This window comes from Schistocerca serialis, chromosome 2 (assembly GCF_023864345.2).
Source record: "Schistocerca serialis cubense isolate TAMUIC-IGC-003099 chromosome 2, iqSchSeri2.2, whole genome shotgun sequence".
Taxonomy (NCBI): Eukaryota; Metazoa; Arthropoda; class Insecta; order Orthoptera; family Acrididae; genus Schistocerca; species Schistocerca serialis.
The window spans coordinates 1076911838-1076983926 of NC_064639.1; positions in this window are offsets into that span (position 1 = coordinate 1076911838).

Genomic DNA, 72089 nt, shown 5'->3' on the forward strand with positions numbered 1-72089 from the left:
TGTAAAAAATTTCAGGGTTGGTTTCTGTTGGTTCTTGCCCACCCGTCTCGCATAGGGTGCCTAAGGGATGCTGCGTTCTCGGAATGCTATATAACAATTCCAGCAAATAACATTAGTAGTTTTATTTCTATAAAGCAATTGCCAATACTTAACTTTAATGAACAAAGGTGTCACAAGCGATGGGCGACATGCAATATAAATCCGAGTCCTTGCTATACACAATGTTCAAACTATCAATGGATATGGATGACTGCAACCTAATATCGTATCACTCTCTGTTAGGCCGTGCTAATACTCCACTAATACTTTCCACTAATGTCTGTATACTGAACCGATATGAGCTACCAAGGCTGTTTTTTTTCCTTTATTGTTAATTTCACAGCTGATACAGGTAGGCCAGCAGCGGCATATTACGCCACTCTTCGGCCACAGATAAAACTAATGATACAAAAGAAGACAATCGCAGAACAGACAGGGTGGATATACAAACGTAGACATACAAAATTAAAACACACAGAGCCGTTCATGGGCGCAGAGTCCAAAATTAAAATGTTCACACAAGTGGACATGCACAGAGATGACAGATAGCACACGCGAACGGTGGAGCACAAACGAGTAACAGTGGAGCACTTGAACACGAACACGACGACACACACAAACACTAGGCGATGATCTCTGGCGCGCGAAAGTTCACTATACGTGTGCGAGTCCAGGGACCTGCCAAAAGGGGAAAAGAGGGGAAAGGGGGAAGAGGGGAGTATATAGATGCCAGTGGCAGAGGAGATGGGAGGGGGGAGGAAAGAAGGTAGGGGGCTATGGTAAGCCCAGGGGGAGGAGGGAGGGAGGAAGAGAGGAGGGAGAGAAGGGAGAGAGGGTGCCCTTGGGAGAAAACGCAGGGTGTGGTAGAGGAGGATCGAAGTTGGTAGGAGGGGTAGATGGAGGGGATGAGGGCAGCATCAGGGAGGGGGAGTTGGTGGAAGCCACCTTGGGTGAGGGTATGAAGAGTGGAGAGATGGAGAGCAGGTGGGACGTGGGAATGCACGCGCAGCAGCGGACGGGGGTTGGAGAGGGTGGGAGAGACAAGTGGGTGAGGGAGATGAAGTTTGTGGGTGTGTAGAGGACCAGTACCCGTTCGAGGAAAAGAAGGAGGTGCGGGAACAGAATAAGGTCATAGAGGATCCACATGGGGGAGGGGAGATGGATGCGATAGGCGAGGCAGAGCGCATGGCGTTCTAGGGTTTGAAGAGATTTGTAAAAGGTAGGAGAGGCGGAGATCCAGGCAGGAGGAGCATAGCAGAGGATAGGGCGGATAAGGGACATGTAGGTGTGGAGGATGGTGGAGGGTTCCAGACCCCATCTGCAGCCAGAAAGGAGCTTGAGGAGACGGAGTCGGGAGCGTGCCTTGGCTTGGATTGTCCGGAGACTGGGGTGTCCAGGAAAGGCGACTGTCAAGTGTGACACCAAGGTTCTTAAGGGTGGGGGTGAGGGCGATAGGACGGCCATAAATGGTGAGATTGATGTCGAGGAGACGGAAGGATGGGGTGGTTCTGCCTACAATGAGTGCCTGGGTGTCGGAAGGATTGACCTTGAGCAACCACTGGTTACACCAAGCGGTCAACCGGTCACCGAGGCTGGCAGCAGCAGCGGTTATATTCCCTTCGGCTTGAGGGCGCTCCTGTCGTGGTGCGGTCCCATTCCGCACACCATTAACCGACGTCGTTTCACCGCCTTCTCTAGTCTTGCGTTCTTCGTCTTCCTTCTGGAGCTTGTGGTTACGCCAGAACAGTTTCGATATGTCTTATTGGACGGTTCCATTGTTGATTGTGTGACTGAATTCATGATTTCCTGTCAGAAAGGTCACACTTCGTAATAAGTGACGGAGAAGCATAGAGTAAAATACAAGTAAAATCTGTTGTTCCGCAAAGACGTTTTGCAGGACCTCTGTTGTTCCTAATCTACATAAACGCTTCAGGAGACAATCTGAACAGCCCTCTTAGATTGTGTGCAGAAGACGCTGTCACTTACCATCTTGGAACGTCATCAGGAGATGAAAACGAATTGCAATATTATGTAGACAAGATATTTGCATGCTGCTAAAAGTGGGAGTTGATTCTAAATACCGAAAAGTGTGAAGTCATCCACACGAGTACTAAAGAAATCCTCTAAATTTCAGTTAGACGATAAATCAAGCCAATCTAAAGGCTGAAAATTGAGCTACATACTTAAGGATTACTATTATGAATAACTTAAGCTGAGACGATCACACAGATAATGTTGTGGGGAAAGCAAACCAAAGGCTGTGATTTATTGGCAAAACAATTAGAAAATATAATAGATCCACCAAAGTGATGGCTTACACTACGCTTGTACGCCAACATCCGGAGTATTACGTCTCGTGTGGGATCCTCAACTAATAGGACTGGAGGAGGACATCGAAAAAGTTCAAAGAAGGGCTGCTCGTTTAGTAAGATGGTGAAATGATGGAGAATGTACCACGGGTATGGTACAGGAACTGGGGTGGCAGTCATTAAAGCAAAGGCGTTTATGGCTGCGGTAGGACCTTCTCATCATATTTCAATCACCAACTCCCTTCTCAGAGCGTGAAAATATTTTGTTGGCGCTCACCAACATATGGAGATGTGATCATCATAGTAAAATAAGCAAAATCAGAACTCACACGGATAGATTTAAGTGATCTATGTTTCCCGCGTAATATTTCAGAGTGCAACCATAGAGGAGTAGCTTAAATGTCATTGGATAAACCCTCTGCCAGGCACTTACTTGTGCAGTGCAGAGCAACCATCTGAATATAGCTAACAGGTAGGAGCCAATACAATTGCTATTGCAGACGCTGAGCCAATGCATTAGAATAATATAAAGATGGGGATAGCAACAAATGAGGTTCCACCAAAAAGGAAAGCGGAGCTGAAAAAATTTGCAATGACAAAAGAAATACTAAACCTGAATCAGGATAAGGATAATCCCGGGAAGTAAAACCTTCGTAGAAAGTAGAGGGAATATTACTGACAGACTGTGATGAGACATGCGCTCGTTCGAAAGAATGCACACAAGAACTGTACGATGATAAGAACTCAAGAATGAATATAAAGTGATTGAAGTCATCACCTAGTTTGAAACAGAAATGCAGAGTCCTCCAATGATAAGAAGTGAGTTTCAACTTGCCTTTCAGCGTCTCAAGAGCAGAAGAGCAACCGATGTTAATAACATTCGTGCAAAATTGATGAAAAGTGTAGGTAACAGCACGAATGACCAATTATTCAGAGTAATAAAAGGCTGCTACGAGATTGGAACCAGGCCAGAACGCATCATAAAATTCAGAACCATAATCAAATCTAAAATAGAAAATGCAGTTGACTACACAAGTTATAGAGAAGTATCGATGTTACCCCAGGCTTGCAAAATATTAATACTGGTGCCAGTTGTGATGAGACGTAGATAGCGTTCTGGCGGACTACCGTCGCCAGTTCAAACCCGAAAACCAACAATACTTTTTATTAAGTAATTATCGGTTCTGAAATGTTCTAGATATACCCCATGTTTGTAATGTTAGTATAACATAGGATACACTGTGTCTGTATAAATATAAACATTGTCGAATTTTTGAAGTTTTTACAAATATCCGTGCAGGAGGTCAGTTCGGTTTTGTCTAGCCATTAGTGTCAGTCAAAATAGTGCTTTTAGTTATAAGAGTTGTACTTAACTAACGACCTATGCCTTCGAATATGGACTTGATTATGGATTCGATTTGACATTGTTTGGTGGAGATGCCGGGTACTTCGAAACTTCTGAATCACCATGGTACCATTTAGGTAACGTACAAACCGTCACCTACACAGACAGGAACCTGAACACAAACAGTACATCATTCCTGCCTTCCCTGTATTCAGGAGACATGCGGATTCCAAATTAGCAGTAAGTCAACTGCACATCAGACAGCCCTCATTGTTTTCTGCGCACACTGGTCAGCACCTGGCGAAATGGCTGAAAGGTTTCCACTGAGTCACCAAATACAACAATTGGATGACATGATGATTTATTTTCTCAATAGTGTTACTGGAAAGGACGTGGCCTTCCCTCCTGGGCTTCCCATTTGAGTTTCCAAAGCATCTCCGTAACACTTGTGTGTTTTTAGAAACTGCTGGTAAGAAATCTGTCAGCCCAACTCCGAATAGCGTCGATGTCTTCCTTCAACTGGCAAACATGAATTTCCACAGCTCGACATTTAGAAAACTCTAAACGCTGTCACGAAGTGAATAACTTGCCGTCCATCCAACTCACACAGAGACTACTCGCGAATACTGCCTGAACCAGTCTGCCTGAGCCTAGAAGACGGCATAGTTGTTATATTTTCGCATAGGTCACATGACTCAAATCAAGTATATTTGCTTCCTGATCATTCATTTCATTTCCGTGTCCAGTCAGCATTTTCAAAAAATGGCAGCTGCGATAGCTTTGTCATTTCCTTCATAAACATCTTGTATTGTGCAGGGGTTTTCCAGGAGGGGCACACAAGTTGATGGCCTGGATCTTCTTCAGCCCCGCAGTCGGAAGAGGTGTCTGCGCTCACTGGAAGGATTCCCCATTTCTTCAGGTTGGTCTTGCATCGAGGGACCTCCATACAGGGTATGGTAGGTTTCCGCCAGGAGCTAGTTCTCCTTTGATGATACGTCTACGGGCTGTGAGCTCTTCCATGTTGCAAGACGAATTGCCTCTGGTGCTCCCTCCAGTGGCGCAGTCCTAGCAAGGAAACTTGCGGGATTTAAGGCGGTATCTCGCTCCTTGATGACCATACGCAGGATGTCGGCGGTAATCCTCCTGCTTTGTTCTCTCATTGTCTGCTGCAGTGGCCCTCCGAATATTGGGTGGGCCTGTTCCAACAATCGGGTACAATTTCTGAACTACACTGGTGTTGGCTTCAAGCATCTTGAGATGATCCTCGTAGTATCGTTGGCCGCAGTATCGACTTACTCACCATGTGCTAAAGCATTCCACACAGGAGCAGCACACTCAGCTGGTGACAGACAAAGCGCAAGTGCAGAAGTCCTTAGGAGGTGCGGGTTGGCTCCCCAGCTGCTGCCAATCAGCTTCTTAAGTATCCCATTGTAAGCAATGGCTTTCTGTTTCTCGTTTAGACATTGCTGCCTGTACGTTAGAGGCCTGTCCAGTGTAACACCTAGGTACACTGGTGTTGGGCAATGTTTCAGTTGCACTCCTCGCCATGTTATGTCCAGCTTTGGCGGAACTTCCCCGTTTTGTAAGTTGAAGGCGCTCATTTGAGTTTTACTGGGACTGAGCTTCAGTTGGTTGGCATCATAGTACTTCCAGAGTTCATCCATAACTAGAGGCAGTTTTCCCTCTGTAGGTTGACGCCTAAACAGCTACTGCTGTGTCATCGGCATAGATGAAGGGCCTAGTACTTCGTGGTATTGGCTGATCATTTGTGTAGATATTGTACAGAGCTAGAGCAAGCACACTGCCGTGGGGGAGACCGTTCTTGTGCGTTCGCCATCTACTTCTCTTACCCTGTAATGAAATTTGGAATCTTCTGTTCTGAAGATAGATGCTAATAAAGGATGTTAGTTGGTAGTCCTTATTAAGGTCATACACTTTCTTCAACAGTTTCCTATGATTCACAGTGTAGTATGCACGTGCTTGAGCAACAAAAGCGACTCCAGTAATCTCACCACGCTCAAAACCTTCGTCGATGTGCTGGATTAGCTTCAAGGTCTGAGTACAGCACGATTTGCCGGCACGAAAGCCTGCTTGTTGTGGGACAAACTTCACTTCGAGGGTGGTACTGATTCGGTTAAGTACCAGCCGTTCTAATATCTTGAAAGTGTGGCATAAAATGTGGATAGGTCGAAAATTTTTGGGATCGTTTGGTATTGCAATGACTCGAGACTTCCGCCATATTTCGGGAATGTGTAGCTTGGCGACATGTGTTCATTAGGTTTAGTAGTCACTCCATCGTTTCACAGTCTAAGTTCTTTATCTGTTCAACTCTAGGGTCATCGACACCTGCAGCCTTATTTATCTTCAAACTGGAGAAGGCAGCTTCGGGTTCAGCCATGGAGATGGGATCCATAAGAAAATAATGCTCTGTTTCTGGGTCGCACTGAACAGCTTCTTTGGGCATCTTTCCTTTTATTTTGTCGTTCTGCAGGATCTGGGTTGCCACTTTATCAGGAGTCACATTCGTAAAATTGTCTTGTGATTTTACAGGGTCGCCACTCAGGTTAGTAAGCAGTTTCCAGGCTTGTCTACTGTTCAGCTTCATGTCGAGGTTCTCTACCAGGTTATTCCCCTTGGCCTTGTGAGTTGCTGGAATGGCTTGCAGCAATATTTCACCATTTTGAATGGTTTCTTCTGCAAATTCTTCATAGAGAGCTTGGTGTGTTCCTAACAACAGTTTGTCTTCACTGGACATGCCTGGAACATACTGAGTTCTGCATCTTCTCGGAATAGCTTTCCTCGAAACTTGTTGGACGCATTTGATTAAGGTTTCGTACATTTCAGGCTGCGGTGGAATGTTTATCACTTTCGAATCGAGCTCTGCACTGAACTTCTGCCAGTGAGCCTTCTTGAAGTTATGGCTTCTCCTGAATGTTACCTCTTCAGGAGCTACTACAGGATTCACAGTGCATATGACAGGTCTATGATGAGTACAGGGGATGGGCTCTCCTACAGTCTTCATACATTGTACAGCTACCTTTGACAAAACAAAGACGTTGTTTGGGTTGTACCCTCTTTTCTACCTGCCACTGTTAAAAGAAGGTGGGAGCTTCGGATCATGGATCAGATGTAGGTCATGAGCCTCAGCACATGTTTCCAGACTCGTTTCGTTTGTGTCGGTATTTGGGTTTCCTCATGATGTGTTTCTGCAATTGAAATCGCATATGACAAAGTTCACGTCCTGATCGTTGAAGTTGGCTGGTGTTTTAATGCTGAAATTGGCATCGGGTGGTTTGTAGACTGATGTTACACACAAGACGACTTCGCACTGTGAGGAACTCGATGTTGTCGTCTTCAGTCAGTGAGGCTGATGTGATATTCACGTTAGGTCTGGCAAAGATGGCACTGCCGAATTTGTCGTGAGGCTGTAACGCCGGAAATGCATATCCTCCTATTTTCATCTATTGTACTATAATTTGTTTTCCTTATTTTTGTTACCTGAATATATGACATTTCTGTGTCTTTACATATTGTAATTGTTTTACTATTTGTATATATATATTTATACACTCATGTCGATGTATAATTGGTTTGTTTCGTAAATATTATTTGTATTTTTACGCTGGGTCTTGCCTAGGGAAAACTGCTATCGAACGATTACATCGATAGGTTGTGTGAAGAATCAAAGTGTGTAGGATCTTTGGGAGTGTTAACTCTGCCGCGTGGGGCGCGGGCAGTGAGAGTCTGGCGGGAGTAGCGAGTGGAGCTGGTGTTGTGTGACGCTCCCGCGAGTTGCCGCGCTTTCGGGGTTTGGCAGCATGTAATTGCGCTCGACTCGCGATGATAGTTTCTGACATGGTGTCGCGGACGGGAAGCATTAGCTGGCGCACATCAAGAGCCCGTTTCGCCTGGTGACCTTGTCGAGAAGAAGGCGCGCCAACATCCAGCTTCTGCAACAGCGACGGCCGACAATAAGTGACTGTCGCCACCTCCTCGATCGACGGCTTCAAACCTTCAATCAACCAACAAGGAAGACTAAAAGCACGTAAAGTTTCAGAACTGTATGGCAGACCTCAGCTTTTCAAATTGTTCCATTTGCCTCGCAAAATTACAGCAACTTAGCATGAACCTTTGTTGCTCATTGTCCCAATTGCATTGCCAAGCAGGGTCCCTTCTTTTTCCGAAATGAACCCGAGTGTCGTTGAAATTCAAACGCCAGCATTAAAATAATATAATTAGATTTCACTGCTTTAATTTCAAAGTTCAGTAGCTGGCTACAATATTTAGGTTACACGAGCACAAATTTAGAGTGCGAGTTTTGTTAGCATATTTTAGCTTACCTGTGACTGCAGCTCAGCTTGGTACGTACTAAATTTTACTATTGTTAATAGCTCAGAATCATTTAATTCAAGTTCAAAGTTAAATCTCTTGTTTCTAAATTGCGTAGAGTCAAGTTGCTTTTGAAATGATTGTTGAGGTAGTCCAAGACTAACCGTATTTTACTGGATTTCGATGTGCTTCAGAAAGAAAGCTCACTATTAACTTCAGTCACTAAATTAACTTTCGATTTTCCGGTTTTATTAATTCTTTTGCTAAATTAAGTCAGAGTGTAGCGAAATTTATTACTTCTGACAAACTTTCAGTTTTCACACTACACGTGTCAACCTTCAGTTGCCACGCTTCTAGTGTTAATTATATGTGTAATAACCTTTCTTTTTCAGTTACTATAGTAATTGTCCTTAGGACTGGCGACCGTGATTTCCCCCAAATCTCAAATATCTAATTACCGCTAGTTAATTGTTAACGTAACGGCCGCACATTTACTTTCTTTATTAACTTTACCCCTTTTCAAAATTAATTTCCACCAGTTTCATTTGCATTTTTCCTTTCATTTAGATGTAACCCTTTCCTCCCTCTTTACCGATAGATTAACTTCGGTGACGATTGCTTTTCCCAAATTTCCATTAGGTACACGCGGTTTAATTTTTCACTGTCATTAAGGTCGATAAGTGAGGGGGGAGGTTACAAGGCCTTTCCAATATTAATTCCATACCATCAATTCTTGGACGGTTTATAGTACTTCCCCTGTGTGTTTCCTGGATTAACAGAATGTCACATGTATATTTTTGACATACATTTGCTATAAAACTTCTTTCTCTCGAGAAAACCCCTCCATGTTTACGGAAATAAAAACAAATAGTCTTGAGAAAAACCGGTCGGAATGCAAACCATTTGAATGGAGACCGGTTGTGAAAGGATCTCTCATCAGCGCACTTCGTAGCGTCTTCCGATGTTGCCAAGGTACACCCAATTGCTACTCATTTATTGTTCTTCTCTTATTGCAATCTTACTGATCATGTAAAAATATAAATTTATTGATATATGCAAATACTGTATATGAAATTGCTTCCAAATTTTATCAGCTTTTCAATGCTGAAATGAAAGTTTTTGAGCATACATACTGATTTTCGCATACGAGACTTTTAACATGAAGAACGTTACTTTGGTGATGTTATTGTTAATAAGTATAAACAAGTATAAACAATTAATTATGAACCTATTTCAGCTTGCCTAACTATGGTGATTCTTTAATGCTGCCGCTATGTTTTTACAATATAAATTAATTTTGTAGCTAAATTTCTCGGTTTTTCAGAACGGAATACACATTCCGGCTAACTGTTAAAAATCTTAGTGTTGTCAGTATCTTACTGGGTTGACATTTTATTAGAATATACCCGATTTTCCATCTTTAAAACGTTCCTTTAATATGTCATGGCAGCCCTTACCATCATTTCTTTCCCCAAAGGCGGCCCGACACTGGGAAAAGTAACCACGTGCTTTCAGAGCAAATTTTATCGGCGGGCAAGCATCAGAATTTCTCATACAAGGTGACTGCTTCAATGGTAGACCTCAAAGGACGCCGACATCTAGCGGTGAAACTACAAAGCGGTTGCCGCTAGGGGAGGCCACGCTCGGCCTCCACATGACTCGCTGCTGTTCCCACTCCTCCTGTGAAACGCTAGCTCCGGCGACGACAACCGTCATACAGAGTATATTCAACTCGGCACGCTAGCTCTCGAAGTTTGCAAGGCGCTTTTCTGGGAGGTGTACCGTCACAAAACCGCCACTTGCGACCCTATTCACTCAGTGACGGGTGCCGCAGTTACCACTAAGTACAGTATCAATTCCTCACGGTATCTCCCCAACTCATAAAGCAAACTTAAAACTATGTGATGGACATCTTTTACTGCCCTAAACGTGACCTAACCACATATTTAAATATCAGTATTACTATGCATATAAGAAACAAGTACCAATCATAAAGGCCGGCCACGGTGGCCGAGTGGTTCTACGCGCTGCAGTCCGGAACCGCCCGACTGCTACGGTCGCAGGTTCGAATCCTGCCTCGGGCATTGATGTGTGTGATGTCCTTAGATTAGTTAGGTTTAAGTAGTTCTAAGTTCTAGGGGACTGATGACCTCAGATGTTAAGTCCCATAGTGCTCAGAGCCATTTGAACCATTTTTCTTTGAATCATAAAGAAAAACCTAACAATTAAATAGGTCCTAAAAATAATGACTCTAATCTGCGTTGTTCTGCACGCATGTGATGTATAGTTTTGCCCGGCAAACACAATAAACAAAAGGCAATTGAAATTAAAACTCCCGTGGACATAGTGGCACTACCATGTTATTAATTTATTCCCAGCCATTTTAACTGTAAAAAAAATTACTGTTTTTGGCGATGGACTTTACTTTGCATGTTGGCGAAGCACACACCTTTCGTCGTCGGCTGACGAGACACCCAGAGTCGCTACAATAATGCAGTTCTGGTCATAGGCGCCATTTAAAGCCCGCCTCCACCCAACTGACATGACACTGGTAAGATACAAAAGTCACCCAGTCATCTTCCTGTGACTGATAATTGCCCGAACACCAGGGGCTGGTCGGATCGAAACTAACCCTCTTCTGCCATTCAGAATTGACACAAAAACAATAAATTTCAGAGCGAGGCTTGATAGAAGTGAACAGATTCTAGTGTTTGCAAGAAAATTATGCTAAGTAGAGACATTTCATTTCCGTCAGAACAATTTCTTCCATAGAAAAACAGAAAGGTCCAAGTTCTTGCGACTGTACTACAGTGAGAGAAGGTTTCTCCCATCGAAATGGAATGATAATGTGTCATGGAATAGCATTAGCAAGCAAACTAGCCCCTCCTGAATTAAAAGGCAAAGTCCCATTAACGCCTTAATTTTATTGCCAGATTTTCAAAATTACGTGCTAATGCACAGCAGCAATCAATGCTGAACATACAGCCAATTAAACACCATTTCTTTACAGAAATCCAAACCAAAATATTAACCCATGCAGAAATGTATCATAACAATGATTTAAAATTATTATTAAAGTAATCTACTCTTCATTAGCTACTAGAAAATTGGCCAGCAGCTGAACCTCGATGCATTAAAAATCATTTTGTGTGTGTCCAAAACAAAATCTCTATACATGAATGTGTGCTAAAGCACATGCCAATTATCAAAATAAAAACAAAAAATTCGCTTTACACTTCAGTTAACACCATTCCTTCCTGTTTGAAATCATTTACTTATTAATTGCTAGGTTGCCACTTAACTGCCACTCATTTAACTCATACACAGGATTTAAGCACCATTGCACGTATTTGCCCTGAGTCAGCTCCGCTCCCCACCAAGAAAAAAAAAAAAAAAAATCGTACTTGTGATCAGCAAAATAACCTTACCACCACACAAATTCATCCAACACCAAAATTACCCCTAGAGGATCTTAAACGTAAACACATCATATACACTCCTGGAAATTCAAATAAGAACACCGTGAATTCATTGTCCCAGGAAGGGGAAACTTTATTGACACACTCCTGGGGTCAGATACATCACATGATCACACTGACAGAACCACAGGCACATAGACACAGGCAACAGAGCATGCACAATGTCGGCACTAGTACAGTGTATATCCACCTTTCGCAGCAATGCAGGCTGCTATTCTCCCATGGAGACGATCGCAGACATGCTGGATGTAGTCCTGTGGAACGGCTTGCCATGCCATTTCCACCTGGCGCCTCAGTTGGACCAGCGTTCGTGCTGGACGTGCAGACCGCGTGAGACGACGCTTCATCCAGTCCCAAACATGCTCAATGGGGGACAGATCCGGAGATCTTGCTGGCCAGGGTAGTTGACTTACACCTTCTAGAGCACGTTGGGTGGCACGGGATACATGCGGACGTGCATTGTCCTGTTGGAACAGCAAGTTCCCTTGCCGGTCTAGGAATGGTAGAACGATGGGTTCAATGACGGTTTGGATGTACCGTGCACTATTCAGTGTCCCCTCGATGATCACCAGTGGTGTACGGCCAGTGTAGGAGATCGCTCCCCACACCATGATGCCGGGTGTTGGCCCTGTGTGCCTCGGTCGTATGCAGTCCTGATTGTGGCGCTCACCTGCACGGCGCCAAACACGCATATGACCATCATTGGCACCAAGGCAGAAGCGACTCTCATCGCTGAAGACGACACGTCTCCATTCGTCCCTCCATTCACGCCTGTCGCGACACTACTGGAGGCGGGCTGCACGATGTTGGGGCGTGAGTGGAAGACGGCCTAACGGTGTGCGGGACCGTAGCCCAGCTTCATGGAGACGGTTGCGAATGGTCCTCGCCGATACCCCAGGAGCAACAGTGTCCCTAATTTGCTGGGAAGTGGCGGTGCGGTCCCCTACGGCACTGTGTAGGATCCTACGGTCTTGGCGTGCATCCGGGCGTCACTGCGGTCCGGTCCCAGGTCGACGGGCACGTGCACCTTCCGCCGACCACTGGCGACAACATCGATGTACTGTGGAGACCTCACGCCCCACGTGTTGAGCAATTCGGTGGTACGTCCACCCGGCCTCCCGCATGCCCACTATACGCCATCGCTCAAAGTCCGTCAACTGCGCATACTGTTCACGTCCACGCTGTCGCGGCATGCTACCAGTGTTAAAGACTGCGATGGAGCTCCGTATGCCACGGCAAACTGGCTGACACTGACGGCGGCGGTGCACAAATGCTGCGCAGCTAGCGCCATTCGACCGCCAACACCGCGGTTCCTGGTGTGTCCGCTGTGCCGTGCGTGTGATCATTGCTTGTACAGCCCTCTCGCAGTGTCCGGAGCAAGTATGGTGGGTCTGACACACCGGTGTCAATGTGTTCTTTTTTCCATTTCCAGGAGTGTATATATGTTATTCTGGTCTTAAATCCTGAGACTGGTTTGATGCAGCTCTCCATGTTACTCTATCCTGTGCAATTCATCTCCCAATACCTACTGCAACCTACATCCTTCTGAATCTGCTTAATGTATTCATCTCTTGGTCTCCCTCTACGATTTTTACCCTCCACGCTGCCCTCCAATACTAAATAGATGATCCCATGATGCCTCAGAACATGTCCTACCAAGTTGTCAAGTTGTGCCACAATCTCCAGTTCTCTCCAATCCTATTCAATACCTCTTCATTAGTTATGTGCTCTACCCACCTAATCTTCTGCATTCTTCTGTAGCACCGCATTTCGAAAGCTTCTATTCTCTTCTTGTCCAAACTATGTATCGTCCACGTTTCTCTTCGATACATGGCTACACTACATACAAATACTTTCAGAAACGACATCCTGACACTTAGATTTATACTCGATGTTAACATATTCCTCTTCTTCCGAAACGCTTTCCTTGCCATTGCCAGTCTACATTTTATATTCTCTCTACTTCGACCATCATCAGTTATTTTGCTCCCCAAATAGCAAAACTCCTTTACTACTTTAAGTGTCTCATTTCCCAATCTAATTCCCTCGGCATCACCAGACTTTATTCAACTACATTCCATTATCCTCGTTTTGGTTTTGTTGTTGTTCATCTTGTATCCTCCTTTCAAGACACTGTCCGTTCCGTTCAAGAGATCTTCCAAGTCCTTTGCTGTCTCTGACAGATTTACAATGTCATCGGCGAACCTCAAAGTTTTTATTTTTTCTCCATGGATTTTAATACCTACTCCAAAATTTTCTTTTCGTTCCTTTATTGCTTGCTCAATATACAGATTGAATAACATCTCTCTCCCTTCCCAACCACTGTTTCCCTTTCATGCCCCTCGACTCTTATAACTGGCATCTGGTTTCTGTACAAATTGTATATAGCTTTTCGCTCCCTGTATTTTACTCCTGCCACCTTTAGAATTTGAAAGAGAGTTTTCCAGTGAACACTGTCAGAAGCTTTCTCTAAGTCTACAAGTACTAGGAACGTAGGTTTGCCTTTCCTTAACCTTTCTTCTAACGTGAGTCGTAAGGTCAGTATTGCCTCACGAGTTCCAGTGTTTCTACGGAATCCAAACTGATCTTCCCCGGGGTTTGCTTCTACCAGTTTTTCCATTCGCCTGCAAGGGATTCGAATTAGTATTTTACAGCTGTGACATATTAAATTGATAGTCCGGTACTTTTCACATGTGTCAACACCTGATTCCTTTGGGATTGGAATTATTATATTCTTCTTGACGTCTGACGGTATTTCGCCGGTCTCACACATCTTGCCCACCAGATGGTAGATGCCAAAGCTGTCAGTAGTTCTAATGGAATGTTGTCTACTCCCGGGGCCTTGTTTCGACTCAGGTCTTCCAGTGCTCTGTCAAACTCTTCACGCAGTATCATATCTCCCATTTCATATTCATCTACATCCCCTTTCATTTCCATCATCAAGTACATCGCCCTTGTATAGACCCTCTATATTCTCCTTCCACCTTTCTGCTTTCTCGTCTTTGCTTAGAACTGGGTTTCCATCTGAGTTCTTGATATTCATACAAGTGGTTCTCTTTTCTCCAACGGTCTCTTCAATTTTCCTGTAGGCAGTATCTATCTTACCCCTAGTGAGATAAGCCTCTACATTCTTACATTTGTCCTCTAGCCATCCCTGCTTAGCCATTTTGCACTTCCTGTCGATCTCATTTTTGTGACATTTGTATTCCTTTTTGTTCTTTTATTGCATTTTTATACTTTCTCCTTTCATCAATTAAATTCAATATTTTTTTTGTTACCCAAGGATTCCTACTAGCCCTCGTCTTTTTACCTACTTGATCCTCTGCTGCCTTCACTACTTCATCCCTCAAAGCTACCCATTCTTCTTCTACTGTATACAACCAACACTTGAACCAAGTGTTAGCTATGTCAATTATTTATTGCACAAGAACTAAACATTGTACATATGTTATACATATTGCATTTTGAAGAGAAACTATGAACGTTTTTTCGCAAACATTCGATATGTGAACCATGAGTGACCGGGAAGACGTCAATACAGTAATCGAATTCCTGCCATACCCGTCCCAGAATGGGGCATCGTCGAATGTGGCAGTCGCTTCCCGTATTCTCTTCCGGAGCTCTGCTACATCACGTGGTACAGGCAGTACATACACCAGATCTTTAATGTGTCCCCACGGAAAAAGTCACACGGAGTGAGATCTGGTGATAGGGGAGGCCATTTCATGAAACAGCTGTCCCCTTCTGTAGCACAACCGATCCATCGATAGGGGCAGCTCCGTGTTCGCCATGTTTGCGCCTAGCGCTGACGGTCGGCAAATTACCAAACTACGCTGTGGCGGTATACATAAAAAAAAATTTCAGGGTATCCCTTCAAACTGACATATGTATGATATCTGTACAATGTTTGGTTCTTGTGCAATAAATAGTTGAAACTGTTCTTGGACTGTATGTACAGGGTGTACATAAAGTCCAGGACACTGGCCACAAGGTCCTTCCCAGATAGTGCATTTATAAATTTTGCTTTCTTCCTACCCCTTCCAACATTTAGCACAGGTACTCAGTCTTCACAATTAATGTTAGCCTCATGTTTACTTAACAAATCAATGCCAAACATCACATTTAAGCTCAAGATTTTAATCACCAGAAATGCCTGACTAAACAGTGCTCCCCAAATGTTTCTATCTAATACACATCCTTCTTCACTGGTTTGCTGTAATTCCCAAAGACATGTTTAATACTCACCCCTGTGACTGGAAATTCAATTGCCTTATCATTTCTGATAGGATTAAAAAAATCTTCTGCTATTCACTAATGGAACTGCCAGTGCCGGCCCCTGTGGCCGAGTGCTTCTAGGCTCTTCAGTCCGGAACTGCACTGCTGCTACAGTTTAAGGTTCAAATCCTGCCTCAGGCATGGATGTGTGTGATGTCTTTAGGTTAGGTAGGTTTAAATAGTTCTAAGTCTAGAAGACTGATGACCTCTGATGTTAAGACCCATAGTGCCTAGAGCCATTTGAACCATTTGAACATCCAGTGTCTACCAGAGCAGCATTGCCTACTTTTCCAACTTTAACATTAATTATTGGCTACACTTTTTCAGTTTTCATGCCTTACGACTGTCTCAGCAAAAAGGTCCACCTCCACTTCCTGTGTACCATCTTTCACCGTAAGACACACTTAAACCCCTCCCCCTACACAGTTACATGGTTGTATCTCATCATCTTCTGCAAATATTAACGCAATTGCATTTTAAAATTAAGCATTCTCTACACTACACCTCCCTAATTTAGTGGCTAAATAAAATTTTACTTTCTCTCATATATTTGGACCCACTTTCTGAGTATATTTTTCAAAACCTACCCAATCACTGGCCTCATTGTTGTTTTCATATTTTTCCATCCATTCTGAATTTAATTCATCACACTAACACTCATTTACTGTCCATTATTGTGAATCAAGATGTTCCGAATGTCGTTATAGTCATACCCTTTTCAACTAACTGAACGGTTACTTACTGTATTATTATTATCCCCCTACTAACATTTCGCATATGAACACACACTCTTCTATTAACATCAGATTCTCTATTCCTATCAAATGTTTCTGTAAGAGCATCATAGTATGCCTTATCCCTCTCAGTTTGCTCCATTAACTGCTTAACATAATCATATTTCATCTACTTCACAGAATACCTTCCATTAGGAAAGTGGATGCATTCAGCGAAAATAGTTCAAATGACTCTGAACACTATGAGACTTAACATCGGAGGTCATCAGACCTCTAGAACTTAGAACGACTTAAACCTAACTAACCTAAGGACATCACACACATACATGCCCGATGCAGGAATCGAACCTGCGACCGTAGCAGTCGCGCGGTTCCGGAATGAAGGAGGCACTTAGCGACTGTTAGGTGATTTATCAATTACAGAGCGCAGCAATCAGTCGTCCTTTTTTCTCTGCAGTGTTTATTACCCAGATTCAGATATCGGCTAGTGCCTAGCCATCATCAATGCACTATTTTCTAATCTCGATGCGTGTGAGTTCCCTGTTGTTCGGGTGTCAGTCACAGTTCTTTTCAGAGATCTGCTTATGAGGGATCCGACAGTTTATTGATAAGTTTGTGGAGTTATATGGAATTAGATGTTTAGCTACAGATCATGTAATTCACGCAAATAACAGGCAGCTGATTTGCGTACGCGGTGATGGCGCCGGATGGGGACCTCGATGTGTTCCATAGAATTTACATCAAGCGAATTTGGTAGCCGAGACGTCCTCTATAATGCTCCCCAATCCACTGGAGCACGGTTCCAGCTCCGAGACACGGACTATTATACTGCTGAAAGATAACATCGCCGTCGGGGAAGAGATCAAGCATGATGGTTCGCAGCTGTCACTATGCCTTCGATTACTACCACAGATCGCATGTCATCGCGGGGGAATGTCTCGCATATAATAATCATAATTGTAGATATCGAAATAGACGACAGAGGGATAGAGAAACAATTAAAATAGCTCAAAAGAGGAAAGACCGCTGGACTTCATGTGATACCAGTTCGACTTTACACGGAGTACGGGAAGGAACTTCCCCCCTTCTTACAGCGGTATACCGTAGGTCTCTAGGAGAGCGTAGCGTTCCAAAGGAATGGAAAAGGGCACAGGTCATCAGCGTTTTCAAGAAGGGACGTCGATCAGATGTTCAGAACTATAGGCCCATATCTCTAAGGTCGATCAGTTGCAGAATTCTGGAACACGTATTATGTTCGAGTATAATGACTTTTCTGGAGACTAGAAATCTACTCTGCAGGAATCAGCATGGGTTTCGAAAAAGACGATCGTGTGAAACCCAGCTCTCGCTATTCGTTCATGAGACTCAGAGGGCGATAGACACGGGTTCCCAGGTAGATGCCGTGTTTCTTGACTTCCGCAAGGCGTTTGATTCAGTTCCCCACAGTCGTTTAATGAACAAAGTAAGAGCATACGGACTATCAGACCAATTGTGTGATTGAATTGAAGAGTCCCTAGATAACAGAACGCAGCTTGTCATTCTCAGTGGAGAGAAGTCTTCCGAAGTAAGAGTGATTCCAGGTGTGCCGCAAGGGAGTGTCGTAGGATCGTTGCTACTCACAATGTACATAAACGACCTTGTGGATATCATCGGAAGTTCACTGAAGCTTTTTGCGGATGATGCTGTAATATAGAGAGAGGTTCCAACAATATTGTACTGAAATACCGGAGGATCTGCTGCGAATTGACGCATGGTGCAGGGAATGGCAATTGAATGTCAATGTAGACAAGTGTAATATGCTGCGAATACATAGAAAGAAAGATCCTTTACAATTTAGCTACAGTATAGCAGGTGAGCAACTCGTAGCAGCTAATTCCATAAATTACCTGGGAGAAGATGAAGATGAATTGGGAGTTACGATACTGTGTGAAGAGTTTGACAGAGCGCTGAAAGATCTGAGTCGAAACAAGGCTCCGGGAGTAGACAACATTCCATTAGAACTACTGACAGCCTTGGGAGAGCCAGTCCTGACGAAACTCTACCATCTGGTGAGCAAGATGTATGAGACAGGTGAAACACCCTCAGACTTCAAGAAGAATATAATAATTCCAATCCCAAAAAAAGCAGGTGTTGACAGATGTGAAAATTACCGAACAATCAGTTTAATAGGCCACAGCTGCAAAATACTAACGCGAATTCTTTACAGACGAATGGAAAAACTACTAGAAGCCGACCTCCGGGAAGACCAGTTTGGATTCCGTAGAAATATCGGAACACATGAGGCAATACTGACCCTACGACTTATTTTAGAAGCTAGATCAAGAAAAGGCAAACCTACGTTTCTAGCATTTGTAGACTTAGAGAAAGCCTTTGACAATGTTGTCTGGAATACTGTCTTTCAAATTCTGAAGGTGGCAGGTGGAAAATACAGGGAGCGAAAGGCTATTTACAATTTGTACAGAAAGCAGATGGCAGTTATAAGAGTCGAGGGACATGAAAGGGTAGCAGTGGTTTGGAAGGGAGTGAGACGGGATTGTAGCCTCTCCCCGATGTTGTTCAATCTGTATATTGAGCAAGAAATAAAAGAAACAAAAGAAAAATTCAGAGTAGGTATTAAAATCCATGGAGAAGAAATAAAACTTTAAGGTTTGCCGGTGACATTGTAATTCTGTCAGAGACAGCAAAGGCCTTGGAAGAGCAGTTGAACGGAATGGACAGTGTCTTGAAAGGAGGATATAAGATGAACAACAACAAAAGCAAAACGAGGATAATGCAATGTAGTCGAACTAAGTCTGATGATGCTGAGGGAATTAGATTGGGAAATGAGACACTTAAAGCAGTAAAGGAGTTTTGCTATTTGGGGAGCAAAATAACTGATGATGGTCGAAGTAGAGAGAATATAAAATGTAGACTGGCAATGGCAAGGAGAGCGTTTCTGAAGAAGAGAAATATGTTAACATCAAGTATAGATTTAAGCGTCAGGAAGTCGTTTCTGAAAGTATTTGTATGGAGTGTAGCCATCTATGGAAGTGAAACATGGACGATAAATAGTTTGGTCAAGAAGAGAATAGAAGCTTTCGAAATGTGGTGCTACAGAAGAATGTAGAAGATTAGATGGGTAGATCACATAACTAATGGGGAGGTACTGAATAGGACTGGGGAGAAGATGAGTTTGTGGCACAACTTGACTAGAAGAAGGGATCGGTTGGTAGGACATGTTCTGAGGCATAAAGAGATCACCAGTTTAGTATTGGAGGGCAGAGTGGAGGGTAAAAGTCGTAGAGGGAGACCATGGGATGAATACACTAAGCAGATTCAGAAGGATGTAGGTTGCAGTACGTACTGGGAGATGAAGAAGCTTGCAAAGGATAGAGTAGCAAGGAGAGCTGCATCAAACCAGTCTCAGGACTGAAGACCACAACAACAACAACAACAACAACAACGTGGTAGTAGGCATTAGGAGTGATTTAAAATGGAATGATCATATAAAGTTGATCGTCGATAAAGCAGATGCCAGAGTGAGATTCATTGGAAGAATTCTAAGGAAATGCTATCCGAAAACAAAGCAAGTAGGTTACAGTACACTTGTTCGCCCACTGCTTGAATATTGCTCACCAGTGTGGGATCCGTACCAGATAGGGTTGATTGAAGAGATAGAGAAGATCCAACGGAGAGCAGGGCGCTTCGTTACAGAATCATTTACTAATCGCTAAAGTGTTACGGAGATGATAGATAAACCCCAGTGGATGACTCTGCAGGAGAGACGCCCAGTAGCTCCGTACGGGCTTTTGTTGAAGTTTCGAGAACATACCTTTACCGAGGAGTCAAGCAGTATGTTGCTCCATCCTATGTATATCTCGCGAAGAGACCATGAGGATAAAATCAGAGAGATTAAAGCCTACACAGAGGCATACCGACCATCTTTCTTTCCACGAACAATACGAGACTGGAATAGAAGGGAGAACCGATAGAGGTACTCAAAGTACCCTTGCGGAGTAAGGTTGTAGATGTAGATGTAGATGTAATACTGCCCCCACCGGCCTGCGTCCGTGGCACACTGCACGTTTAGAGTCGCCGGTCACCTCTAAGACGACGTTTGTGGAGACGACCGTAGACCCAGTGCAGCAAAACTGTGATTCACCCGAAGAGTCGACACTTTCCCATGAATCGAAGGTCCCGTGCCCACTGCAGTCGTAATTGGCGATGTCCGTTGTGTCAGGATGTGAACACGTAAGGCCAACTCTATGTTCAACAATGTATGATGAATGGTGCGCTCCCAAACACTTGCGAGTGCACCGACATTGTGCTCTTTCGGCAGAGAGGCGAAAGATCTCCATCTGTCCTACTTTACACAGCAACAAGCCTTCGAACCCCACGTTCTGTGAAGAGTCGTGGGCGCCCAACCATTTAGCAAGTAGTGTAGTTTCACTGTCCTTCTACCTGTTTCCGTAGATGCTCAGGACAGTATCATGTGAACATTCCACCAGTTTCGCCGCTTTCGAGCTACCCATTGACCGATTCTGCGTAATAATAATCTGCCCCCTGTCATAGTTGGTTATCTCAATGGATTTCCTCATTTGCAGCCGATATCCTTGCTAGGGTTATCCCCCGCTTACATACTTTAGTTACCGCTTCACGTACCTGCAACGACATCAGATGTCATTCAGCGTAGCGCCGGGCATGGGCGTGTTTTGGAGTATCAGTGTATATGAACTTGCACGCAAATTTTCACGGCTTTCTAGTGCTGTTCTTAGTTTTTCCCTAACGTATGCAATTTGTTGAGAAATAATGATTTTGTCTTTGAAAACACTACTTTGTGTTATTCTGTTACTAATAATTATAAACAACTAAGTCTAAGTACACTTATACATACCTACGTGTACTTATGCTGCCAGTATTTTCAATGTTTCATCTCTTACTTACGCGAAAGTTCAGATTTCTATGCATAATATGCATTCCAATCTGTAATTCAAAATAGCTAAGTTCGTAGAAAATCTACTACGGTAGTCCGATAGTGTGGCATGGGACCTATTCGTGGGTACTTAGTTCGTAAAGATCGGTTAAGACCATACCCAGATATTAATTTTTTAAATTCGTTACATACTTTAAACATTCAACGTGAAATAACGTAAAAGCTACATTCACTATTGAGGGTGTGTTTACACCAAAGGACTCGTCTTAATGTTGTTATTTTAACCACGTTACTGGCTTTTCTGTCACTAGTTGGGTTCAAGTTTTATTGGATTCAGCCTTATTTGCTGTTTTAATCTGGATGCTCCTTCGGCCGGCCGGTGTGGCCGAGCGTTCTAGGCGCTGCAGTCTAGAACCGCACGACGGCTGCGGTCGCAGGTTCGAATCGTGCCTCGGGCATGGATGTGTGTGATGTCCTTAGGTTAGTTAGATTTAAGTAGTTCTAAGTTCTAGCGGACTGATGACCTCAGAAGTTAAGTCCCACAGTGCTCAGAGCCATTTGAACAATTTGATGCTCCTTCCAGTCATGGTGGATCTGCTCCATGTTTCACGCCAGCGGCCGAAAACCTTAGCTTTCCCGACACTCGGCGAGAGCATGTGTTTACCTGACAAGTGGTCTAAAATTTTCATATTGACAGCGTCCGCCAATCACTATGGGTCAGAGGATGTCGTCATCTATGAGTGTGCAGCGGACCAACTCGACCTCCACGCTCTCCTGGCCGTCAAACTTTTGCGCAGGCTCGGCCGCGCCTACTCTCAACTTCAAAACAGTACACGCAGTACGCGAGCGCATGACGGCGACTATTCTAAATGTTTATGTTGTGACTTGGCAAGACAGCCAAGTCACTATGCGAGGAAGCCAAAAGGCACGCGTTAAGCTCACGCAGACTGGCGTGAGGTCTGTAACAGTTAAGGGAATTTATAGTAGCAAATAAAGTACGTAGTTGATGCAATACTTAACTTTAATCCATAATTGGAGAACATCGCTCTTGTTGATACATTAATAACAATCTCAATACAAACTGGTAATGGCGCCTTGCTAGGTCGTAGCAAATGAAGTAGCTGAAGGCTATGCTAACTATCGTCTCGGCAAATGACAGCGTATTTGTCAGTTAACCGTCGCTAGCAAAGTCGGCTGTACAACTGGAGCGAGTGCTAGGACGTCTCTCTAGACCTGCCGTGTGGCGGCGCTCGGTCTGCAATCACTGACAGTGGCGACACGCGGGTCCGACGTATACTAGCGGACTGCGGCCGATTTAAAGGCTACCACCTAGCAAGTGTGGTGTCTGGCGGTGACACCACAGTTTATCGTCACAATTACTGCGATATATCTTCTCAGACATACACTGACGGAGAAAAAACACAATATCAAAAAATAATTAATGTAGAATAATGAAATTTAGGGAATACGTTAGTCTAGGTAACATATTAAAGTGATTAAGATTGCAAGCACGAGGTAAGCCATTGCATAAGTGAAATGCTACTTCATTAATAACCGGTTTAATTGCCAGATGTTGAATCTAAGCATGCAAACGTGCATGTGTTGTGTTGAACAGGTGCCGGATGTCAGTTTATGGGACGGACTTCCATTCCTGTTGCACTTGGACGGTCAATTCCGGTTGTGGATGACGTGAAGTTGTTTTGCACTGATGTCCCAGATGTGCTCGACAGAAGATAGATCTGATGATAGAGAAGCCAAGACAACATGTCGTCACTCTGTAGAGTATGTTGCATTACAAGAACGGTACGCGGGCGACCGTTAACCTGTTGTAGAACATCCCCTTGAATGTTGTTAATGAATAGCAGCACAAGTCGAATCATCAGTCAGCGTGCATGGTATAACCATTAGAGTGCTCATGTTGTTTTGCAAAAACAGTCATAATGTCTGTTGGGATAACCGCAATCAGCTGTTTTACAATGTTACTTATAATCCGTCTTGATTGCAAAATGTTTATTCGTATGACCGGTTTCGGTTCCTCTAGAACCATCTTCAGATCTGCAATGTCGGTTACAGGAGTAACGCGTCCACACACAGCAACCTTCTCATGCCGATGTGACGCAGCATCTGAAGGTCGCTGGGTGTGGACGGGTTACTCTTGTAACCGAAATTGCAGATGATGGTTCTAGAGGAACCGAAACCGGTCATATGAATAAACATGTTTCAATCAAGACGGATTATAAGTAACATTGTTCATGTTGTCATACGAAATCTAACCCAGACGATAATTCCAGGTGTATGTCCAATGTGTCTAGCACGCCGACGGATTGTGTGCCAGCCCTCACCTGGCCTCCTACTAACCATCATAGGGCCATAACTGTCTCGGAGGCGGAACCACCTTTCATCACAAACACTACAGACCTTCATCCTGCTCTCCAATGAGCTCTCGCTTGACACCTTTGAAGTCGCAAATGGCGGTGATTTTGGATTAGTCGAATGCACACTACATGGCGCGTGGCTGCGTTGGAAGTAACTGGTTCGCAACAGTTCGTTGTGTGTGTCAGTTTCTGCTCAGATTGCTGCTCGAGATGCAGTACGATGCGCCAGAGCCATATACCGAACATGATGGTCTTACCCCTCGGGAGCACCACAGTACAGTCTCGTGACCACCTCTGCCAGCAATGATGTTCCAGTCAATTCTTTCTGCAATATCGCAGAAGGAACAAATCTTCTCGTATCCCTATAATACGACCTCGATGACACTCAGTGAGCTATCGCTAATGGAATCTTTGTCGTCTTAAAGGCAATGTCGACAAACATTAACTCGCCACGTCTGATGTTCAAGGTAGATAACGCTCATGACCTTTACAGCGCATATTTAAAGGAAACGTGATTTGCATCATCATAGTGGCGCTACTAGTTTCACTTGTTGTGATCGGAGCTAAATTTGAAAAGACATCACTTTCAGAAGTAGACACATGCCTACAACTTTCGTTTATGTTGCACAATTCCTTCTTGGCGTCGCAGTTTCATTTCTCTTCAGTGAACAACTACGTGGGCTCGGTGCAGGCTCTTGACGGAATCTAGTGCAGGTATCACAGGCCACATCTCTAGCGAACCGTCAGTCACTATGTGAGCATCTGTATCGAATGGCACCGATGGAAGCACGTGTCGCTGTTACCTTTAGAATATCTGGTAGTAATCCCACCTGTAGCAGCGCCATTTCAACGATTAGGAATAGGCCTTTTGTAGAACTTCTTCAAATCGACAATCGATAATCGATTGATAATAGTCTCCACTGACTATCTCATCCACTACGCTGTCACCAAAGGCTTACACAGCAGACAAGTTTCTGACCTCGGCTTTGTGTGACGAGGGGGACGTACCTTGTCACCCAGCTGACGCTTCATAGTCCGTCAAGCACTTAACAGAGTTGCTCACGACAGTAGCATGTTAATAGACGAAACAGACGAATACCTTCGTCATTTGATAAACGCTCTCTCCCAGGCGATGGGCAATAAGAAACTGACCTTTCTTCAAGTAGCTTATTTCAGACTACTCAATTTGTGACCCGTAAAGTATGAAAATGTTAAAATTTAAAGTGACGTATCAACTGTCACTCCTCTCAGAAGGTTTTTAATTTCCTATTTAATTTCTTCAAATTATCCAAACGGAAATAACAGGTAGTTCAATACTCCATCACATGACTGTAACGTAGGTTATACGTAATTTCAGTCATTTAGGTGAACAATGTCAGGTGGTTCGGGGTTTCCGCTGGGATCATTGACTGATTTGTCTTCACAGAATGTCTTTGGTGGTATGGATGAAGCGTGCAAGGCCAGCGAAAGAGAGGGCGTTTGCGGGCGAGGATGAGAAGTGGTTCCACGCGTGCTGGAAGCGTTTGCGAGTGTAACGGCCGGCGAGTGGATGTGTTTTGGTGAGGCTGCTGGGAACCGAGAAGCGTGCATGTGTGAAGGAAGGCACGTGTACAGGCTTTCGCTAGTTCGGAGGAAGAAGACGGCACGCTATGGGAGCCATCTTGTGTAGAATGAAGGTACTTCGCTTTTGGAACTTTTAGTCACTGAAAATGAAGGGACTGGTTTCGGTTTCATCCGATGAAGTGATCTTGTTCTAGAGCCTCTCAGAATTATGCTGTGAAGCTGATCTTCTAAGAGGGTGGGGCGGGGGTGGGGGGTGGCCGGAGAATTATGGACAGCACTGGTACCGAATAAGTTGATTTTGTTTGGTGAAAATAAGGAACGAACTGTAACCTGCTGTATTGTTCTGGTAGTCAGGCCTGAGAAGTGAGTTACGAGTGCTACAACAACACTGCCGCTCCAAGGGATGGGTACACCTTAATTAATTTTAAGTAAGGTTGGTCTATACATGGTACTTTGATAAAAGGTTGTGTAACATTCCCTGGCAAACTTACACATTATCAAACTGAAATTTATTTGTACGATATACGCCACTCTGAGCAATTTGTATATAATGTAATTATTTAACAAAAAATATTATTGAATTTTGTGTAAAAGACATTTGTTATTATTGTAATATTTTTTGTAGTAATATTCTCTCTGTATTTAGGATGGTAATATTTCTATATTAAATATGTAATTGCGAAATGTGTCAATATCTGAGATAACAGAGATGTGAAATTCAGCCAGAGGGAAATAATATCGTGAAATTACAAAGAAATGTTAATAGTCAGCAATACTATAAAATCACAATGCACTATGTATTCTTTGGTCTTCCTCGTTTAGAGCTGAAAGCGGTAGGAAGCTGTATCGATGTATTTGGTGAATGGGTAGACGTCATTTGTCTGTATCTAGATTTAGCCGCCATTGAAGGAGAAATTACGAACTAATGTGAGTTGAATTATTGCTTGATCTAAATATATCAGAATTTATAAAAAGTGTGTATTATTAATGTAAATTAGCTCGCCCATGTCATCTATAATATTTCTTTAAAGAGTTTTCAGCATTTTTTAGCGGTGTTGCTGGGCTGTGCCGCGACCGATCGATTTGCAGCGGCGGCACATTTAAAAAATTGTTCCGCTAAAGGAAAAATCAACCAAACCCGTAAATCGGGAACAGATAGATAAACATTAACAGTGAACTAAGAGAATGTTCTTCTTTTACAGCGATCCAGAGACTGACTGAGATTTTAAAAAAATAGTTACACATTTGTGCATTCTTAGACGGATAGTTAACATTGAAATTTAACAATTTTGGTTCTTTCAAATAACTTTAATTTATAGCGAAGTAGGTTTGATCAGTGATAATTAAATGTCGGCTTGGTAATAATTAACCATTTTCTGCTAATAGTGATAATCTTGTGTTCAAAAGCTAACGCCGGGAAAGAATTCAGTAAAAATATTTAACAAAAAATCCACTGCATTTAGAAAATGTGTGCCAAGGCCGAATGATGTAAAAAATTTAATTTTCAACCAAATATTCTTAATCAGTTAATATGAGTTCACGTAATTTTTAAATGTACGTAATTCTTTTGGAAGTGAAAATTTTTATTACCACACGTAAATAAGAGAGAGGTTCTACAACAAAGTTCGCACGCAAAGAAAGTAAGGTAAAGGAAATTAACTTAAAAGCAAATAAAATTCTTTAACGAAATTTACACAGCGATTTCGTTAAATTGGCGCCCAAAGTGGGGCACGAATATGCAGTGGCCACTAAATACCCATGAGATAACGAGGGAATTATTATAGTCGAACTTTGTTGGAGAACATTTAATAATTTTTTGCATGTATTGTATGTATTGCATAACCAATATTGTGTGGTAATACCTGTATATGATTTTTTGCATGAGAACACTAATTACCCAGAGGCAAGCTGACGAAGAGAGCTCATTATTTCGAAAAATTAATTACCTACCACAATACCAGGGGGCAGCTGCACCCAAGATAGATCACCAAAAGGTAAAGCTACAGTGTAGTTGTCCTGTGGGTAGTAAAGTAGCCTCAGTGCAGTGTTCTCGGATCATTAGTGGTGTGCTTGTTGTTAGTGCTTTGTTTTAAAATAACAGGACATTTGAGTAGTTAGTCATTGTAGTATATAATAAGTGTGTTTTAACAAATGACCATTTCTTGTGTGATTATGTCAGTGAAACCTGAGTGTTAGGATATTTAGTTCAGATTCTATTTCTCTTGTTTACTATGGTTAGATTGCGTAGTCAGAAGGATATCAACATGGATAATGAACAACAGTTAGTAAGTAGTGATACCGAGTTAGAAAGTGGGACACAAAGTAATGTTAGTGACGTAGTTCAGGAAGTACAACGTGAGAATCTGGGGGCAGAAGGGCAAGAAATGTTGCCACTGCCACCCAGTGATTCAGTTGATAGCGGAAATACTGTGCCACCCGCAAGCACTGGACACGGACCAGAGAGTGGTGAGGTGTCAGAAGTCCAATCATTAAGAGTTATGTTCGAGCGCATGCTCAATTTCCAAAGTGAATTTGTACGTATGCAAGCAGAGCGTGACCAGAGATTGGTAGCTGAATTTGCATGTATGCAAGCAGAACGCGATAGAGAACGTGATGCTAAACAAGCAGAGCGTGATCGACGCATGCATGAGAGAGACTTGCAGTTAATGCAATCTTTAGAAGCTATGCAAAGTGAGATTGTTAGTATGAAGCAAAACTATGAAACCTTACCCAAAGCGGTGAAAGAACTAAGCGAAAGAATAGATAGTATCCAAGTGGCTAACGCCAGTATCGTAGAGGAAATCAGTGTATTGACCAACAGGGTGGAACAATTAGAGATTGACACAAATCAAGTAATTGAGCACAAAGTGTCCGAACAAGAGCACGCCGCGATTGAAGCCAAAGACGTGGGCTCCAATGCGGAAATAAAGGACCTCCGCTATGGCAGCGGAATGTCAACCGTCGACCGTCGTCTTGCCGAGCTAGAAATCAGCTTGCTGCACGGCGACGCGCAGGGGTGTGTCACGCCAGCCAGGTCCAACAATGATAGGCATATAAATACAGCAGTAAAATAATTGCGACTGCGAGACAGAACAGGCAACCAATGTAAGCGAAACAAATAAATGTCATCCCAAAGTAGTGATTGAAGAAAGTCTGATTAGAAACCGACAGTTTCAGATCTTTACAACGGAGAAGAAATCTGTTCACCCTGTAGTGTTTATCAAGGGATTTAGAAACATTTTGCCTAGCGTTTGGAGTCATACACAGAAAATACAGTTCGTTATGTCTTACATACAAGGAGATGCTGCATTATGGGCAACCAAAGCAGCTGACAGTTGCGATACATATGAGCAATTTGAAAAGGCATTCTTGGCCAAATATTGGTCAACATGTATTCAGGAGAGATTACGGAAGGAGGTATATAATCAAGAGCCGTATTCTCCACGATTAGGCAATTTGCGAATATATTTTGAGAAGTACATTAATAAGACCCGTTATTGGGACGAGCAGATTTCATCCCGGGATTTGATCAGACTTTTGAAATCACACTTGCCGATACACGTAAAGGAAAAACTTATACACGTGCCCGAAAACGATATGGAACATTTTTTGTCTGTTCTGGACTCAATTGACCTGATTCAGGAGGATGTTAAGGCAGCCTCTGAACAGGCTAGAAGTAACGGAAACGGTTACAGAAATGGTCGAATTAACACGCCTCCACCAAGTAATGGAAACGGCAGAGGTAACAATAGGAGACAAGATTATGTACAAAACGGGAATAGAGGTAGAGACCGGAACGGCAATAGTCCGCCGGTGAATAATGACCGGAAAAGGAGGTCAGATGACCGATATGAAACAGGTCCACCAAGCAATAGTAGATGGAAAAATGCCAGGGGGCCGTGGAACACTAATACTTATAATGATGCAAACCGAACTTGGCCACAGAACCAGAGGCCCAGTCCGGACCGGCAAAACAGTGAAAGATATGACAATAACCGACCGCCACCACAAAATGCGCCAATTGCGCAACCGTGGCGGCCGACGCAACACAACTTACACATAGTAGAGGTCAGTGACACAGAGCAGCCACACCCATCCACCAGCAATAATCCAACAAGCTAGATTCAGCCGAGATACGCTCTCCATCGTCGGCTGAGGTTTGGAGTGAGAGCAGCCCGACACAGAACAAAGCATCGAGAATCTGTATCCTTAGGTATAATGGCGGGGTACAGATGGGACATGAATTAGTAACTGAACCATCCACGTGCATAAAGGAGCACAAAGACAAAGTACAAGCGATAATAGAGATCAAAATTAACAATATTGATGTGCAAGCAATCGTAGATACAGGTGCTACTGTCAGTGTCATGAGTATGGACTTATTCAGAGTACTGGGGAAAGAAAAGCGTATGCTGACTTTTCCCGTGAATAATTGTAAAGTCACTGGAGCCATAAGTGCACAGCGACAAATAATTAAACTCCAAGTGCGGGTAGAGATGTATTTAGGGGAAGAAGCCATAGCGTGCTCATTCCTGGTAGTAAAGGGTTTAAAGGTAGCCTGCATTTTGGGGGTAGATTTTTTGAGAGAAAGGGACGCAATAATCGGCCTTTCTCGGGGAAAATTAAGTTTGATGAACGCTGGTAGGAGGATAGAATTGTCCATGCTCAGATCTGAAGAGGTACCTGTGCCTAATTGTAATACTATTAACATAAAATGTAGGAATCAGTGGATACTACATTTAGACAATCATTCTACAGGACAAAATCTCTATTATCCAGACGTACAAAGTGATCAATTAAAAGCAAATGTGGACGCACTTGTGAACAAAGTATCACAGTCTGAAAATTTGAATTCAATGCAACAGCAGGATTTGGTACAGTTATTATCTAATTATGCAGATGTATTTTCAGAACGACCAGGAATTGTTAAGGGATATCAGTACAATCTCGTAGTGAAACCTCACAAAACCTACTGTCGAGCCTCATACTCCATTCCTTGGTCCAAGAAGGAAGTAGTAGCTAAAGAGATAAGAAAACTGATCGAGTGGGGAATAATAGAACCGTCTTTGTCCCCTTATAGTAGTCCTTTGGTGGCGGTAGCAAAAGCAGACGGACAGGTACGGTTAGTATTAGATGCGAGAGACATAAACGAAATTATCGTACCTGTCAGAACTCATCCGGAAAACTTAGATGAGCAAATTCAAAAATTCCATGGAGTGCAATATTTGACATCTATTGATATGAAAAGTTCATTCTGGCAAATCCTGCTCACACCCGAGTCGAGGAAATATACTGCATTTATGTTTGGGGGAAGGAGCTACCAATTTAAGGTACTACCTTTCGGCTTAAATGTAAGTGCCGGGGTTTTCATAACAGCCCTCGACGCGGTTTTAGGTCCGGATTTGCTGCAAAGGGTAACAGTGTATGTAGACGATCTGGTGATTGCTACTGCCACCTGGGAGGAGCACGTAGAACTACTGAGTAGAGTCTTAGAAAGGTTTAAGCAAGCGCGAGTAACAGCGAATCTTGAGAAATCCAAATTTGGACGTAATCAGATTAAATTTCTAGGTCACATAATAACACCACAAGGCATCAAACCTGACAGCAAAAAACTTGACGCAATTCGTGGGTTTCCTAGTCCGAGAACTAAGAGACAACTCAAAGCGTTTATAGGTCTTGCATCCTTTTTTAGACGGTTTGTTCCAAACCAGTTAATGAATAACGAATCTGTATTGAGCCTGTTGCGTAAAAATGCGCACTGGGTGTGGACGGAAGAATGTCAACGCGCATTTGACGCTATCAAAAACGCCTTGGTGAATGCAAACATACTGCGACACCCAGACATGACAAAAGATTTTTGCATAGCGACAGATTCGTGTTCATACGGTCTGGGTGCTTGTCTATTTCAGTGGGACAGGAGCAACGACCCCACAACAATCAATGTAATCGGATTTGCCAGCCGCACACTAAACAGCTGCGAGAGAGCATATTCCGCTACCGAATTAGAGGCTCTTGCAGTGGTTTGGGCGGTAAAGAAATTCATTTATTACATCTATGGTAAAGAAGTCAAAGTATTCAGTGACCACCAGGCTCTGAGCTATTTAATGTCTTGCAAATTATACCATACCCGCTTGCTAAGATGGAGGTTAGCATTGCAGGAATATAAAATTAAGATTATGTACCTAAAAGGACAAGATAATGTTGTAGTTGACGCCTTGTCGAGGCTTCCACTAGGACAATCCTCAATGTCTAAGATTTTGGAACAATCGGAGGAATATCGAATACTCTTAGTACAAGATAAGGTACATAGGAGGGACTTTTTACATATGTGTAAGAATATGACTATATTGCAGGAAACTGATCCGATTTGGCGAGATATCATTAGCAAAATTAAAGAAGGAACCAATCTTAAAAGTGTTCAGAATTTCAAAATAATAGATGATATCCTGTATTATAAAACGGGTGTGTCAAATGACCATGGAGTCGTGTGTATACCGCAACAGGCTATCCCAGCTGTAGTGTGGCACACGCATTTAGCATGGGGTCACGCTGGGATAGGCAAAACAATAAGGATTTTATCCAGATTCTGTTACTTTAAGGGAATAAGCCAGCAGACTCGCACCATTACCAGGACTTGTCCTCTGTGCCAAAAAGCTAAGTTTCAAAATAAGTCCACAAGGTTTGAACTGCATCCTATAGTGTCTCATCGGCCACTTCAGTTAGTATCTATAGACATAGCAGGACCCTACCCACGAGCCAGGGGTGGATTAAAGTACATTTTAGCGGTGTATGACCTTTTCTCTAAATACTTAAAAATATACTGCCTTAAATCAGCCACTGCTCGTGGAATAGTTAAATGGTTAGGGAAAGAATATTTTACACAAGTGGGTAAGCCTGAAGCGATAATATCGGATAATGCTTCCTATTTTACAGGCCATACCTGGAAAAACTATTTACATGAACAAGATATAAAGCACATACTGATTTCCCGTTTTCACCCACAAGCAAGTTTAGTAGAGAGAACATTTGGAGAGTTAAATAAATTTTTCAGGTTATACATTGCATATAAGCACACAAGATGGCCAGATCTGATACCTAAGTTTGTGGAAATTCACAACGCAACCCCGCATGCTTCTACGGGGTATCCACCAAACGAGATTATAATGAATAATAATAGAGTTCTGAATGATTGGCTGGCACCTTTGCCTAAGGTCCCAGTCATTCCTGAGCCTAAGGAAGAGAAGATAAGAAAAGCAGGGTGCAACCTTACCAGGTGCGCTCAGAACAGGAAAGAAAAATATAATCGACATGTGACGAATAACCAAAAATTTAGTGTTGGGGACTTGGTACTCTTACGCAATCATCCTAAGTCCTCGGCATCCTTGAAACAGAATAACAAGTGGCAATTGGTGTACAATGGACCTTTTAGAGTAGTAAGTGTGCCACATGAGTGTAGCTATCTCTTAGCAGATCCCCACTCAGGAAGAGTACGGGGACTGTATCCGCGTAAGGATGTAAAAATATTCATACAGTAAAAGACTAATAGTCCTATGAGGACACCATTCTTTTGTAAATAATGAACATTAATGATGTGTGATCTGTAGACATAATGTACTAGTGTAGAAGTATTTAGTTATAAGAATATGATTGACTTTCTCATGTGTGTATGAAAATTTGTGTTATGTCTTCTTTTAATTTGTGTTATCTAAAACATGCTCTAAATGTCTGCACAGATAATCTGATTAGTGCAATTATTTGTAGTGTTAAGCTGTGACAGAGTTCAGTCAAGAGGAACATTTTAGTAATGATTAGTTAGTGTACTGCATAATTTTCTATATGTGTGTCAAAATTGAAATATTTCTTGGCACAATATTTTCTATTATATATGTATGTATGTATATATGTGTAGCTGTCAGATTGACAGATTCGAACCCAGAATAATATCAATAATATGAGGCCCTGAGAACTTTATTATCTAACCAATGTTATCAGAGAGAATAATGCACCCAGTAGTGACCGGAGGGCACCATGGGAGGCAAACTTATTGCAAATTTAAGTAACGCAAAGTTACGCACAGAGAAGCTTCAATTGAAGCATGTGCAGATTCAATCAGTAAAAAAAAAAAGGAACTAGCCAGATACAGTCCAAGTCAATTTTAACCTACAGAGACTACACTGTAGTTACGTACGACCCTGATAGTAACGTGTGACATGATTTCAAAGGAGTTATTGAACAATATGCCTGAATCCGGCAGGAATGCACAAATAAAATCTACTCGAACACGAATATAGATGATTTTTGGGCAAACTAATACGAAATTTTAATATTTGTTACCATGTACGCAAATATCACACACCTTGGTAAAGAGTTACGAATGTGCTGTTACAAAAATTGCACAGCGGACATTGTAAATAAAAATAAAGGAACTTAAACAAAAGTGCAGTATTGTGTGGCAGAGACAGACAGTGACTGTTAAACCTGCAGCAATACGTCACGAAGTTGTTGTGTATAAGTAATAAAAAACTGTATTATCGCCGTGTGTGCAAGTGGACAAGGAACTAGCACGACACGAACAGTGAGCCGATAACGGACGGTGGACCAAGTTAGTGTCAAACTTTAATTCTTTGTGTGTCAAGGGACGCCAGAAAAGCGCATTGACTACAGAGATACGTTTTGTCCTAAGGTGAAACATGCGTGTGACTAATGACAAGTCATGACATGGTGAAAAATATTGTGTGCCCATAAAACGTGTTACTGTGACAACGAAACATTGTGCAAACCAGACTAGTGAAGGCCTACTGAATGATAACTGCCAATAACTGTGTGCGTTCTTTCCCACAGCAGGAAAAATGCCCATAAGGATAGTACACTGTTTGTGAACTTGTTGCATGTTTGCTGGAGCACTGCAAGAAGACGTCACACGGGCGAGCTGATATCCAACGCGCATCCGGCTACATCAGCCATGCAGCGGCCGCAGCAGCCCGTAGCAGACCAGACAGCCACGCCCCTCCGCGCCGTAGCTGTCAACACCGGGGGCGGTGACCTACAAGGAGCCGACGCGCCGCGCCGAGCGCCGCTCAACAATCATTCCGCACCGCTCACCGACTACAGCATTGTTGTCATTTTCCAAAATATTTACACAAACTGCACAACATATCAATGACTCCATTTTTGATAAACATTGAACATTTATTATGTATACCTGTGAACTGATAAGAGAAAATGAACACTAACAAGTGTAGGAGATGGATTAGTGACACGTAGGTAGTGGGAACATTATAAAATTTGATGCTGTGCTAAATGATTTCAAAAAACTAAGTGATATATCCTAGGACAAGTGACCTTGCGGTATATCGTTGAACTGTATGTGACAGTGATATTATGTAACCGTTGATGACAAACTGTTAAATCAATTCAAAAGTATGACTGCTAAAGAGACAAGATTAATCATGAACCAACTGGGATGGCTGGGCTCCGGCACAGTTTTGCCCAGGTTTTCTGTCTGCCTTCGCCCAAATGGAGGAGCCATAAACATATATAACCCTGGGACTGATTAAAAGAGCCATTCCATAAAAATACAGAATTGTAAAGAACGTTACTGGCACCATTGTGTCAAAGTATAGAAACACTTTGCCAAATGCTGCCAGGGCGCAATGTAACGTTCCCTGGCAAACTCACACATTAACAAACTGAAGTTTATTTGTACAATATACGCCACTCTGAGCAATTTGTATATAATGTAATTATTTAACAAAAAATGTTATTGAATTTTGTGTAAAAGACATTTGTTATTATTGTAATATTTTTTGTAGTAATATTCTCTCTGTATTTAGGATGGTAATATTTCTATATTAAATATGTAATTGCGAAATGTGTCAGTATCTGAGATAACAGAGATGTGAAATTCAGCCAGAGGGAAATAATGTCGTGAAATTACAAAGAAATATTAATAGTCAGCAATACTATAAAATCACAATGCACTATATATTCTTTGGTCTTCCTCGTTTAGAGCTGAAAGCGGTAGGAAGCTGTATCGATGTATTTGGTGAATGGGTAGACGTCATTTGTCTGTATCTAGATTTAGCCGCCATTGAAGGAGAAATTACGAACTAATGTGAGTTGAATTATTGCTTGATCTAAATATATCAGAATTTATAAAAAGTGTGTATTATTAATGTAAATTAGCTTGCCCATGTCATCTACAATATTTCTTTAAAGAGTTTTCAGCATTTTTTAGCGGTGTTGCTGGGCTGTGCCGCGACCGATCGATTTGCAGCGGCGGCACATTTAAAAAATTGTTCCGCTAAAGGAAAAATCAACCAAACCCGTAAATCGGGAACAGATAGATAAACATTAACAGTGAACTAAGAGAATGTTCTTCTTTTACAGCGATCCAGAGACTGACTGAGATTTTAAAAAAATAGTTACACATTTGTGCATTCTTAGACGGATAGTTAACGTTGAAATTTAACAATTTTGGTTCTTTCAAATAACTTTAATTTATAGCGAAGTACGTTTGATCAGTGATAATTAAATGTCGGCTTGGTAATAATTAACAATTTTCTGCTAATAGTGATAATCTTGTGTTCAAAAGCTAACGCCGGGAAAGAATTCAGTAAAAATATTTAACAAAAAATCCACTGCATTTAGAAAATGTGTGCCAAGGCCGAATGATGTGAAAAATTTAATTTTCAACCAAATATTCTTAATCAGTTAATATGAGTTCACGTAATTTTTAAATGTACGTAATTCTTTTGGAAGTGAAAATTTTTATTACCACACGTAAATAAGAGAGAGGTTCTACAACAAAGTTCGCACGCAAAGAAAGTAAGGTAAAGAAAATTAACTTAAAAGCAAATAAAATTATTTAACGAAATTTACACAGCGATTTCGTTAATTAAGTTGATTTTGTTTGGTGAAAATAAGGAACGAACTGTAATCTGCTGTATTGTTCTGGTAGTCAGGCCTGAGAAGTGAGTTACGAGTGCTGCAACAACACTGCCGCTCCAAGGGATGGGTACACCTTAATTAATTTTAAGTAAGGTTGGTCTATACATGGTACTTTGATAAAAGGTTGTCATATCTGCTATTGTAACATCTCATATTGTACGATTATGTAGTACACTGAAATTTTTCTTGTTGGAGGACTGTGTCTATAGGCATAGTGTAGTAATTACCGGACATAGTGGGGAGATCTCGGGTTAATGTGTTGATAAATGCTCTTGGTAAACTGAATTTTATAAATTGCATTAATTAGCGGTAAATGATTCCGTGAGAGCATAGCTTGATCATTTTCTGTGTGTGATTTCGATTAATTATTTGTTATCAATCGCACTCGTAAATGCTTTTGGTAGACTGCTTTAACTTCTTGAAATTTAATGGTAAGTGGCCTATGAAACTGTTAGTTTACAGATTGTTTTAAAATAACTGTCATTATTAAGGCAGTCGACGCGCTACAACTTTGGAGAATAACTGATAGTTATTTGACCTGATTCCTAATACCCAAAAGTTGTTAAGTACGCTCTGCAAACTGAGTTGCGTTTGCTTTTTTCCAAAATTTCTACTTAAGGGTTTGAAATGCAACGTTGTTCAATGTAGGTTTTTTTAGATATTCATTTTAATATTGTTGTTTAATGTTTTTTGGGTATTGTCTTTGCATAAACTCTTGTAAGTGAACTTCAGAAAACTGGACAAAAGGATTTCAGTGCAAGATGAACCTGATTAACTAATGATGGTTCGATTTTAGATCATAGAAGAGACTACCATTTATCTTTAACAAAATGAAAGAAACGGTAGGGAACGGTGTTGACTGTTCATCCAATTTATAAGAAAAGGTTGTTCGGCTGCTGAAAAGTAGTAAACTTTCGTAATAAGGAGTTTTCGACTTTCAGTGTACAACCAGGCCGCTCCACTTCCCCACTAAATCCGTGTCTCTTTATCAGTAGTATTGCCATAACATGTTAAGTTCTTCAAAATGTAAGTGCAAATGTGGAAGTTTTTCAAGAATGTACAAGAGAGTGTTGAGTTATCAAAGGTACATAATATATTACAGTATTTTATTTCTCCCCTTCCTCTAGCACTTCTCTCATTATAGCGGCAGTTTCTTCGTTAAATCTAAGAACTGTTTCTTTCTGTTACTGCTAGGTGAAAGACGAAGTATATCTAACAGCCATTATTTCTATACAGTCTTTGAGAATAGATTGGTTACTCCGAGACGCGTTCGACGGTAATTAGAAAATAAAAATGTTGCGAATAAAGACGGAATATTTCTAATTAATGCATCCCTTACCACGAAGTTACAGTCACCGGTATCCCACGACTTAATGTCTACTACTGACGTAAGAAAGTAGGATTTTCTTGGGTCTCTCCTTCACTATTCAAACTGGGCTTCTGGAATCAGATTATGAGGTGCGCTTCAGTTTCACCTATCCAAGACAATTTACCTTGCAACTGAAGTAGGTGAAACCACTCACTGTGCCGTTTAGTCACAGCTGGTTTTAATAAATCTGTATGGGCTACTTACACGAGCTTCTCGTTCAGGCTGAGAAGGCCCAAGAGATGTCTACCGGCAGCCGTGTCATCCTCTGCCTGGCAACGTCATGTCCATGTCAGTGTACCATGGAGGGGCAGGCGGTCGGCACGTCGCTCTTCCGGCCGTTGTAGACTTATCAGCTGAGATAGCGAGGCTGAGTGCTACCCGTACCAGTCCTTCCACCAAGGAAAAAATCTTTGACAGTAGCAGGAATCGAGCCCCGATCCTCCGCATGGCCGCAATCTACTTTTTCCCTGAAACAAAAGAAAGAATACAGAGCAAATCAGAGACAAAAAACACACAATGAGACCAGGAGCTGCTACCAGAACTATCCAATTTCTTGTCTCTAAAAAGTAAGATTTAGCATGCTGCGAAAGAGTTATCAAAATCGGGGAGTTGCACGAAGGATCTGTGAGCCGTGGTAAAAATTGCTGTTTTGAAGCGCATGCCGCAGTGCGTAGTGTAAAGCAGTCGCCCTCCGTTCTGGCGGTGGCGCCGCTGTGGCAATCCCCTGGGAAAGGGGAAAGGTGTCTGTTCACGTGCATTTAAGGGGCGCTATGAGCTCGCCAGTCACTCCTTCCTCTCCCGCCGCCAGTCTTATGTTACCATCCAAAATGCCAATTCCCACACCTTCTACTCCTCTGCAGGTGTGCCCCAGGGCTCTGTCCTCTCCCCTCTCCTCTACCTCCTGTACATGGCACATATGCCCCAACCCTCCCCCTCCAGTACCCTTTGCTATATGCCGATGACACCGCATTTCTCGCCCTCGCTCCTACCCTCCAATGGTCCCAACGCCTTCTCCAGAATCACTTTGACCTTTTTGCCACATGGTGCAACCACTGGCTTCTGAAAATCAATCCTTCCAAAACCCAGGCAATCATCGTAGGTCGTACCACTCGCTCTTTCTGGCTCCTGGATTTCTCACCTACTGTCTGCACCCGCCCTGTCCACCTCACCCCCACCCTCACCTACCTTGGCCTCACCATTGACCGTCATCTCACCCAGATCCCTCATCTCCGCTCCATACAATCCAAAGCCCCCTTTCCCAGGGGATTGCCACAGCGGCACCACCACCGCCTCTGACTCCTCAAACTCCTCTCTGGCCGGACATGGGGGTTGCACCCCTCTACCATCCTCCACACCTACAAATCCTTAATCCGTCCCATCTTCTGTTATGCCAGTCCCACCTGGATATCTGCCCCCCCCCCCCCCCCAAATTCTATAAGTCTCTCCAGATCCTTGAGCATCATGCACTCCGTCTCGCCTCCCATCCCCAATGTGGATCCTCTATGACCTCACTCCTTTCCCCCATCTGCTCCTATTCCTCGAACATATCCACATACTCTACACCTCCCGCCGCCTTGATTCCCCTCAACCCCTGGTTGCTCCTCCCCTCTCCCATCCCCACCCCCTGCCACGTCTTCACTGTTTTGTCCCCCCTACCCTCCATCTCTACACCCTTCATCTCCTTTCCCACGGTGACTTCCATCAACTCCCCCTCCCGGATGATGCCCTCTCTCCAACCATTTATCCCTCCTATCAACTCAGATCCTCATCCCCCTCCTTTCCTTCATCCTCTCCCTGGGCTCCCTCTTCCCCCCTTCCATCCTGTGTTTCTCCCTGCCTAACCTCTCCCTACCTCCCTTCTCTCCCTCCCACCCAGAGTCCCTTTGTATTCCCATCCTCTGCCTTCCCCACTCCCTGTCTTGTCTGCCCAGAACCCCCCACCCCTCTTATGGGTCCTCATTCTCCATTGGATCCTTTCCCCCCTCCTCCCCTTCGCTTTTCCTCACCTTCCCCCCTTTTTTATCTTCCCCTCATCTGTCTAGTTCCACCCCCCCCCCCCCCCCCACGTGCTCTCGGCTGCAGTATGTCATATTTTAGTGCAGTGTTCCAGTGAATGTTCAGTGTTGATTCATCTTTTCATCCTGTCGCTGGGTGTGAATTTTATGTCCTTTGCGAACAGAAACCAGACTGCCGCCGTGTTTTTTTTAATTGTCTGTCTTTATTTTTCCTGTATGCTTCGTATGTATTTTTATTAGCATCATCATCCCTTTGTTCTGTTTTAAGTTCCACGATTTTTATTCGCCGTGTTACCCTTTAAGTCTTCGATTTTATCACCTTGTTTTACTATGTATTATCTTCACCTTTTCAAAACAAAGTCTGTAAGCTGTAGAGTGTCATACTAAGCTGCTGCCAGCTTAAAAAAAATTTAAAAAAATTAAAAAAAAGAAAAAAACTCGCCAGTCAGTCAATCAGTCTGTGTCAGTCTCTCGTCCCCAGCTTGCTAGTCTGTCTCTCGTCCGCATTTGTGAGGCAGTTAGTGTCTGTCTGTCGTTCGGAGCTGCCTCTGTCATGTTTGTCGGATTTGGTGTGTTAACGAATTTATTGCTTGGAATGTTAATGACTAATTCCTGAAATACGTTTTGATCTTGCATATAATCTTGAGAGGCGGTATCTGTGTACTGTAGAGCATCTTAACTTGTTTGTCCAACCTTTTAGAATTTTATATAAGATCGCATTTCATGGGCCTTTATTTAAATGATCATTTTAGTATATAAAGTTGCCACCCTTTCACCGCAGGACTTTTCTTAGAAGTTGAAAATCAAGTTGCACCTTCGGTGGCGAAGTTATTGTTTTAATTTTAGTGTTTTGTACTATTTCCATCCCTCCTCCGGGGGTGCATAGTTTGTCTGCTTGTGTAAATTGTTAAAATCTCTAGTTTAAAGTAATCTGGTGTGTTGCAGATTTGCACCAGTGTAGCCTTTCAGAGGCTGTTGCGAGCGGTCGTAACTACGGCCGTGTCAGAAGGGAGCGGCAAGGTTCTCTACCCGAAAAGCTCATACAGTCAAATCTTGTTTCTTTCTGCCTCTGAATAAATTGTAACTTGATATTTTCAGAGGGTGCTTTCTGATTATAATTTTAAATCTGTTTCTTTTAAAATATGCTTTTAGGCACTATTATAGTGATTATAATTCCCATTTGTTAAGAGGAAGTTGGTTATGATTTCATCAGTTACTCCCTGGCAACTACTTCCACGCTTACATAGTGTGATTAAATGTGTTAATGTTCATGATGAATCGCTAGTAAATAAAATAAATTCTTAAGAATATTCTTTGAAAATAAATCACAGTTAAACCTGTAAGCCGTAGATTTAACCTGGCGAAAAGCCAAACGGTTATCATCACCCTTACCAGAAACGACTTAATGCACAAAGTGACCAACCAACCATTCGATCGTATTAGTCTTCGTTCTCGGTAAAAAGAGATAACAGGCCTCGAAATTATATCAGTGGACTATGCAGCTTCAACAGAGAGAATGAGCGAAGCCAATTGCTTGCTGGGTCAGGGCCAGTTTGCCACGTGACCAGGAGAAGTAAATCGGTGCAGCAGCGAATCCAGGGACACACTCCTACTGCATTTATTTGTGTCACTAACCTAGATACGATGTAGACGGTCGCTGGTGGAAATGAAATTGTTGATAACACTACATCGATAAGAGGCCGCTGCTATTGGCAGAACCGGGAGACTGATGTTCGTTCACAGAGTTTTCCAGGATATTCGCGGTGATAACAGTTCAACTGAATTGGGGCAAAGAAATCCTTCCCTGCGAGCCAACAAAAACTTGTTCCCGGGCGCCGACCGCTGCAATATTTCAGCCCCTAGGTGGTTCACAGCTAGATAGAAATCCCGAATGTGTCTCGGTTTAAAATCAGACAACCACCATCAACAGGGGGATCAAGACTCGCTGAACACACTAAGATAAATATGGTGCGCCTAACATAAAAGATATATAAAATGGAACATCAGAAAGGCCCGATGGGCCAAAGGAACATGGCTTCGTCAAGGCCTCATATTACAACCCGATGATATGACGCTTCCACAAAAAGAGACTGGACAACTTCTTCAGTTACTTAGCGCTCATGGAGGGAAGCGCGGAAAATTGTGTGGTGTAATATGCCTTGCACAACACACGTATCCAAAATATGTACGTTTTGAAGAAGAGTCAGAGAGCTTCGTTCATGTTCCAGTATTGCCTCCTGGATCTTATCAGTAACAGATTTACAGTTGAGAGTCGCCATTTGGAGCGGACAGCGATGGATAACAACTCCCAGTGATGTATGCTGAGCCACGACACAATATTCCCCACTTTGTATGGAGTGGGAACACCCTCTTATCCCCTCGTTCAACATGGGGGTAAATGTGAGGCTCATGAGGACCAAAAGGGCACGAAAATTTCCTTAGAGAGACCACCCATATCTGGCGATCTGTGAGATGGAGAAGTAACGATACGATCACATACGTAATCTGGCAGAAAGGTGGCTAAGAATTTCGTGTTCTGCTCAGGCGTAAGCGACCACGTCGAAGGGAAAAACGCTAGATGTATCCATGTCGTAAGGACCCACAAAGTCCTGAAGTAATGCGTGAACTGCACCAAATTGCGCTGTTAGCTGACGGAGCTGTAAGAGAAGCAACGCAAGAGCGGCGATGCCGAGCTTGATGCCGAAACTGTCAGTTCCTCCACCACTACTAATGGTTTTTTAGACAACATGGTTGTGGAGATAAAGCAGCGATTAGTATGATTAATCAATTATTCAAAAACAGTCTTAATCGCATTTATTATTATTATACTGCCAACCGGTTTCAACTCGACTTAGGGGTCATGTTCTGGACGTTTACACTGTGGAATTATAGATATCCCTCAGAAAGACTCCATTATACAACAGCTAACATTACGTAAATTTAAAATATGTTACCCATTGGTCAACTGCTGGTGGTGTCACTCCTCTCTACGTCACGGCAGGAAACTCTGCGAGACTAACCCTTCGTATGGGCTTAAATAGCGTGCTGAGATCACGTGAATAGATGGAAACACCCCCAGCGGCGATCAACGGCATTTAATACAGTTTATTATATGTAATTACTAGTTACCTTGGTTTAACATAAATCTATGTGAGAGTAAATAACAGAAAACGGAACCATTCCTTTTAAAAAGAGTTACAATTGTAGTATTAATTATAAAATAATAACAAATGTTCCGTAATCAACTCGTAAAATTCGTAAAAGTATATTACATTATGTCCCATAATATAAAGTAAAACAATTTGTGACATACAAATTTAGCCCATACGAACGGTTAGTCTCGCATAGTTTCCTGCCGTTATGCAGACAGGAGTGGCACCACCAGCAGTCGACCAATGGGTAACATATTTTAATTTTACGTAGTGTTAGCTGTTGCATAGTGGAGTCTTTCTGACGGATATCTATAATTTCACAGTGTAAACGCCCAGAAGATGACCTCTACGTTAGTTTGAAACCGGTTGGCGGTATAATAATAATAAATGCGATTAAGACTGTTTTTGAATAATTGACTACTGATGGTTGTTTCGATCTCACCCGCAACCCTTCCATTTGTCGCCGCTTCAACTGCAACAACTTCCATTTAATACATCATACATCTGCAAACGCAGGGGAGGCGCGATTTGCACAGTCATACAAGAGAAAGTTATATAATTCATGAGTTCTCAGAAAGTCCCTTGCCCTAACAGCACAATAATTGACCGAAGTTTGATGGAGCTTGGTTTAGGCAGGGCAGTCCACCATTCCAGAGTGGTAGAGTACCTCATAGCGGACTGACGACTACGCCCCAACATATGTATATCACACCATCGAGAGAACGATCTGCCAAGTTATAACAGCCACGATATATAAATTTTTTTACTTGTAATGTGACGAGTGGAATATGAACGTGTGGAAAATTACGTAACTCAATAATATTCATTCAGTTATGTAATGATAATTGTGTAAAACAGTGACAATATTTGTCTCATATTCTTTGTTAATCTATGTCATTCTTTTCTTTTGTTTTGTACCCTTTTGTCGTCTTCTTCTGATGTACGTCGACGACGCAAGACACGAATCGATTTGAGGTCTCTTGAATGAAAAACATTTAACGTAAAATTATTGTAGTTTTATCTTCATTTGCTGGTAAAAAACAAATAGAGCCAAATGCTTTAAAACTATTTATGAAAACTATTTATTGAAAAGACTATTTATTGCAAATATTATTGAAACATTATTGAAAAAATTATTTATTGAAAAATCACTTCCTCTTTTAATAATAATTTTGTGTTAATTGTTTTATCATAGCTGCAAGAAGCGCAGCCATTGTTAGTTGCGATTATACAGCAACTTCGTCTGTACTTCTGGTCGAAATATCCAGGGTTTGTGTTAAACTAATTTGTAAGACAGTATTAATAATTTTTTTTGGTGGCATCAATTTAAATGATTAATAATTTAATGAGCAAAGGAAAATCTTAGTTAAGAAAGAAATCCTCTATCTTTTGTTGGCCACCACCTTAACTTTTATCTCAGTGGCAAATTTAAATTACTTGAAACTGTAAACAATATTCCGATGTGTAAGAAATAAATGTGCACCGGTGGTGCTGAACTCTGTTTATAAAAAAAAAAAACGAATCAGATTGCATCTTATAAGAACACTGCTGATGGTATTTACTGCTGAACAAGATTTCATTGCTGATGTATGAGGCCAAAATTAAACTACGCACGAAACACGGAGAAAATTATTTCTGGTAGCATACGTCAGTGTTGTGTGCGGGTGGTATTCTGTGGTTCCTTTTCATGATCAATTTACTAAGAATAATTAAATCCATCGAAGGCAAAAATTATAAAAGCTCCGATGTACGATCTGTAATTTTTGTGATATGAACACAACTTACAGTCAACATTATTACACTACGTCAGGTGGACTTGTTTTGCAATCTGAACAAAATAATTATCCGGGAGAAGTTGTGGTATGAATATTGCATTATAGGCCTAAATGTGTATAATATTGTCGCTATCAGTTACAAAATCAAATCAAGGCAACTGCTAAATATCAGAGTGAATTCAAACCGCAGAATACCATAGAGTATCATATCATCCATATTCATCGCATTTGTCCGTGTTGATGATACGCATTATCGCTTAAGTGAGCGATATTTAACATGCACTGGAAAAGGAATAGTTGCCGGTAGGAGAGTAGCGGCCAAGGCACCATGATCAGAAAAGTAAGCAGGGATAACGTCGCCTGCAAGAATGTGATCGTGCAGCCAATCCTATAAGAAGAATCGGTCAATCCTGCTACTAGAAGTCCCAGTAAAATGTGTCAATTTGACCAAAGTCCAATTTTTACACTCCCAAACGTCTTCCATGTGCATCGAGCGTATCAACTCGTTTAAATCCGAACAGCAATTAAAATATGGAGACTGGTCAACAAGACGCTGAACGTAGATAAATCGCTACCCAACGGTAGACCCCGAGGACTCCTACGCAAAAGACAAGTAGTCTCCTCTTTATAAAAACGGCAATGTTCCACTGTGCGACCAGAACCAGACGGAGCACAGAAGACAACCAGGCTCAGGTACCTCTACGTCAGCAATGGGGATGCCGTCTTCTCTGCATCCTCCGCCACAAGTACGGTCGGTAATAGAATAATGTCCTCCCGTCTGCTCTCGACGTTGGGGATCGTGATTTGCCTCCCGTTGCGGAAATTGTTATTCTAAAGTTGTCTGCTACTTTCTCTGAGATATACTCTGACTGCCCTCCTTTAGAGAGTCGGCATGCCTTGCAGAGTAACTTTCTGTGTGGCATACCTCTGGCCCTGGGATGTCGCAGTTGCTACGAAAGCGGTAAAAAACACGACTACTACACCGACTGCAAGGATAAGGTAGTTCCCGTCGAACGTTCGTGCGCCACATTAAAAACAGTTCGAAATCCAGGTAGAAGGAAACTGGTAAAGAGAAGAACTTGGCAAACAGAACTTCTTGAAGGAACGCGATATCAGCACAAGAGTCACATACTAACTGACTCAACGAACTTAGGCACAGCTCTGGTTCCACTAGGTTGACATTTAATGCGATACTTGTATATACTTGGAGCATCAATCGAAAAAAAAGACAGAAATAGCAACAGAGCAGCATGACTATTCCACCAGTCGCCCGTCACAAACCATCGCAGAGTCCGAGGATGAATCTGAGAGCAGGAACGAGGGGTTAGTACTGGCTCCAATTGAATCTTAACACTGTTATTTTATGCGCCGCTGCGAGGTTTGGCTGCACACGTTGTTTATGACGGCTGCGAGACATAATAGCCACTGCAGTCCGCGGCGAAGGCGGATTTTGTATCATTTCCGTAGCGATCCGTGACATCCAAGTGCTAGAGACCTGCCCCACAGAAGGGTCACTCTGCAAGACATGCCGTCTCTCTAAAGGAGGGCAATCAGAGTGAATCTCAGAGGCAGCGAGGGACAACTCTGGGATATTTCATCAACAGGATTCGCAATAGGCGGCAAGTAACTATTCCAATTGTAAACAACAGACAGACGAACAGGAGGGCATTGCTGTATTACCGACTGTACTTGCGGTAGAGGCTGCGAAGGACACGACACCGTCACACAGTCGCTCCTAACTGGCTCTGCAGGGGTCATCCCTGCAGCAGCAGGAATAAAAGAGACTGCCACTCCGATCGCCAATTCGCCAGGAATCTGTGGTGCCATACTACTTGTGGAAGTAAGAAAGTAACAGACAAACAACAATCCGAGGAAGGTTGGACGTGGGAATTCTGGGCAGGGGAAGGCGCAACTAAATCATCACCAACTTGAGTGCGGCGCCGCTAATTATGAATTACGTGCGCCACCGTCGATGTAGCAGCAGGAACGGTGTCAGGCTTTGCTTGCAATGTAGGAAAATCACCGGCAGTGACAGTGAAAACTGTCGGATCATCACCAGAGACGAGGGAAGATGTAGCCCGAAGTTCATTACGAGGGGGAGCAAGGTCAGCAACCGTCAAATTACGACGTTATTCCAAGGAAGACAGAACAAAAACTCTCTACGGGCAGTTGGTTCGAAGGAAGGAAGGAACACAGGATTTAAATTCCCATCGAAATCGAGGTCATTAGAGATGGAGCACAAGCTCGGGTTGTGTCGAGGATAGGGAAGGTATGAGGCCGTATCCTTTCAAAGAAACAATCACGGAATTTTCCTGGAACGATTTAGGGAAATCACGGAAAATCTAAATCTGGATGGCGGGAAGCGGGGCTTAACCGTTGTCCTCCCGAAAGTGAGTACAGTGTGCTAACCATTGCATCACCTCGCTTGGTCAATTGGTTCTAAGATGCACAGAAAATACATCCTCTCCTGTCCGTTGTACGTAATATCAATACGATACCCACAAACCTGCCAAAGAGATAGAATGTTGTTTTCGATTTGCATTTCCACCGAACTTATGCCGCTACAATATTGCAGCCTATGTTGACTTGACCAGCGCCAAAGTTGAATGCCACTCACGTCACTATATTGCGACAAAGCATCCTTAGTGTAAATACCATTCTGACCGAACCATCTCTACACTGCAAGATAAGACGATTATCGTGCTTTGATAGGAGCTTGTATGCTTGAAGGTAATCTACGAATTTCACAAAGAACACATGAATCCCGGCATCCAAATAAGCAGTATGCATTTGATCCGAGATAACATGAAAAGTATCAACTAATCAATTGCGACTTTCTAATGATCCAGCTTGAACATTACGCCCAGCGGCTTCTCAAATAAAACCCTCACTGTACCTGTGCGTGGAACACTCTTGGATGCCATAAGAAACGACAGGAGCGGACTAGGTCGGAGTTAGAAACACACCCAACGAAGGACGAGACGAGACAACAGCAATGACACACACACGCAATGGCACAGACACCGCTGACGTCATAAACTCCCAAACACATGAGACGTTTCGGCAGAGCGGATGAGCAAAAAGCTACCCGCTCGCTCGGTGCACAAAGCGGAACTGCTACGGAGGTGGAGCAGTATGGGCAACTGGGGAAAATAATAAAAGGTTTATTGCCTTTGTACGACCACAAAGGTCACAGTGCAGACAATGTGCGTTCTTAGCGACGTCGACAAAACGAAAGTAAGTGAGATACTTGAAAAGCTGATAACTCAGCGTTATGACGCTTCTGCTACTATAAGTGTCTATAAAACTGCAGTAATTGTTAGAAGTAAAGAAGTGTATGAAACTGCTCGCTATATTCATTGCATTGCACATCAGTTAAATGTAATTGTTAAACGTTGTTATACGGGCAATAAGCAAGCCGGATCCTTTTTAGCAACTTCGAAAGAATTTTACCTTTTTTTTGCAACCTCCTAACAGCACAGCCGTTATTGACGAGATAGTGAAGAAATACATTGCAGTCTGGCCTCAGTCCTTCAGATGGGACTTCAAATCACGGAGCATAAGTAATATATACAAATGTCAGATGGAAATTGTTCAGCGCATAGAAAAAATTATTGACAATGATAATATTGATTACAGGACAATAAACAATGCTAGAATGTGTGAACGAACAGGCACTTTAAAACAAGTATTAGAAGCCTAGACGGGAAGAAAATGACAATAATAATGTTGAACATGTACGTAGTACCATTCTTCCTCTTACGGGAATCCAAATAATGTGAAACCTCTCCTTAGAAAAATTTATGAATGATTGTGCTGATAAGCCCCTTAAGTTATTTGATTTTCAAAAAGCTAAGCAGAACTGAATGTACGCAGGCATTTCGCTCTTTACTTACTCTGATCAACACTAAACTGACACACAATATTATTAGCGTAACGCAATCTGACTTTCAATAATCCCTACAAAAGAATGGCCCATACTAACAATAACCTATACCTTTCATGAATCACTTACCTCACAAAACCTTCGTTACTCGAACTACTGCAATACAGCGATCACCAATACTGACCGCTAAATAAAAGATTCTGACTACTGAAGGCACTAACTACTGATAGGCATACTTAGCAAATGAAAAATTTTGATAGAGTACAAACAATGTATTTACCTTAATAGTGTTCAAAAGTCATAATATATATATATCAGTTCATGACATCCAGTCTTACAAATTTACTGTCTCTGATGGACACACGTCCAGATCATCCGCTCTCAAAACTCCGCCATCTCTCTCCCCACATCCACCACTGCTGGCGGCTCACCTCCAACTGCGCATTAGAGTTGTGGCGATTCGTGAATGAGTCGTTCATTTGAACGATTCTAAATAAAGAATCGTAAGAATCGAATCGTGATACGGACGAATCGTCGTTCAAAAGAATCGTAAGAACGCTTGCGTGTTTCCGAGTCGTGACGATTCCAAGTTCCAACGATTCATCGATTCCTTGTACGCTATGCTTCGAAGGCAACTTCCGAATCATGCCGAATGATTACGACCGCCAGATGGCAGTCAAGTGGAGGATGCATGTGATCAAAGGAAACTCGGAACGAACAAACGAAGTTCGTGGGCCATGATATTACTCGTGAAAACCAAGCTGACACTTGGCGGTGGCTGACGGGAACGAGCTTAAAGGCATTTCCCATTTACTATCGCAACCATCAGCCACCGCGCCGACGTCAGCTTAGTCTGCGCGAGTAATGCACGAACTAGTGATGACACAAACGATATACCGCGAGTACACAGCTCCCAATACACACGATTAAAATCAAGAAATCCAAGTATGATGAATAAATACGTACCTCTTATTTGTTGCAGATGCAATGCAAAACACACACACCTTCTCTTACACACGAGCAATAGCACTTGAATTATGTATTATATTTAGCGTATCTCGAAAACGGCCCCAACGATTTGGATGAAATTTTGTATTTACACTGGTTTTTGCTTTTTGAGTTCACTTACATAGTTCGATTCTTTCGTAAAAAGTCAAGTTTTTCAATATATATATACTTCACAGTTCCATTCGTAAAAAAGCAATTTTATATTATAAAAACGCTATTTCACATTTTTTATAACGCCATCTCGTAAAACTATTTCTGGCATATCTTATCATGACACAGTTCGATTCTAACCCCATTGACAATTTCAGACATGTCCTGCCATCTGTGAGTAAGATGTAGAACGTTTTGCATTCCGTACGAATCGTGCCATCGCAGACTAGAATGAATCGTGAAAGAATCGTGAACGAATCGTAGGAATCGATTCGCAATGTGAGATTGAATCGTAGGAATCGAATCGGGAAAAAGAATCGAGTTGCCCAACTCCACTGCGCATCGCTACGCGCTGTTCACATCCAACTGCCCAACACTACAATAGCGAATATTCCAACAATGCTAACCAGCCACAGACTGCACACAGCACAGTCAGTGATTTTCATACAGAGCGCTACGTGGCGATAACAACATGAAAACCTAAACAGCCTATTTACAAATGTTGCGAGCTACATGTAGACAGTGTGGCTGTGGAAGTGTGTATTGGTCTGGGGAACTTGAACGGATAGCCGAAATGGTTAAGGCGACCGCTCGCTATTAGTGGGAAATCTCATTTCGGCTCCCGAGCCTACATCTGTCAATAATAGGCAGTATATCCGTACCCAATACAGCTGATGTCAAAGAATTCGCAGACTTTGCGAATAAATTTTGCAATATTTAATACAACCGTGGCTCGTCAGCAATGTCTGTCCCTTCAAACGTGCATGCATTTCTGAAGGAACAGGCATTGTAAAATAAAGAAACAGAAACTACAATATCGTGCCTTGCACATATCAAACAGTTAATCCCACAAGTCAGAGGAGATGCTGATCCTTCGCGCACGAACGAGTTATTTCTTACAGAACTAAAAACAGAGATTCCACAAGTTCGTTCTCAGGGGCGGGCGGTGATTTCGGGCTGAACCACTCGTACTGTGTAGGTGAATGTGTCCACTTAGCGTGTATGCTGCCGCTCAGTAGGATGTAGAGCCGTGTAGGTAGCTGGACGGGGGTGTTTAGTGTATGAGATGGACATGGTGAAACTTTAAATGCAGCCAATAAATTACATTTGTACCTGTGGAAATTTTAGTGTGGTTTTCTTGTGTCACTCTTCCCCAGTCGACCCAGGAATGTATTCCTGTTTCGTTGTTTTGTGGATTTTATCGATGGAAGTTTTAAGGAGTTACTTAGTTCCTACGGGACTCTACGGATTGACGTTTTGGAGTATGTGACGGTAAGTCACATAAGTGGACATTTGGAGGAAGGGAAAAGAAGTTCTTCTCATGAGATGTGTGAACCATGATTTATGTAAAGACTAAGTACGTCAGCCTGATGTATAACAAATAGCAAAGAATGTAAAATATTACTATAAGAAGTCAAACATATCGATGTAATTAACAAAAAACAGTTTTTGTACAATCTCTGTTTAACATAGGCCATGAAGATCAGATACAATGCTTTGATTGGACTCGCTCTCCTGTTTTTGTTTCATCTAGAGGTAGGCCACCAATGTAAAGCAGGACGGTATTTAATGTGGGTTTCGTTGTAATTTAGTTAAATATACTTGTAATTATTATAAGAAAATGTATATTATTGACTTAGTGGGCATCTGTCATGATAGTAATCATTAATTATAAATGACAATTTTTTTACATAACTTCGTAGTGCAGGGAGCTCATCTCCCCTAGCAGGATTTAGTCAGCCATTACGCTACATATTATATAATTAATATATATATGATATTATAATATATATTATATAATTAAAATTTCATGTCATAATATTAAATGTAAATGCGAGAGACTTCTCAATTTTGATCTTTCATTAATTTCAAAGTTAAAAAGAGTACTGATAGATTTCATTTACTAAAATCCATAGCACTGAATGAAATCAGTATGTTTCATTTTGGCCCCTAACGGCAGAAGAGATTCTCTCCAGTTTTTCCTTGCAAATAATGTACAAGAAATATTGAAAATCATTCCATTCAATAGAGCTCCGCTATATCTCAGTTAATCTTTGGGAAATTTGTTACATAAATAACCAGTAGCCCCTGAGACTCACATTAATAATTACAGTTTGCGTAAGAATACGCATATTTTCCTTTCTAAATAGCAGCGCGTCACGCAAACTATTTATTAGAAGGCTGTGAGTCGAGCGTTACGTTTAAAATATATCGTACGTACTTCGGGGCTCAATATACAGATTGAATAACATTGGGGAGAGGCTACAACCCTGTCTCACTCCTTTCCCAACCACTGCTTCCCTTTCATGCCCCTCGACTCTTATAACTGCCATCTGGATATTGTACAAATTGTAAATAGCCTTTCGCTCCCTGTATTCTGCACCTGCCACCTTCAGTATGTGACAGAGAGTATTCCAGTTAACGTTGTCAAAAGCTTTCTCCAAGTCTACAAATGCTAGAAACGTAGGTTTGCCTTTTCTGAATCTTTCTTCTAAGATAAGTCGTAAGGTTAGTATTGCCTCACGTGTTCCAACATTTCTACGGAATCCAAACTGATCTTCCCCGAGGTCTGCTTCTACCAGTTTTTCCATTCGTCTGTAAAGAATTCGCGTTAGTATTTTGCAGCTGTGACATATTAAACTGATAGTTCGGTAATTTTCACATCTGTCAACACCTGCTTTCTTTGGGACTGGAATTATTATATTCTTCTTGAAGTCTGTGGGTATTTCGCCTGTCTCATACATCTTGCTCACCAGATGGTAGAGATTTGTCATGACTGGCTCTCCCAAGGCCATCAGTAGTTCTAATGGAATGTTGTCTACTCCCGGGGCCTTGTTTCGACTCAGGTCTTTCAGTGCTCTGTCAAACTCTTCACGCAGTATCTTATCTCCCACGGAATGGACAGTGTCTTGAAAGGAGGATATAAGATGAACATCAACAAAAGCAAAACGAGGATAATGAAATGTAGTCAAATTAAATCGGGTGATGCTGAGGGGATTAGATTAGGAAATGAGACACTTAAAGTAGTAAAGGAGTATTGCTATTTAGGGAGTAAAATAACTGATGATGGTCGAAGTAGAGAGGATATAAAATGTAGACTGGCAATGGCAAGGAAATCGTTTCTGAAGAAGAGAAATTCGTTAACATCGAGTATAGATTTAAGTGTCAGGAAGTCGTTTCTGAAAGTATTTGTGTGGAGTGTAGCCATGTATGGAAGTTAAACATGGACGATAACCAGTTTGGACAAGAATTGAATAGAAGCTTTCGAAATGTGGTGCTACAGAAGAATGCTGAAGATAAGGTGGGTAGATCACGTAACTTATGAGGAGGTATTGAATAGGATTGGGGAGAAGTTTGTGGCACAACTTGACTAGAAGAAGGGATCGGTTGGTAGGACACATTTTGAGGCATCAAGGGATCACAAATTTAGCATTGGAGGGCAGCGTGGAGGGTAAAAATCGTAGAGGGAGACCAAGAGATCAATACACTAAGCAGATTGAGAAGGATGTAGGTTGCAGAAGGTACTGGGAGATGAAGAAGCTTGCACAGGATAGAGTAGCATGGAGAGCTGCATCAAACCAGTCTCAGGACTGAAGACCACAACAACAACAACTTCGGGGCAGCCGATGTCCGTACGAGTGTTATCGCGGTATAAGTTAATTAAAAGTCTCATGATAGCCCACAATATTTAAAAACACCCCAACGCAAAATCATAAAATATAATTATAAAAATAAAATTATATCACTATCCCGTGATAAGTGGCATCATATACATATGCAGTTATACCGTGATAAGTCTCAGGGTGAAAGCGAGGCTGGCGATCCTTATCTGAAGTGATCTTACGGGAGGATGCTCAAAAAAACTGGAAATATTTTTTAAGCACCATATATTTTCAAAATTGTTTACAAAACGACCTTATCCCCTTCAAAATACTCTCCTCTGCATCTGATAAATTTGTTCACCGGTGCTCTCCACATCTTTGTCATCATCTTCAGAAATGGCTGACAGCTTCTCCCTTGTTTTTTTTCATGACTTCTTCAATGTTGTTAAATCGGTATCCTTTCATGCCCCATAATCACGCCCCTTTTCATGCATGAAAATAATAAACTGTCGATCAGAGTCAGGTCAGGCGACAAAGGTGCGTGCGACAGCGGAACCATTCCATTTTTAGCCAAAAACTGTCTAACAGATATGGCTGTGTGTGCAGGTGTGATGTCGTGGTGGAAGAAACAGTCTCCTGTCTGCCAAAAATCGTGTTATTTTGGCGAACATGGAGCTCCGAGGTAACCCACCAGTCTTTGACAGTTGATCAATTGTATGTCGACGGTCTGTGAGCACAAGGTACGAATTTTTTAAATATTTTCGTCGATTCGGGCAGTTGATGGACGTTCGGAACGATATTCGTCATCAATCGACATGTCGCCATTTTTAAATCGAGCAGACCACTTGTACACTTGAGTTTCTCCCATAGCGTCATCTTGGTAAGCTGTTTTCAACATTGAAACAATTTCAGCAGCATTTTTACCGAGTGGAGAGCAAAACTTCATAGCGGTACGTTTTTCACTTAAACTTGCCAACATAAAAAACGAAACAAGAATAAAACTGTGCTAGCAAAAAAAAGTCACTGCAGATGAACAGAACAATCCACGTCGACAACACAGTCAGCACTGAACTGCCAATGAGTTGCACTATACACGCGTAACGGTCGTAATGCGTACTGCAGAAGCTGCGCCTACGGTAATGTTATTCGGGTTCTTCCTGACTACCCCTCTGTACATGTGTAGCAGTGCACAAAATTTATCTGAATCCGCCAATGAACGTTTCCGATTATACCCGTCGAGCAGTACGTCGCCCAAGCAGTCTCCCATGACGCATATGGCGAAGAGTGAATGGAATGTTTCTGCGGCCGTGACTGTGACTCATCGCTACGCTACGGAGTCTCTGAGGTGCGGACAAAAGGAACGTTTCGGCGGGAAACCGACTCACTGACCGTTGAACACGCTAGCAGGTCCCAAACACAATCCATTTTCACGGATTACAGGAACTTTAACCGACAAGATAATGTAAGGAACGAGAAGGTTCTCCGGAGAATCGGCGAAGAAAGGAATATACGGAAAACACTGAGAAGATGAAACGGGAGGATGGTAGGACATCTGTGAAGACGTCACGGAACAACTTCCTTGGTACTAGAGGGAGCTGCAGACGGTAAAAACTGTATAGGAATACATCCAACAAACAATTGATGACGTAAGCTACAAATGCTATTCTGAGATGAGAAGGTCGACACAGGATAGGAATTCGTAGCCGTCCGCATCAAACCAGTATATATATATATGTATATATATATATATATATATATATATATATATATATATATATATATATATATATATATATATATATATATACTGGGTGTTACAAAAAGGTACGGCCAACTTTCAGGAAACATTCCTCATACACGAATAAGGAAAAGATGTTATGTGGACATGTGTCTGGAAACGCTTAATTTCCATGTTAGAGATTTTAGTTTCGTCAGTATGTACTGTACTTCCTCGATTCACCGCCAGTTGGCCCAATTGAAGGAAGGTAATGTTGACTTCGGTGCTTGTGTTGACATGCGACTCTTTGCTCTACAGTACTAGCATCGAGCACATCAGTACGTAGCATCAACAGGTTAGTGTTCATCACGAACGTGGTTTTGCAGTCAGTGCAATGTTTACAAATGCGGAGTTGGCAGATGCCCATTTGATGTATGGATTAGCACGGGGCAATAGCCGTGGCGCGGTACTTTTGTATCGAGACAGATTTCCAGAACGAAGGTGTCCCGACAGGAAGACGTTCGAAGCAATTGATCGGCGTCTTAGGGAGCATGGAACATTCCAGCCTATGACTCGCGACTGGGGAAGACTTAGAACGACGGGGACACCTGCAATGGACGAGGAAATTCTTCGTGCAGTTGACGATAACCCTAATGTCAGCGTCAGAGATGTTGCTGCTGTACAAGGTAACGTTGATCACGTCACTGTATGGAGAGTGCTACGGGAGAACCAGTTGTTTCCGTACCATGTACAGCGTGTGCTGGCACTATCAGCAGCTGATTGGCATCCACGGGTACACCTCTGCGAATGTTTCATCCAACAAACTGTCCTCATTTCAGTGCAAATGTTCTCTTTACGGATGAGACTTCATTCCAACGTGATCAAATTGTAAATTTTCACAATCAGCATGAGTGGGCTGACGAGAATCCGCACGCAATTGTGCAATCACGTCATCAACACAGATTTTCTGTGAACGTTTGGGCAGGCATTATTGGTGATGTCTTGATTGGGCCCCATGTTCTTCCACCTACGCTCAATGGATCACATTATCATGATTTCATACGGGATACTCTACCTGTGCTGCTAGAACATGTGCCTTTACAAGTACGACACAACATGTGGTTCATGCACGATGGAGCTCCTGCACATTTCAGTCGAAGAGTTCGTACGCTTCTCAACAACAGATTCGGTGACCGATGGATTGGGAGAGGCGGACGAATTCCATGGTCTCCACGCTCTCCTGACCTCAACCCTCTTGACTTTCATTTATGGGGGCATTTGAAAACTCTTGTCTACGCAACCCCGGTACCAAATGTAGAGACTCTTCGTGCTCGTATTGCGGGCGGCTGTGATACAATACGCCATTCTCCAGGGCTGCATCAGCGCATCAGGGATTCCATGCGACGGAGGGTGGATGCATGTATCTTCGCTAACGGAGGACATTTTGAACATTTCCTGTAACAAAATGTTTGAAGTCACGCTGGTACGTTCCGTTGCTGTGTGTTTCCATTCCATGATAAATGTGATTTGAAGAGAAGTAATAAAGTGAGCTGTAACATGGAAAGTAAGCGTTTCCGGACACATATCCACATAACATATTATCTTTCTTTGTGTGTGAAGAATGTTTCCTGAAAGTTTGGCCGCACCTTTTTGTAACACACTGTATATGGTGAGTCACGGAAGACGTAACACCCCCTTTATTCCGGAGGCGACTGCACGTATCGGCATGCGGTTTTCGGCGAATCATACCGGACTATGGGGCACATACGTTGGTACATGCACAATAATCACAACGTTCATATTGACCGAGATAATGAGGCAAGTATATGTTTTTTAAATGGGACGCTATACTTTTTTTTACCATCATTCGAATGCTCTGGAAAAGACATGTATAGTGATGTAACGCATGTTGCTGTTGTGATTCAAGCTTTGCTTAAAAGAGGGCGGATCAGGATTTACTTACGTAGCGTAGGCCGTGCATGCTGCATAGTGCACGGCAACTCGGCCTGCGGGTCGCGTGAGGCGTGTTTACAGTCTGCAGCCCCTTCCGACCGCCTCGACCTTCAATCGTACAATATTTCCCAGAGTCTTTTAAGCGAAGTTTGAATCACATATAGCAACATGCGTTATATGACTATACGCGTCTTTTCCAGAACGTTCGAATGATGGTAAAAAAAGTATAGCGTCCCATTTAAAAAACATGTACTTGGCTCATTATCTCGGTCAATATAAACGTTGTGATTATTGTGCATGTACCAAAGTATGTGCCCCATAGTCGGCTATGTTTCGCCGAACACCGCATGTCGATAAGTGCAATCGCCCCCGGAATAATTGGGGTGTTAGGTCTTACGCGACTCACCCTGTATATCGTTGTTCATACCACTACTTGAGCGTTATGAATAGTCAATGCTGAAAGGCCAGTTATATTTTTTGTTGTAAATTATGGACATATTTAGTTTTTACTTTTTTACAGTTGCCGCCGAAACTACCTTTCTCTTTTATTATTTCCTGAAAATGACAGACAAAAAATAACTGTTTCTGTAAAATTTGTATGGTTTTCTTCTTCATTTACTTCGAATGAGAAACACGTTTCAAGTCGTATACATGTCTTTACTTTTCAATGGGAATTTGAATACGACTGACTTTTTACTGACAAAACAAAAAATTCTCTTTAAAAAAATTCTAATGAACAGTTTCGGTAATATACAAAATACAATATTAACAAGAAACAGTTACAGGACAATAGCCAAAACTTCACTAATGGAAAATTTGGAAATTTGTGGTAAGGTTTTATGGGACGAAACTCCGGAGGTCATCGGTCGCTAAGTTTACTCACTACTTAATCTAACTTAAACTATCTTACGCTAAGGACAAAACACCCACCCATGCGCGAGGGTGGACTCGAACCTCCGACGGGGGAAGCCGCGCGGGCCATGACAAGACGCCTCAGACCGCTCGGCTACCTCGCACGGCTTTCACTAATGAATTAATGCACCGTCGAATATTTATTGTCCAGTCTGCTCACATATAGTCGTCCTATTAGGTGTTCATCTATATGTTGACTCCTTTCGTCCAAGAGAATATCATTCAAAGACGATAACAATCGTTCAGAAACGACAAAACTTCCTACCAAACTCGTTTTTAAACATTTTTATGTAAAAATAAAACATTTTAGTACTACTTTTATGATAAGTTGTAATGTCAGCTATGTAACCGGCCGGCAGAAAGTAAAAATACCTGTTATAGCCGAGACCAAACAAATACCGAAAAAAAACCGCCATTCTCTCGACTGGATGAAAGATGCCATCTCTTAATTGCGGAAACAATGTCTGGCGTCCACAGTATCTAAAAGGGGGAGACCGAAAGCGTGGCCAGCGATGACATGTCAACATGTCACTACCTGCCTTGCGACCTCTTCTAAAGATGGGAACGACCTGCACCTCTTTCGACTCGTGTGATACCTAAAAGGCAGAAAATCGGCAATGATCAAAGGCATGAGAATGGAGAAGGCAACGGAAACCACTGCATTAAAGACACATCATGCGTATGAAAAGGACATGTGGCCCGTAAACGAGAAAGGGTGATGACGATATCTCCATTGGCAAAAGATTCCAGGCTAGTCCCCAGTTCGGATCTCCGGGAGGGGACTGCAACGAGGAAGTCACCATGACAAAAAGATTGAATAATCAACGGAAAGATAACATTCTGCGAATGGAACGTCAGAAGTTTGAACGTGCTATGGAAGCGCTAGAAAATGCAAAGGCACAGTCTAGATAAAGTGGGGGCCAATGAAGTGAAGTGGAAACAAGACAAGGATTCCTGGCCAGGTGAGTAATGGTAATATCAACAGCAGCTGACGCTTAAGTCGTTATGAATCAGAAGGTAGCGCAGAGAGTTACTGTGAACAGTTCAGTGATAGGTTCGTTCTCATCAGAATTGACAACAAATCAACACCGGCAACAACTGGTCGTGTATACATGCCGAGGTCGCCAGCAGAAGATGAACAGGCAGAATAATATAATAAGACACTAAACCAGTAATTCAGTCCGTAAAGGGAGATGAAAAACTAATTGTGTTGGGTTATTGGAATGTGGTTGTAGGGGAAGGAGCAGAAGTGAGTTTACGGAAGAATAAGGGCTAGGATACAGGAATGAGAGGGGAGGAAGACTAATTGAGTTCTGCAACAAATTTCAACTAGTAATAGAGAATACTGTGGTCAAGAATCACAAGAGGAAGAGGTATACTTGCAAAAGGCCGGGAGCTACAAGATTTCAGTCAGACTGCATCGTGATCAGGCAGATTCAGATATTGGACTGTAAGGCTTAACCAGGATTAGATATGGACTCAGGTCATCATTTAGTAGTGTTGAAGAGTAGATACGCTGGAAGTTCTCTGAAGTAATAAACACTGCAATAATAAATAGCTCAGTAGGCAGTTCAGGTGAAGCGGAACTGACATTTTTGAAAACGGTGGTAGTAGGGAAGAACAACATAGCTACAAAGAAGATAAATGCGAAAAAACATGGGTAACACAGGAAATACTTCACTTGATCGACAAATGAAGTATAAAAGTCTCCAACGAAATTCAGGTATACAGAAATACAAGTCACTGAGGAATAGAGTAAATAAGAAGAGCAGAGAAGCTAGGGTGAAATATAGTAATGATAACTGTGAAAAAATCGAAAGAGGAATATTTATCGGAAGGACTGACTCAGCATATAGAAAAGTATAAAGAACCTTCCTTGAAAGTAAAAACAAGGACATTAAGAGTGCAAAGGAAATTTCACTGTTAATTGCAGAGGAGAGAGCAGGTAGATGGGAAGAGTATATTGAGGGACTCTATGAGGGGGGTACGTACCTGATGACAGGATAGAAGGCGAAACAGGAGGCGATAGGGTAGAGTTAGGGGAATCAGTATTGGAAGTTAAAAGGGCTTTGGAAGACTTAAAATCAGATAAGGCAGTAGGGATTGAAATTATTCCATCCGAATTTCTAAACCCGGCGTGGGAAGTGGCAACAAAACTACTTTCCAAGTTAGTATGCAGAATGTATAAGACTGCCGATATACCATCAACATCCGCATTATTCGAAGATTACATGAGCCGACAAGTGCGAGAGTTATCGCACATTCAGGTAACAGCTCAAGCACCAATGTTGTTGTCGAATCTAATACACAGGAGAATGGAAAAAAGCCGAGAATTATTTGGATGACGATCAGTTTGTCTATTGCAAACGTAAAGGAACCAGAAAGGAAGTTCTGACGTTGCAGTTGATAATGGAAGCAGGACTGAACAAAACTCAAGACACATTCATAGGATTCGTCCATTGGAAAAAGCTTTCTAAATCCTGAGAAAAGGGACAATAAGAGTGGAAGAAGTGCTCGGATTAAAAAGGGTACGAGACAGGGATGTAATGATTCTCTCCTACTGATCAGCCTATGTATCGAAGAATCAATGTCGGAAATAAAGGAAAGACTCAGGAGTGGGATTAAAATTCAAGTTGAAAAGACATCAGTGATTAGATTCGCTGATGACATTGACATCCTCAGTGAAAGTGAAGAATTTCAAGATCTGCTGAATGAAATGAACAGCCGAACGAGTACATTTTCTGGATTGGGGATCAATTGCAAAAAGATAAACGTAATTAGATGTAGCAGGAATGTGAATAGCGAGAAGCTTGACATGAATACTGGTGGTCATGAAGTAGACGACATTAAGGAATTCTGCTTCCTTGGAAGCAAAATAACTCATGATGGACGCAGCAAGTTTGACGTAAAAAGCGGACTAGCACAGGCGAAGAGGGCGTTCCTGTCTAAGAGCAATCTGCTAGACTCAAAGGTAGGCCTTACTTTGCAGAAGGAATTTTTGAGAACGCGAATTTGGAGCACAGAAAAGTACGGTAGTGATTCGTGAACTGTGGGAAAACCGTAACAGAAGGGAATCGAAGCATTTGAGATGTGGTCCAGCAGACGAACGTAGAAAATTAGATAAAATGATAAGTTAAGGAATGAAGTCGTCTGCCCAGAATCGGAGAGGAAACCAATATATGGAAATCGTTGACAAGAAAACTGACAGGATGATGGAATATCTGTTAAGACATTAGGGAATCACTTCTACGCTGTTAGAAGAAGCTGTAGATGGTAAAAGGAGACAGAGATCGTACATTGTACGAGGGTGAGTCAAATGAAAACTTTAAACGTTTTTTTAAATACACTCCTGGAAATGGAAAAAAGAACACATTGACACCGGAGTGTCAGACCCACCATACTTGCTCCGGACACTCGAGAGGGCTGTACAAGCAATGATCACACGCACGGCACAGCGGACACACCAGGAACCGCGGTGTTGGCCGTCGAATGGCGCTAGCTGCGCAGCATTTGTGCACCGCCGCCGTCAGTGTCAGCCAGTTTGCCGTGGCATACGGAGCTCCATCGCAGTCTTTAACACTGGTAGCATGCCGCGACAGCGTGGACGTGAACCGTATGTGCAGTTGACGGACTTTGAGCGAGGGCGTATAGTGGGCATGCGGGAGGCCGGGTGGACGTACCGCCGAATTGCTCAACACGTGGGGCGTGAGGTCTCCACAGTACATCGATGTTGTCGCCAGTGGTCGGCGGAAGGTGCACGTGCCCGTCGACCAGGGACAGGACCGCAGCGACGCACGGATGCACGCCAAGACCGTAGGATCCTACGCAGTGCCGTAGGGGACCGCACCGCCACTTCCCAGCTAATTAGGGACACTGTTGCTCCTGGGGTATCGGCGAGGACCATTCGCAACCGTCTCCATGAAGCTGGGCTACGGTACCGCACGCCGTTAGGCCGTCTTCCGCTCACGCCCCAACATCGTGCAGCCCGCCTCCAGTGGTGTTGCGACAGGCGTGAGTGGAGGGACGAATGGAGACGTGTCGTCTTCAGCGATGAGAGTCGCTTCTGCCTTGGTGCCAATGATGGTCGTATGCGTGTTTGGCGCCGTGCAGGTGAGCGCCACAATCAGGACTGCATACGACCGAGGCACACAGGGCCAACACCCGGCATCATGGTGTGGGGAGCGATCTCCTACACTGGCCGTACACCACTGGTGATCGTCGAGGGGACACTGAATAGTGCACGGTACATCCAAACCGTCATCGGACCCATCGTTCTACCATTCCTAGACCGGCAAGGGAACTTGCTGTTCCAACAGGACAATGCACGTCCGCATGTATCCCGTGCCACCCAACGTGCTCTAGAAGGTGTAAGTCAACTACCCTGGCCAGCAAGATCTCCGGATCTGTCCCCCATTGAGCATGTTTGGGACTGGATGAAGCGTCGTCTCACGCGGTCTGCACGTCCAGCACGAACGCTGGTCCAACTGAGGCGCCAGGTGGAAATGGCATGGCAAGCCGTTCCACAGGACTACATCCAGCATCTCTACGATCGTCTCCATGGGAGAATAGCAGCCTGCATTGCTGCGAATGTTGGATATACACTGTACTAGTGCCGACATTGTGCATGCTCTGTTGCCTGTGTCTACGTGCCTGTGGTTCTGTCAGTGTGATAATGTGATGTATCTGACCCCAGGAATGCGTCAATAAAGTTTCCCCTTCCTGGGACAATGAATTCACGGTGTTCTTATTTCAATTTCAAGGAGAGTATTATTTATTGTGCAGAAGTGGTACAAAGCTGGATCACCTTTCAACATAATCTCCCCCACGCTCAGTGCAAATCCTCCAGCGTTAAAAAGTGCATAAATTCGTATAGAAAAAAATTCTTTTAGTATTCCGCGCAACCACTCATGCACCGCGTGGCGTACCTCTTCATCAGACGGAACTTCTTTCCTCCCATTGCGTCTCTGAGTGGTCCAAACATATGGAAATCACTTGGGCCAAAGTCTGGTGAGTATGGTGTACGAGAAAGACACTCAAAATTCAGGTCTGTGATTGTTGCCACTGTTGTACGGGCAGTGTGAGGCCTTGCATTGTCATGTTCCAAACGGACACCTGCTGACGGCAATCCACGTCGCTTTGATTTGTTTGGAGGCGGAGATCTGTGTATGATGGACTGGTGATAGTAGTCCATCTAGGCATGTAATGTTCCAGAATGACGCCTTTTTCGTCCCAAAAGACAGTCAGCGTAACCTTCCCTGCTGATGGTTCTGTCCAAGACTTCTTTTGTTTTGGTGATGAGGAATGGCGACATTCCTTCGTCGCTGCAATGTTCTGTGGAGTCACAAGCCGTTGTGTCTGACCTGGACGAGGAGCACCTTCCACTGAAGTCACACCATTTGCGAACTTCCTACTCCATTCGTAGACTTGCTGCTGTGACAAACATGCATCACCATACTGAACCTTCATTCATCGATGAATTTCAATAGGTTTCACACCTTCACTAAGTAAAAATCGAATAACAGAACGCTGTTCTTCCCTGGTGCAAATCGCAAGCTGGGCGGCAATCTTTATACAGAAACTGCGACGGTATGTGTGCATCTGCACTATGCTGCCACCTTCAGGCCCTTCTGCACGCTGTTTGTAGCACGCTTACCAACTTACAGGATAACGGAGTGAAATTTCGATTTGTTGTTACAAACTTAAGATTTTCATTCGGCTCACCCTCGTACAGGTAAGTAGTACTCCGAGACGGAAATGTCGACAGGAGAGAGAAATTCGTGGCGGGCCGTAGGAATCCAGTGAAAGTAAATAAAAAAAATTCGTTTCCTTTTATTTGACATCAAACCATTGACCTTCCCTCTTTTAACTTCATCTTTTACTTTTTCCACGACTCCTTTTTTTGATGGCGATCTTCATTTGAGAGACGGACGAAGTGTCGTGCCGAATTTAATTTCAAACGCTAATCGTCGGATTTTAATATTTCTTGTTCTACTGTTTCGCCTCAAAGACTAATAAATCACAAAAACCATAGCTACTATGTCAGAAAATGTATGTATAGGGTTTCGCCTCTAAGAGACGTCAGGCGCATTATCTTTGATGTTTCGGCTGGTATTTGCTGTTTTCTTTTTGCAACGTCTAGCTGGAGTCAGCCGAAACAAATATTGCTTATTGGACAGTCCTAAAGCATCGATCGCACACCGACCGGCGCAGCGCTGCGTAACGGCGTCAGGAAGGCGCTGACCAGCGCGCCAGTGGGAAGAGTGGGCGGCGCCACACCTCTAGAACGACGGAGTTCATCGCTCTGTGTCAACACTGATTTAACCAGCCGCCCATCGCTGACCGCCCCAGTTTAGTAGCAGACTTGGAGAGCATCAGTACTGAGTAAAAGGAAGACTTAGCCTGCGTGTGCTACGTGTGGGAATAGATCGTCAATACACTTGTATGTAGGAGGCACAGGAAGCAAAGTATTGTTTCTTCCCTCAATAAAAATAAAGAGTTCAATTAATCTCTAAGTATTTTGCACAGACGATTCTGGATTCCCATCACCAGCCAACCGCAACTTCATTCCTTCCTTGTTTGTGTCGACACAACACTCATCACTTCCTTAATGCGACCCCCATTGTCGATAAGAACTGTCGGTTTGTTTCCCATTACAAATACAATGGTTTTTAAAGTGGAATTTGGGAGCTGATTTCTCGGGATGGGGCAGGGTAAGGTTACGATTGTGGATGGGGCTGTAACCAGTTACTCTCGGTTGCACAACACATAAACACAATTGACTGTATGGCGGCTGAAGGCCTTATCACAAAAAAATTACACAATTTTTGGGCTGAAGGCCACCGACAATAACCTCAAACAAGAAACGGCTAAAGGCCTGAATTAGAAGTCGGGAAAACAGTTCCAGATAGGTTCAAATGGCTCTGAGCGCTATGCGACTTAACTTCTGAGATCATCAGTCGCCTAGAACTTACAACTAATTAAACCTAACTAACCTAAGGACATCACACACATCTATGCCCGAGGCAGGATTAGAACCTACGACACTAGCGGTCGCTCGGCTCCAGACGGTAGCGCTTAGAACCGCACGGCCACTTCGGCCGGTCAATTCCAGTTAGCACTTTTAAAATGAATACGTTGCTTTTAAAACAAATTTGCTTAATTAAACTTGCTATAACACGGCTGAGGGCCTTATCACGAAAGAATTTAAATTAGTGCTCACCTGAAGGCCACACAAACAACAATTAGAAAATTACAAATATCCTTGAAACAAACATCACAATCTAAGCAATTAGGACAAGCGGTCCTCGGCAAGTGTTCCCGGGTTCGGTCTGGGAAGGTAACTCAGACATAAGGTAAGGTGAGACAGGAAGCCAAGAGCTGTACTCGCGTAACAGGATGGCAACTCAAACTAGGGGCAGCTGAAGCGCCGACCGACCGACTAACCAATCCGACTAACGTCCGGTCACTGGTACAACGATGAAATATTCTTAAGCAAGGGCGAATAGACAGACAGCACTAAGTCTTCAGAAAACACCCAAGACTGAAGGAAACACTAGAACCAGGGAAGACCTCCCAAAAAATACGCACAGTACAATACAAGAGGCTGGCGAACTACACGCCGTGTCGGACAGCATCAACACTATGAGGAAAGGTACACTGCCAGAAAAGTACGCTAACCTCCAGGGCAGGTAACTGGGGCATTAGCAGCCACAAGGCAGAAAATACTGCTAGTTGCACTTCACTAATAAAAATAATACTAATTTCTGTGATGAATAAGAAACAGAGAAAGACGGCTACAGTATTTCACTGCCTCGAAACACTTCACTCGTTCTGGTCAGTCTCAGCGGCCCTGGAAGCAACAACCCTTCCGACTAAAAGCGAGATCTCAAAATGTTCAAATGTGTGTGAGATCCTACGGGACTTAACTGCTAAGGTCATCAGTCCCTAAGTTTACACACTACTGAACCTAAATTATCCTAAGGACAAACACGCACACCCATGCCCGAGGGAGGACTCGAACCTCCGCCGGGACCAGCCGCACAGTCCATGAGTGCAGCGCCTTAGACCACTCGGCTAATCCCGCGCGGCGCGAGATCTCAGAATAGTCGAAGTTGAATTAGCAATTAACTCTTCACTCAAACGTTCAGAGTTCGGTGTGCAACGAAATCGTCACTTTCGCAGCTACCCCTCCTCGATCCGGCAGTGGCAGCACGCCGCCAGCGGCCCCGGCTTTCCCTTGCGCTGCACGGACCTGCTCGCTGGTGCGCCTCCAACCGACATGATGTCCGTTCACAACTCTTCACCAAATCCAGTACGCAGACAGCATTAAAAAACTGCTCATTCACAATCACAAGATACACACGGGTCCGGGAAAACAATTCCACCAACAACACACAATACTAAAACCAGTCACTGTGAAAACAACACGGGCGAATTGTAAGTCGGCACAAACACAGATACTCCAGAAGCGGTCGGAAGACCAAACGCACGTCGTCCGCTTCGACGACCGACCGAACGACCAACCATCGGTCGTCCCCACTCAAGTCAGGCACTGGATAGGTCCTACTATAAATCGTGGACTGACAACTTACCGCCATGAGGTCACTTCGACGGGCAGACACACACACACACACAGGTGAAAGTTGCACTACTCGAATATCACGGTCCTTTCAACTAAAACTCGCTGAATCCTGTCCTTGATGTGGTCGTGCACTCTCACGACCACATCCTTCCGTCGGACACTGCATGCGTGTCGCTAGCGGTCGGGCGAGTACTGGCTGTCCGGACGTCACTGCTGCTCCGTCGCAGTTCAACTCGCTCGACACACGACTACCCGGAAATACTAGAGGCCCCTCCAAAGATGGTACCACAGTACATGCTATCGATAAGTGCTGCTGGTGCCACTCACGGACAGACAAGGCGAGCAAACTTAGCGGCGCCAGTGAACACACTAAGAAAACGAGACGCCACTGTCGCTATTACAAGACGCCAAGCTAAGAACTGCATCAACGCGAGCCACACACGGCTCAGACTCTTACGTTCCCATTCAACAGACCGGCCCCAAGTTAGTCCTGTGCGATATTCCTTTTGTCGACGTGTATTAAAAGGGAGAGTAAAACACGAGGAGTAAACATTCCGCGCTGACTGCTGCCGCCATGTGGAAGCGCTGTTCAGTTGCTGCAGCTGTATTGTTGGTTCTATGTGTTTTACTGTCCCTCTTAATACATATTGATAAAACTGATAACGTACTCGAGCAATATGGGACCGCTCTTTGGGAGGGTGAAATTCCGATTTAAAAAATCTTTTGTTTGTAGCTGGAAACAAACCGACGCATCCGTTGATGCAGGGGATCGTATGAAGGAAGTGGTGAACAGTATTTTTTGGACTGATTCCAACTACCCGTTGCAACAACGAAATCGCAAATATCTGCCGAAACACCGGACAAAATGCGTCCGACGACCCATAGGAGAGACACTTCTTATAGCACTAGTCCTCGTAAAATGTATAGCTGTCTTCAGCATTGAGCCTCTGTTCTCCTCTAATCCACTTACCCTCTCTCAGTCACCACAGTAGCCGCAAAAAAAGTGCTCTCCCACAGAGAAAAAATTCCAGTGGCTCTGTGGCGCGCGTTACCCGATGATATTGAGTATCGCGTTAGTCGATAGTCGAGACTTTTTTTACCTTTTCCGTTCCCACCACGGCCGGTTTTGAAGAGCTGTATTATAAAAGGGATTCATTCTGTTGTTTTAGGCTTCCATGGTGGACATTTTCGATGAGAAAAAAAGGCTTTCAAAAAGCACGCCCGTCACGACTGTGTAAATTTCACATTATAGCTGAAACGTACCCTTTGAACAATTATACATGACTGTGTTTAAACTGACACACAATATTTTTAGCGCAACGAAATCTGACTTCCAAAAATCCCTACAAAGGAATGGCCCTGACTAACATTAACCTATACCTTTCACAAATCACTTTATCTCACAAAAATCTTCGTTACTCGAACTACTGCAATACAGCGAGCGCAACTACTGCCAGCTAAATAAGAGATTCAAACTACGGAAGGCACTAACTACTGATAGGCATAGTTAGCAAATGAAAGATTTTGATAGAGAACAAACAATGTATTTACCTTAATAGTCATCAAAAGTCATAATATATATAGCAGTTCATGACATCCAGCCTTACAAATTTCAAAATTCCGCCGTTTATCTCCCCACATCCACCACTGCTGGCGGCTCACCTCCAACCGCGCAACGCTATGCGCTGTTCACATCCAGCTGCCCAACACTACAATGGCAGACAATGCAAATTAGCCACAGACTGCACACAGCACAGCCAGTGATTTTCATACTGAGCGCTACGTAACGTTGCCAATAAGAAAACATAAACAGCCTACTTATTTAGCCTATAGAAGAGGAAAATAGTGCTTGCCGTCTTGACATGTTGACTAGAATATATGTTGCGTTTACCGTTTGTAATACGAAAATTACAAAGCTCTGTGTCACTTTTGTAATAACGTCGTTAATTCCCCACAAATTGGCTGGAATAAGTATGGTTACGTTGTCTCCGATGTCACCTGGTGGATGGGATTTGTCAGAAGAAGCTTTCATTCTTTTAGCTTGTTATTTTAAATTTTCTGTCGCAATTTTTCTAGCTTTTTGAATGTCGTTTGTGTCGGTTTTCACAATGTTATCATCATAACTGTCTTCGTACTGTTCAGTATTGCTGTAATCTTCGATCTATTTCTTTAGGTCACCTTCATCCTGAATATTATTTACGATTTCTTGAGCCAGCGAGGAAGTGGAAAGTCGTACTATAGGTTCGATTCCGAATAATACTTTGTAAGGTGATTATTTTATGCCAGAGCGGTAAGCTCGATTTTTCATGAATTGGACATACCTTAATCCCTCCGACCACTTCGTCGAATTGTTGTCCTTTAACCAAGAACTTATCGTATTTTCAATGTATTGGTTGGAACGCTCAACAGAACCCAGTGTTTGGCTGTGCCTTGGTTTCCCATCCTCAGTTTTCAGTTCTGACCAAAGCTTTGCGAGTTCACTTATAACATTATTGACAAATTCTCTGCCATTATCAGACTGAAGAATGCACGGCGCCCCTACAGTTAGGAATACGTCATACAAATGATAAGCCACTTCTACAGCCCTCTTTGATGTTAACGCACGAAGGAGAAGAAATTTTGTGAGATGCTGTTGATAAACTAGAATGAATTTTAAGTTTCCGCCTGGTTGTGTTTGGAAATCAATCAAATCCACTTGGCATCTACTATTCATTTCCGAATGGAGAATTGGCTTTGAAACCAGCCTTCTTTTCTTTTTTGTCTTTTGTTGACAAATAACACACATTGATAAATAGAGGCATATCATTTCCTGTGTGATATTGGCATATTTTTTGCTGTCTCGGCAAACATCCTATCGCGACCAATATGACCCACAATTACATGAGCTGCGTCAATCACATTATAAAGTTCATCAGCTGGAACAAAGTATTTCATATTCCCTCCCCAGCGTGCAATGAGTTTCTTCACATCAACAATTTTCAAAACAGCAAATCGTTTCAATCTTCTTTTTTGTAATGATGTTTCTGTTTTTCTACTTGTCCGCGTCTTCTACTTGTTTAACAAAATCCGCATATTCGTGTACTGATAACACGTTATAATACTTTTGGTTTTCACTCTGCAAAAGGGAGGGAGGGAGAGGAGAGAGAGAGAGAGAGAGGCGGAGGGAGGGAGATTATGTGTGTGTGTGTGTGTATGTGTAAAAAAGAAGTAGAGAGGATAGTGTTTAGGTGTATAGTATCCTCTTTATTGAGGAATGAGAAACATGCCAAACGTAACTTACTACCAAAAATATTGTCTTTAACCCTTTGTTACAGATTTTGTAAATAGCATAAAAATTTTGCAATGTTAAAACATAATGCTAATTTTTATAAAGAAGATAATGTAATAAATATATATTTTATTACGAATGCCACACAAAACGAAAAATGAGCAAAGAAAATCTCAACCTCTACAAAACTCTTTGGAGACAACAGCAGCTACACTCTTTGGTTTGTTTATACTTTGTAAAGATTGTGGTAGTCACCATCGGTGGAAAAGTGCCTCTTTGACTTGTTATTCAATGATACTGGAAAGCATGCACCATGTTTTCCAGAGCAGTGCTAGCAACAAGAATAAAATCAGTGAGTAATACCATCACATTAATCTTACGGTCTTAATATTCTTCCCACATACAGAGCTCACTTTTTCGTCTATATATATACTGCAGATACACGACCCCTTCAATACTCCAAACTGAATAGCATCATTTGATGATGAATCGCCAGGTAATTCGAAACCGGTCATGAATAAACAAAAACGAAAGAAAAAACGGCGATTGGTTGCAGTATTCCTGAAACCTTTAACCAACAGTTGTTCGCAGCAGTTCCGGTGGAATCTGAGCAACGTGTTCCACTATACTGGACTTTAGATCAGGTATTGCCTGAACGTGTCGCTGGTAAACGCCATCCTTTAGAGAGCGTCAGAGCCAAAAGTCACATGGACTCAGATCAGGTGATCTTGTAGGCCATGCAACTGGAAAATCTCTGAAGATAACACTTCCGTAGAAGGCTGCATTAAGCATACGTTCTTTTACTGGTTCTCGACATAAGGTGTTGCCACATCTTGCGTAAGAACAGCGGTTTCCAACCAGTTGCTCTCTTCCAGAGCATGAATCACGTGCTTTGAAGAGCTATCGATAACATGCAGACGTCACGATAAGCCTGACAGGCTCTCAGAATGTATTCTCTTTAAAGAAGACCGTTCCGAGAATAAAAGTGCTTGTAGAACCACACCACACAGTCACATAGGTGACAGCAATGACTCTTCTCTCACAAGACGAGGTTTAACTGTACCCCAAATCCAGAAGTTCTGTGTATTCATGGCATTCTGCAACGTATAACGTGCCGCGTTATTCTACGGAATGTTGCACGGCCACATATTAGCAACTTCGATCCATGCCACAAACCAACGAGCAAATTCCGAACGTTTTCGCGGACCATGAGGATTTAGTTGATGCGCCGTCTGGATCTTAAACGGCCACCAGTGTAAAACAGACCGCAAATCTTTTCAGTACTGGGACTATTCTCGTGACAGTCACGAGCACTACCACTAACGGGCGTATGCTTCATGATTACTTACAGCAGCAGCAACTCCGAAAATAGCTTCCACCATGATCTACATCTACATCTACATCCATACTCCGCAAGCCACCTGACGGTGTGTGGCGGCGGGTACCCTGAGTACCTCTATCGGTTCTCCCTTCTATTCCAGTCTCGCATTGTTCGTGGAAAGAATGTCGGTATGCTTCTGTGTGGGCTCTAATCTCTCTGATTTTATCCTCATGGTCTCTTCGCGAGATATACGTAGGACGGAGAAATATACTGCTTGACTCCTCGGTGGAGGTATGTTCTCGAAACCTTAACAAAAGCCCGTACCGAGCTACTGAGCGTCTCTCCCGCAGAGTCTTCCATTGGAGTTTATCTATCATCTCCGTAACGCTTTCGTGATTACTAAATGATCCTGTAACGAACAGCGCTGCTCACCGTTGGATCTTCTCTATCTCTTCTATCAACCCTGTCTGGTACGGATCCAACACTACTGAGCAGTATTCAAGCAGTGGGCGAACAAGCGTACTGTACCCTACTTCCTTTGTTTTCGGATTGCATTTCCTCAGGATTCTTCCAATGAATCTCAGTCTGGCATCTGCTTTACCGACGGTCAACTTTATATGATCATTCCATTTTAAATCACTCCTAATGCGTACTCCCAGATAATTTATGGAATTAACTGCTTTCAGTTGCTGACCTGCTATTTTGTAGCTAAATGATAAGGGATTTATATGTATTCGCAGCACATTACACTTGTCTACATTGAGATTCAATTGCCATTCCCTGCACCATGCGTCAATTCGCTGCAGATCCTCCTGCATTTCAGTAGAATTTTCCATTGTTACAACCTCTCGATACACCACGGCATCATCTGCAAAAAGCCTCAGTAAACTTCCGATGTCATCCACCAGGTCATGTATGTATATTGTGAATAGCAACGGTCCTATGACACTCCCCTACGGCACACCTGAAATCACTCTTACTTCGGAAGACTTCTCTCCTTTGAGAATGACATGCTGCGTTCTGTTATCTAGGAACTCCTCAATCCAATCACACAATTGGTCTGATAGTCC